The sequence below is a fragment of the Artibeus jamaicensis genome, unplaced genomic scaffold (genome assembly GCF_021234435.1).
Source record: "Artibeus jamaicensis isolate MK-2021 breed Jamaican fruit bat unplaced genomic scaffold, CSHL_Jam_final contig_484, whole genome shotgun sequence".
Classification (NCBI taxonomy): Eukaryota; Metazoa; Chordata; class Mammalia; order Chiroptera; family Phyllostomidae; genus Artibeus; species Artibeus jamaicensis.
The window spans coordinates 6,066,268-6,126,509 of NW_026521859.1; the positions used below are offsets into that span (position 1 = coordinate 6,066,268).

At 39.7% G+C, this 60,242-nt stretch overlaps 1 protein-coding gene across 1 annotated transcript; it reads left to right on the forward strand.

The window, feature by feature from the left end:
* The first annotated feature begins 3,231 nt into the window (after window positions 1–3,231).
* Window positions 3,232–32,719, forward strand: OPN5 (opsin 5). The gene is made up of 6 exons (XM_037140846.2): window positions 3,232–3,361; window positions 7,172–7,291; window positions 11,062–11,232; window positions 14,537–14,871; window positions 28,989–29,230; window positions 32,656–32,719. The coding sequence occupies exons 1-6, from the start codon at window positions 3,232–3,234 to the stop codon at window positions 32,717–32,719; spliced, it is 1,062 nt and encodes a 353-aa protein (XP_036996741.2).
* Window positions 32,720–60,242: the final 27,523 nt, after the last annotated feature.

Sequence of the window (60,242 nt, forward strand, 5' to 3'; positions counted from 1 at the left end):
TCTAAATAGCCATTTTGCAAGTCCAATCAGTTTAGACATGTGAGAACTTGGGTCTGGCTATGCCTCAAATTACCCCTCAATTTTAATTATGGAAGCATAGAGATTTTTTCAGGTTAATCCTAGTAACAAAAATATTTATAACTTTTATGGGCAGTGAGGGTAGGGTGTTCTCAGACTTTTCTGTAACAAGCTGTTTTGAGAATAGTCTTAAATACCTTTCATGGTCAAAAGACCATTAATTAGCACATTAAGGCAGTAGAGTATATGTTGTTGCTTAAAGGATTATGCTAATGTGAGTAATGTGAATAATCACATACAATTTACTCCAAGAGGTTTACTTTATATGTTTGCATAGAATCATGAATTCAGGAGGAATCTTGAGAAATCATTTAGTTTATTCTCCACTTTTAAAAGGGATGCTTCTCCAGCAATCCCCTCAACCCTCCACATCTCTTCTGAAATATTAGACTCATCAAAGAAGCACTTTCAGGAGTATGCAGTATTTTCCCAGCAAGCAAAACCTTCTTTATTTTAGTTTAAAAATAGACAAAAAACTGTACTTGAAAAATAACTAAATAAAATTAATTAAAAAAAAGTTATTTTCCCTAGATGCAGTATACTTTACAAATTCCCAATCACAAATATGTTATTTAAAGTGTTGAATTTTTAATGTAATTTTATTAGAGCAGCATTTCCCCATGTATGCTACCCCTCTGAGCACTATCTTCATGAGATACTGTGAAAGAAAAGAAGGTTTCTTTGGTCATAAAATTTGGTGAATTCTGCACACTATGAGACCCTCTTGGAAATTATCTTTTTGTAGCTGTCACAGTTTCCGTACGTTGTCCCCAAACCATGCTATCTAAAGAACAGCTAGAACAACACACATACAAGTAACTTAATTTCTAAGATCTTAAATATATTCATATTATATATATAACACAGTTATTTTCTTGCTTAAAATTGTCTGAAGCCAAATAAAGCACTATACTTTTTTGGATTTACATTCTTATGTTATTATTTTCTGATCATTAGTTGCATCTTGTTTCTGTCCAAAATGAAAATTATACTCCTTAAGTCTAGGTAGCATGATATATACCTCCTATCCCATCTCATTGCGTTGGATTAATAGTAGGTGCTCAATAAATATTTCAATTGTTATACGACATGCAATTGTTTAATATAGGACCCTGAGGAAATTTGTCATGCAGTTGCTGTGTCTTTATGGATGACCAGGTTAGGCAAAAGCAAGTGTCCCAGCCCATAATAGGTAGATGGGACTCCCCATTTACAGTGTACTTTCAAACCCAATACCCTGTTGTTCCTCTCACAAGTATAAGTGGTGAGTAAAATGCCCGTTTGCATTAATGCCCATTTTACAGATGAAATGCTTGTGGTCCAGAGAGTTGAAATAGTCTGCTCCAGATCGGAGGGTGGCTGTCACAGCTGCACTCAAACCAAACCCTCATTTTATGATGCAGCCGGTGGGCAGAGGGAGTCTGTGGTGAGAGACTTTACCAGAAGGGTCAATTTGAGGGGAGTGAGCAGTTCTGAAGTAAACTTGGATTGGGGCAGGAGTTAAGATGGGATGGAATTGGCAGCCAGAATCTTCTCCCGGAAGCTTCACTTTCTGGGAAGAAAGATTTTGAATGACCATGAACCACAGGACTGTCTTCAAGCTGTGTGTGGAAGTAGCCAGGTGCTTCAGCTAAGTTGGGACCGCGAGAGTCAGGAGTGGGTTTTGAAGTCATAGTTCAGTTGTGGATTGGCAGTTGGCAAGGGGTTAAATCTGTGTCTTTTGAAGGGATACAGATTATTGATATCTGCTGATCAGCCTGTCACCAATTGTGGGGTTTACCACAGTTCCACTTGCCTGGTGAGAGGTTCTCCCCCACTTGGTTTCTTAGGGGGCTAAGCAGTGCCATCTAGTGGTTCATTTTGAGATAAGCAAGTGCAAAACATGTTGCAATGTTCACATTAAGCAGCATTTCTTTCCCTTTCCGGATAACAGCAATCATTCCAGAGGATGTCATGACATCAGCAGTATGCGTTATCTCAGTTATAACACAGCACCCCAGCTTTCAGACTGGGGGTATTGTGTGACATATGTTTGCACAGTGCCCATCAAAGACTTTTTGTAAACTTTCAAAAATCAAAATTTAATAAAAACTCTACAAAGGCTTCTGTGTTTGGGGAGTTCCTCATTGTTCAGGATTTCATCCCAGAATGAGCAAGTTTAGAAAGTGGATTGGAAGGGATGATGGTGGGAAACAATAAAGTTGCCTTCTGCCTTGGGAGACTTGGAAGGCAAATCTTCCTGTGGACGAATCGTGTGTTTTAACCAAGACTGAATTCTTTTCTAAATGGCCCCCTGACAACCCAGCTCTTCATTTTATTTACTGAACTTTCTATGTTACTTTTTATTTAATACCCTAATAATCAAGACTATTTATTCTCTCAAAACACACTAAATCTGATAGAGTTTTTTTTTCCTGGACAATTTGTGTAATTAAAAAGTATATAGAATCTTGGCCCTGGCTGGGTAATTTAGTTGGTTGAAGCATAGTCCTATTAACCAAAAGGTTTAATTAACCAATAGGACAAAAGTCCTATTAACCAATTTCTGATGAAGGCACATACCTATGTTTCAAGTTCAATCCCTGGTCAGGGTGCATACCAGAGGCAACTAATTGATGTTTCTCACATCAATGTTTCTCTCCCACTCTTACCCTTCTTCTCTTTCTAAAATCAATAAACATATTTTTGATGAAGATTAAAAAACTATAATCTGGAACATTTTAAATATTTTATGTATTTATAATATATGTGAAATATTGATGAAGTCATCTATCCATGTATCATCTATGTATCTATCTTTTACAAAAACTGCTAAGAAGCAGTAAAATGGATGGGACTTGGTCTTCAAATTCATAGTCACTTCACCCAAAAGAGGTCTGAAGTAGCCCAAAGTGGGTAGCATGATGAAGAAATGAAATAACGTAGGTTTGGAGAATCTGCACACTGAATAATTAAATGCCGATGTATTGGGATCATTGAAGAAAAGTGATTAAATGTGCTTTAGTTATTAGTCAGGCAATCAAGCCTGACTGTGGGAAATTGCTTTCTATTTTATAACAGCAGCATGGTTATGAGGCCGTTCACGCTGGCTTACTCGGGTTTGTTGACATCTCCACCACTTTGCTTTTCAGACTCCTGGTCGCGGAGAACAGCATGGCGCTGAACCACACGGTCCTGCCCCAGGGTGAGGGCCTGCCGCACTTCTTTCAAAACGGGGATCCCTTTGCCTCCAAACTTTCCTGGGAAGCGGATTTGGTGGCTGGATTTTACTTAACTGTAATCGGTAAGCTTCCTTAATATTTCTGTGCCAAAGCTGCCTCTAGAAATGCCATGGTTTGCTACGTTGATCCTGCACAAAGATTCCAACACTTATGTGGGTATTTTGAGTGGAGTTGAAAAGTGGAGGAAGGTACAAAATGGGGTGAACTCTTGATTATCTTTATTATTAGGGATAGATAATCTCTTGGTAATCCAAAAGATTTTACAGCAAAATAATTTATCTTCAGACTCCCTTTCATTTTCTTTGATTTGGTAACAAGGTTATCTACTGAATAACAAAATTAATGACAATGAACTCTTATTTAAATATAGTGCTTTCTCTTGTTGGGAAATGCTTTGATACAATGAAAATGTTACAGGCTTAGCACGGACCTGAGCAATCGCTTAACTCAGCTTCCTCTGTTCACAACAGAGGGAACTCCGGCCCAGGGCATAGAGACCGTGGACACGCTGAGCTTACTTTCCCTAAAGTAAAGCCGCACTGTGTTTGTGTTACTGCGTAATTTCGGTGAGAGTTGAAAAAATGTATTGGTAGTACATGGAGGTTAGTCCAAGGTCAAGGCTTTTGTTCATGATCCCCATCGGCTTCCGGACTGTGTTGTCCGATGCAGTGGCCCCGCATGGGCCCGAGCCCCTGCACCACAACCTTTCCAAATTGAGATGCGCTGCAGTGTGAACACACCAGGCACTGAAGGCGCAGTACTGCAAAATACTGTAGAGTAGCTCGTAATAATTTTAAAATGACTGCATGTTCTGCCCATAACATTTTGGATATATTAGGTTAGATAAGTATTAAAGTTGATTTAATAATATTTTTACTTTGTTTAATTTGGCTACCAGAAAAAAAATTAGGCACACATGTGGCCCACATTTCTGGTTTACATTGTATTTCTCTTGGACAGCACCAGTCTAGGCACTTAGAATTCAACCCTAATACTTTCCTGAAATGTAAAATGGTTGCTTCAAACTTGGGCGACCAGTGGATGCAGGTGGGTTATGTCTTCAGCTGTGTCTGCCTCAAATCTTCTCAGATGTTGGGTCAAGCTTTCTCTTTCTCTGTCTCTCCCTCCTTCCCTCCCTCCCTTCCTCTCTTCCTTCCTCCCTCCCTCCCTCTTATCCTCCCTCTCATTGATTCCCTCTCTATCTATATTTATTACTGGGTAAAATTTTTATTCAAATTCCTGAAATTAGGAAAATTCACTAGATAAGTTCTGGAGACCCCTCTATGGTCAGTGCTTGGGACAAAAGGAGTCAAGTTTGATCAGAAATTACACCGAAAAGGAATTCCCCGGATCCTTGCTGTTGTTATAAGTCAGAATGAAACAGACTTAAATTCTAAAGTTTATAAATGCATCCCCACATCCTTTCAAATACAAAAATATAGCGCATGCCCGTTTTTACTAGCATTTAAGTCACCGGGAAGACAGTGATGAATGAATGGACACTTGTCTGCACAGGGACGGCCTGGCAGTAAACCCAAAGTGCACTGTTGTTGAGCCTAAGTACTTTCGATGATCAGGAAAGACAGACAACACAAATTTTGTGTTTCCCTAGGCAACACAAAATAGAGAGAGAGAGTGTCTGTGCCCCACCCCTGCGTGAGGGACCCAGGGCAGAGAGGCCACCAGGGTGGCCGTGGGGGAATCTGAGGGGTTTCTCACTTGATGCACGTGGGGTAGCAGCTAGAAAAAAAAAGTCCAAAAAAAGGTTATGAAGTCACTCAGGAGCTGGGGGTGCATCCAAAACCTGTTCCAGAGCAGCGTTCGGTGAAGTCAGGGGCAGTGGGAGGTGCGTGGACTCAGCCCAGACACAGGTCTTGGGTGCGGTCCTGGGCGTGGCTGGTTTTCACCCCTCCCAGGGTAGGTTAAGGGATGTGCCCAGGCTCCTTCTAAGGAACCAGAGTGAAATGACATTCTTGGTGAACCTTGTTAAATATTAGAACTCTTAGGGAAAGACAGAGGATGAAAAGGTAAAACTGGAGTGGAGAAGAAATGAACTAGAGACCCATTTCTACCCTTTACTCTTATACTGTAAATACTTTATTAAGTGTATATGTGAGATTTTATATTTTTGCTTTCATAGAGTCACCATTTTGATCATCTAAAATGCCCCTCTTTTAGTCTTTACCTTCTTAATCTTATTTTTCCTTTAGCTATCCTTAAAATATAAGTTTGCATTCTCTTGTTACCCCCGACAGCTCAGATTTCCTCTGGGGATGGTCTACCTGCAGCTCTCAGAGAGTTGGCTGTTCAGGGGTGGTGCTTTGGGCACTGGGTGAAGCCTTGTGAATCTCTTAGAAAAGAAAATTTAAGAAAGAAAAAGTAAGAACATCAGTACTTGCAAAAAATGTAGAAAGATGAAGGGTGTTTAAATGAGCTTTGTGTACAAAATACATATGTATGCTTATTTCAGTCTTCTGCATACCACAAACATGGCATTTGTCTATAATTTTTCAAGTCCTGTTTTTACATTTTAATTTCCCAGTGTTCCTTGCTAGCTGATTTCCTTTAATGAGATGTAGGTTTCACTTTAGTTGGTTCGCTCTAGAACCCCATAGTCACTTCTGTTTTTTTCCTCTTCTGTCTTAAGAAAGCTAGAGATTGTTGAGGGACCATCGGGCGGCACTGCTCCCGGGATTCAGAACTTCCTCAGGGCTCAGCACAGTTTTCTGGTGGTTTCAGACCATCAGCTGAAAACACACAGTTCTTTCCTTGCCCCTCGAATGCATTGTAGTGGAGAAGTAGAAATTAAAACAGAAAACTCTGGGTTTCTCCTGTTAATACTCTCCTTATTCCTTACTACCAAAGGCAGCTGTACCAGATTCTCATTTATACACAGCTACACTATGAAGCAAGAATACCTGAAGAAATCTACTCTACATGTTAAGCTATGGAAGTAGGTGTATTCTTTTCTTAAATAAAGTCAGTAGGGATTGGGTCTTTTTGCATTTAAGCTGGGTTTGTAAGAACGTTTGGACAGTTTCATTGTGATGCCAAAACTTATTAGTCATTAATGAAAGGATATACAAAAGTAAGACAGCATTGGTACCATCGTTGCTAGGTTGGTGGGTCGAGGGTCACTTTCTCTCCCTCTGGCAGGTGTGGGAGAGCCCATGTCACCCAGAGCCACCCACTGCCCCTCAGTACCTAGTCCAGAAGCAGCTGCAGACACCCAGGTGTCCTCAGGAAGTGGCAGCCTTGGGATGGTCAGGCACTGACCCTTTCCCTGCCAGGGTCATGCCAGCTTTCTCTGGCCTCTGCCTCTCCGGAATCCCTCAGGAGTGCACAGGGATACGTGACCCAGTGTGGTTTGGGTCACTTCATCTTCACACTGCGTCAGGAGCCAAGGGGTCGCCCCTTCCTATCAGAGGGAGGGGATTCTATAAAGCAATACTCCATAAAAGTGCCCAAGGAAGCACTTCACCAGGGCACCAGTATGAAAACTGACCTTCAGCCTGCTCACACCCTCCTAGCTTCACTGGGAAGTTAGTGGTTCCTTCTCCTGGGTAAGTTTGGTGTTATAATCCCTGTCTTCTAATTCTTTGGAGGCAACCCATCACTCCCCTGTCACTCACGACTCATGCTTTGACTTCAGAAAAAGAGGGGGGGAAGGAGAGAGGAAGAGAAACATCAATGATGGGCCCTTCGTGTTCCCAACAAATCTGACTTCCTCTTCTTAATTTAGATTTTTATGTAGAGTCCTCTCACTGCCCTCTAAATCTATGGTGTCTATTTTTGAAATTGAGATATGTTTCACGTTCAAGTGAACTCTGAATCCTAGTTTTAATGACGGGAATTTGTATTTTTTTTTGTAGGGATTCTGTCCACAGTTGGAAATGGGTATGTCCTTTATATGTCTTCTAGACGAAAGAAGAAGCTGAGACCTGCGGAAATAATGACGATCAATTTGGCAGTCTGCGATCTGGGGATCTCAGGTAACCTAATCACGCTGTTCCTTCTCTGGGAGTTTGAATTGCTCACCCCATTCTGAAGTTCTCGCTGACTCAGACCTCACCCCCTGCCACCTCCCCACCCCAAGTCATGTTTATGGTTTGTGGTGAGTCCAGGAAACACAGTCTGATCATTTCTTTAACCTTTATTGAATCCTTTCTAAGTGCCAGGTGTGTTTGATGCTGAGAATACCATTTAGAATAACACAGGGTACCTTAGCCACACCGCCAAACGTGGTGGGGCTTAATGACTCAGAAAACGGAAACTCACGGGGAGGTTCTAGGTCCCTGTTTGGAGAGGCTCCATTACGCCCCTCTTGTCCATACAGGAATTTGTGAAAATAAGCATTTGAGGGGGTCAGGTCTGAAGGGTGAATGATGAGTGAAGACAGTCTGAGACGTGAGTGCTGGGAGCGGCGAGGGCTGCCTTGCTGGTGACACAGTGAAGAGCAGATGAGAGACGGCCTCAGACAGAAGAGGCTGCTAGTCCTTTGGTCCTCAAACTTGGGTACACAGAAACGTCACTTGGAGAACTTTTAGAACAGTACTCGTGGCTGGGTTTCATATCCAGAAATTTTCATTGAATTGGTTGAGAATATCCCCTGGTTGCAATCAGGATTTCCAGACAAATTTAACGTGAAGCCCAAATTGAAAACTGCTTCTTTGGCCTCTGGTAGCCCATCGAGTAGAGGATGAAATAAAATTTCTTTTCAACTGTCCTTCACATATTTATACATATTTGTAAATAGGTATGATTTGGGTGAGTCACCTCCCATTGCAGTCACCTGTCGCCATCCAGGGCTGCCCAGACACGCTCACACGCACCTCTGGAGCCCACGTCCTGCGGCTGAACATGCGATTTTAAGCTACTAGATTTGGGGAGATTGGGTTTGAACAACATATATCCCCTCCTCTCTCTGCTGGAATCCTTTGAACAGTTTCTCATCTAAAGCAACCCCTTCCAAAATATTTTCTGATACTCATGTCTCTCTTAAAGGGATATTTCTGCCACTGCCAGTCTCTGAAAACAAGGCTCTGCAATAAGCCTCTTCCTATTTCCCACACAGCAGTGATGTGTTGCCCGCTTACTGAGAGTCTGCATGGTGCAGGTTATTTAGAAGGACTTCACTCAGTGTGGACAGGCTTAAACAGCACGCTGTCTTATGGGAAGTACACATGCACACTTAGAAGGACACAGCATGTCAAGCCCCTTTCTGTGGAAATCAAATGAAACCTAGGGAATTTTCGAGGCTGCAAAGGGGCTGTTATTTTCAGTACTGCCACACGGTGGCGGTGTCGCAACATGAATGACAGTGTTCCTGGGTCATTTCAGCACACCCAGCTGACCCCTGACTCCATTCTCTCCCTGGTACTGGAGGTGAAAAGCTCGAATGAAACCTGTTATTTCAGCCTCATCTTTTACCATTGATGATACCCAACTGATGCTTAAAGCTGAGTCAGAGTTGGCTTGAATAAAAATGTCCTTCATTGGTCAGATACTTTGAAAATGCTTTCAACTAAGCAAATCTGCTCTAGAATCACACGAACCACCTCATTAGTTGAATACGTTTAGAGTAATTCACCAGAAAACATTTTCTTCCATGTGATAGCTTTCTCTGATCTAATTCTGACCATCGTTTTTGCAATTTCTGAGTACTATCTCCAATGACTGTTCCTTTCCAATAAACCTTAAACATTTTATGTCTATATTATTTTTTCTTGGTCAACTATATTCCATTATAAGCACCTTGCATAAGCACAACTAACATTTCTTGTTTAAGTAGCAATTGCTTACAACTACGTGTATGTGTTAGAATCACCTAGGAAACTTAAAAAAAAATAAAAGTATTTAGATTCCTAGGCTTCCTCCAGAGAAATTAAATCAGACTATCTAAGGATTGGAGTCCCAGATGTTGATATTTAAAATAAATAGAAACAATGCAAACCAAAACATAACAAAACAACACCTTCAATGATTCGGAACCACCAGGTTCATTACCATTCTACTCAGCCAAGAAAGGAGAGACATCTATAGGACATTGCAAAAGTTCATCAAAAAGTTTGTTCTAGCTCTGGCTGGTGTGGCTCAGTGGACTGAGAGCTGGCCTGCGAACCAAAGGGTTGCCAGTTCAATTCCCAGGCAGGGCACATGCCTGTATTGCAGGCCAGGTCTCTAGTAGGGGACATGTGACAGGCAACCACACATTGATGTTTCTCTCCTTCTCTTTCTCCCTCCCTTGCCCTCTCTCTAAAAGTAAATAAATAAATACACACACACACACACACACACACACACACACACACACACAAAGAAAAGATGGCTCTGTTCCAGAAGGAATCTTAAAACAGCCTTTTACGAATGGATCCCAGGCACAACAGACACCAAATCCACTCCATCTGAGTCACTTTCACTCTTCGTTTTCTGCCTCTAGCATCCATCCAGCAGACACTGAACCTCAAGCTTTGAATTTGCTGTTTCCTCTGCCTAGAATATTTTCCTTCTGGATACTTGTGGAGTTCTTTCCCACTGATTTAGGCATCGGTCTCAATGTCACATTCTTCCCCGATTCCCTTATGTGAAACAGCAGTTTCTGCCCATCCCCTCCTTCCCTCTGCCTTATTTCCTTCAGAGCGCTAATCACCGTCTATCATTCCATCACATTGTATTTTACACTGCAAATTAATTCTTCCTGTTTCCTGCTCTATTTCAACAATGAAGTTGTGAATCTTGATCTCCACTTTGTTCTCTAGCATTTTGTTTTGTGTCTGTTCCATAAGAGGCACTGAATAATTGCTTGTTGAATATGAACTATTCTTTTCCACTCGGCTTCCTCACTGACAGTGGGGTTAGACTCACTTATGTTAGGAAGCTTGAATACGAGGGTGCACAGTTTAGCAAGATGGAGCGTGTCCAGCTGTGTAGACAACCAAAGGACATGTGTGTCCGGGTTATAGAAGGCACTCAAGAAACATGTGCTAACGGACGGACACTAACAGTAACTTCTGTACGCCTTTGAGTACCAACGTAGGGGAACTCCTGGGAGGTGTGGGGAAGGTCGGCACCTGCAGGCTGCGAATATTGGGTACTTGTTTCTCACACAATAAGGTCAAAGAACCTTCTTTTGATAGACACCTCAGATAGAGGCTTTGAAGAGCTTCCGGGCACATTCCGTTCAGGAGGGCGAAGATCGAATACGAGGACTGAATGGCAGGTGGTGGAACGCAGTATAACGTACAAATGCTCCTCCACGTACGAGGATGGGCAATAAACCCATCCTACATTGAAAATATCATGAGTCAAAAATGCATTTAATACACTGACCTGCTGAACATTGTAGCTTAGCCTATCCAGTGTATCTTAAATATGCTCTGAATACTTACATTAGCCTATAGGTGGGCAAAGCCATTTAACAAAAAAAAGAGCCTATCTTATATTAAAAGGGTTAAATAGCTCATGTCATTTATTATGCATGTCACTTTCACACCATTGTAAAGTTGAAAAATTGATAAGTTGAACTACCGTCAGTTGGGGACCATCTGTAGAAGAATATTTTCTAGAAAGTAAATAAGAAGAGAGAAACTAACAGAAGCCAAAGAAATAAATAATTAAAATTCCATTGGTCTAGATCTTATTTTAGATAAATTGAATGTAACATGTGCTAAAATAGCTATCTCTTGTTTGAATAAGATGTAGCTGAACAGTGAGTTGAGGTCGGTGGGTACATGTGACCTTGACGGATTGTGTGGCACTCTAGTTGTAGGCAAACCGTTCACGATCATCTCTTGCTTCTGTCACCGCTGGGTGTTTGGCTGGATTGGCTGCCGCTGGTATGGATGGGCTGGATTTTTCTTTGGCTGTGGAAGTCTTATCACCATGACGGCCGTCAGCTTGGATAGATACCTGAAAATCTGCTATTTATCTTACGGTAAGGAGCAAAGTTTCTCCTTCCCTGATAGTCAGAGCTAGGTAGTTGTCAGAGCTGGTCATATTTACCTTGTAGGTAATAAACAAAGATAATGAATATTCTCATTAACACTGAAGAGTATTTCAATTTATAACCTATCTTATTCTAACATATTTGAAGATTTAAAACTGTCAATGTAGGTTTACTTTAAAACTACTTTTATAGGAACGCCTGGTGTTTGCTTTTTAAAGTATCATTTTCTTTCATAAACTGTAAGCTTCTACCATCACTTGCCATGCAAACAAAGGAAATAAAATGCACTGGAAGGATATTAGATCCAGGATGTTTAGCGGGCTCCCACACAGTAAGTGTAACGACATGAAAAGGTGTTTGTGATCCTCCTGAGCACTCAGGCCCCCTGTGATTTCGGAGAGGAGGAACTCCAGTGGTCCACCTCTATGTTAGAGAGCTGCACAGTGTGTCTTCGGGAGAGCGCACACACACAGAAAGGCCACTCAGTGTTCTTTTTGTGGTATTGGTGTGTAGGTAGAAAGGTGAGTGACAGAGAACTGGTGAGGGATGAGCCAGCAATAAACAATTTTTCAGGGGCTAGAGATTTTTTTCAATGGATTATTTTGTATGTTAAAATAAATTTTTATTGCTTTTACTTCTTGGAGTTCTGGGAATTTATTTAACCCACAAGGGATGCATTTGGGCCCTTCGGTTCAATGTTGAGGACCAAGTGCAGCCAGGTTGTAATATTAGTTTCCTCTGGCTAAAGCTGCTTTGTCTGGCAATCTGTCCATCAGAGTGACTGTGACCATGGGGCAGAGGATAACCTGGAGCCTCATGTCAGAAAGACTCTCAATGTGGTGGAATTTTCCTCTGTATTTTAAAAGTTTACAGTCTCAAACTCCAAGGAAACCACGCACAGGAAAGGGGCTGATCACAACCCACCATCTCCCCAATCCAAGTGCTTAGTCTTTTTTTTTAAAGTTTTTATCTCCTTTTTAAACAGTTTAAAACTTCCCATAGAAATAGTGTGGATCAAAATTTCCAATAAAATAAGAATATACAATTATGTGCATTCTAAATAGCTTCAGGGTCCAATTCTTTCTATAAAATTGATTCTGGCCCCCTCAGGGACGGAAGGGAACTTGCCTTGGTGCGTGAACACACAATGCAATATGTATACATGTTTTATAGACAAGAAGGCAAAAAGTTAAACTTCCTGGGGGTATTTGAGGGGTACAAAACCTCAATGTCTCTGCTTTTTAAATATTTTCTTAAACTTTTGGCTTTGTGTCAATTTAAGAGATGATACTCTCCATCCCTAGAAGGATCTCAGGGCTTAACTCCAAGTGGTAACTATCTATATTTTCCAGCTGCTTCTAAGGTTGAACTTCAATAGGACGGTTTCACCATTTGATCTGACACATGATTAGATCCTCCACACAGTGTCTTAGAATGTTGGCATTAGAAGATCACTTGGGGATATGTAGACCTTTCTCCCATGTAATGTGATTAACTGTTTGAAGGCATCCCTGACAGACAGCCATTTGGCCTCTTCTTGTGACCAGTGACGGGGAGCTTACTACTGCTCAAGGCAGCCCATTCTCTGATTGGTCTGCTCTCATTGTACAATGTTATTCCTTATATTAAGACAAAACTGCCTCCCAGTAACCTCCACCCATTGGTCCTAGTTCTGACTTCTGGAGCAACACAGAATCAACCTACTAATCTACTCCCTCCTGTACTTGACAGCCTTTCACCACACTCGAATGTAAGTATAAAACACCTTACCAAGTAACCCTAACCATAAATGCTTGTAAGTATGCCTATGCACATTCCTATAGATATATGTGAGTACCTGTGCCAGTGTTTTATCCCTTATAATGGATGACCAAGAGCTAACGTATACTGGGGCTAACAATTATTATCCTTCTCTGGTTAGGATAAAGAAATTACATTTTAGAACATAAAAAATGTCATGTACGTGAAAAAGTAGTAACAATAGAGCACACAAACCATCTGTCGTATTTCTTGTTAGCGCTAAATGAGACAAACCCAGGAGTAAAAGTGTATGTTAGTATAGTTCTTCGTAGCTGGCATTTTCCATTTAACTCCTTTCAAAACCTGTACGTTTAGCTCATAAGAACACCAACATTTAGAAAGGTCACATGAAGAAGGTCAAATACTAGAAGTGAGAAGAAGGCCCTGCAGACCGCCCAGACCTCACCTGGCACTAAGCAGAGGCAGGACTAGATCGAAGAAGTGGTTTGGCTTATTTTTAGTGTGTTTTGATATTCTTCCCTGCTACTGTGAAACCAGGGCTGTGAGGAGTCACTTCTCCAGCTCTTTCAGTTCAAGGCCGTAAGTAGGGTGTGGAAATCAGATAATTCCCCATGTGGGCTGCAGCACTAGGTGGGGCCAGCCTGTCTTCAGTGGTTGTGTAGAACTTCAGAAAATGATCACTAGTGCTTTAATTTAGCTTTTCCAGAGGACTGCACCATTTCTTTCTCCTGAAATTCTCTTTTGGTTAATGGATACTAGGGCTGAAAATGGAGCCCTTTTGTTGTTGTTGTTATTTTGTTGAGTTTCCCTGAAAGTATTTTTACAGAACTACTTTTGTAAAACATGATACGATCTACCTAGATTCTCTCCCTCTTCCCTTAGGGCTTTGTGAGCGTGGCTGTTGTGTTAATAGCATTTGAAGCTTCAGAATCTGCTCTCACTGAGCATAGTCAGCCACTTCGATGTCGTGGCACTCAGTCATGATCATGGCCTGCCAACCCCCACATGACAAGTGCTTAGGAAGAGGAATGAAATGAGAGACGCTAAAGGCTTTAGGGAGAAGGGTCCGCATTTTAAAGACACAAGCTATGTCTTATCATTTCTCACCACCCCTTGGGTGGTCCACTGACATGTGCCTTTTGGGGCTTGGTCTACCAGTTGGCCTCTTACATTGGACAGGATATCAAAGTTTATTCTGGATGCTTTCCCAAGATCCTCCACTGCCTTCAGCATCTTCTTACTCTTTTACTGTCCCCTTTCTCTGGCTTTTGTCACTTTCCTTTCCCAAGGCTTCCAGATGCCTAGAGGAAACCTTCCCTGTGAAATCGCTTCCAATTTTATTCTTTTGGAAAAAGGCCCAGCTCTGGAACTTTCCTCACTTCCCTCCACTCTCCCTCAGGCTTCGGTTCTCTGACCACTTCTCCCAGAAGCCAATGAAATAACTCTGTGGATGTGGCATTTGACATATCGAGGGGAGGTGTTTGGGTGGAGAGCAGATTATATCTTGGTAATGCTTTTCTTCTGCCTCCAGGGGTTTGGCTGAAAAGAAAGCACGCCTACATCTGCCTGGCAGTGATCTGGGCCTATGCTTCCTTCTGGACCACCATGCCCTTGGTAGGTCTGGGGGACTACGTTCCTGAGCCCTTTGGAACCTCGTGCACCCTGGACTGGTGGCTGGCCCAGGCCTCAGTAGGGGGTCAGATTTTCATCCTGAACATCCTCTTCTTCTGCCTCTTACTTCCAACGGCGGTGATTGTTTTCTCCTACGTGAAGATCATTGCCAAGGTTAAGTCCTCCTCCAAAGAAGTAGCTCATTTTGACAGTCGTATTCATGGCAGCCACATGCTGGAAATGAAACTGACCAAGGTAACTGCAGTAATTATTTACAGAGGTGTTTTCTAATTGTTTAAAACTTCAAAGGGCGGAAAGGATAGAGAATGTTGGAGACTGGGAAAACTTTAAGTCTCTACCATTTATGTACTTCTGAACTTCGTTATTTTTTTATCTAAGCCTTTGTGGTATCTCTTTTCTCTGTCTCAGCCTCTCTCTCTCACTTGCCTACACTCACATATACATGCATACGCAACAATTCTAATATCTACAAAATTTGTACAGTGGATTGATCTACCAGGGACTTATTCCTTCTATTGAAGAGAATATTACTAGCTGTTAAAAGTTATTTTAGTAATAAGAATAATAACTTTTATGAATTATGAAATGCTCTGTATGGACTTTGGCGGGCATGATGAGGGATATTCTACTCTCTCACATTATTTACAGAGTGAGAGCTTACTATGTCTGCTTTCCTATGGAGAACTTAACTCAGGGGTCATTTCTGCAGGTTTGAATCCCATGGTAAATGCTAGTCTCAGAGTTGGCAGAAATTTAGATGTAGAGGTGTAAGAAGAACGGACAATTTGAAAATAAACTAGGATTTTAATTTCATCACTGACACATGCCAGGTTTGTGACCCAGAGCTCGATACATTTAAGTCTTTATATCTTCACTTGTATAACAGAAAGAGTAACACTACCTCACTGGGTTGTGGTGGAGACTAGTGAGTTAAAGTGTTTTGTCCTGTCGTCTGGTGCACGGGAGATGTTCAATAAACCACGATTCATTCTTTTTCTCATAACTTCTAGGAATTCTGGTAAAATCAAAGGCAGCAGTCTTTATACACTTTCATCATGCCTTACCCTTATGTTGATAATACTTTTCAGCTCATACCATTATCATAAATGACATACAAGTAATGTTAAACTATGTATTTAGTATTAGCTCACCCGACTTTTCATGTTTTTAGAAGTAAAAGTGAATGTAGATGGAAGTTCTAGTAATTCCTTCTGGTATCACAGTCAGTCGTGCTGATCAATAATATCCCACCTTCATGCATCATCAAGGCCTACTTTAAGGACCAGACATCTCAGGCCCTAAATGAACTTATAGTTCATTTAGCAGTTTTTTTCTTGACCAGTGATGGTGTCCTAACATGTCAGGGCCACTATCTTAGTGATAGTCCTCTCTCCAAATTGCTACCTTTTTGAAGTTGTGCTAACATCTCTTGGTTGCATGGTATGAGCTAGAGATTCTTTTTTTTTAAATTAAAGTATAGTTGACATGCAACTATATTAAAGTATAGTTTCAGTTGTACAACATAGTGATTCAACATTTATATTCCTCATGAGATCATCATAATAAGTTTTGTAACTGTCACCATACAAAGTTATTATGATAATATTGACTATCTCCCCTTGCTATATGTTACATCCCCATGACATTATTATTATTATTAATAATAATAAATGGAGATTAGTATCTTTTCTTTGCCTTTACCTTTTTTACCTACTTTATTCGCTCTAGCAACCATCAGTTTGTTCAGATTGACTTTTACTCCCTAAACTCCACATGCTGAGTAGGAAGCAGTTGAGGGGAGTTTTCATCCTCTAAGTCTGTACTGATAACCTAACTATAGAGTGTTCTTCATGGGCAAAAATACAGATTCAAGGATCATAATCTACTTCTATCTTATAATGGGCTGTAAAGGAGGAAAATACATCCATAGGCTATATTATCTGTAGAATAGTAAGTTATTCATTTTCAGCTCTTCTTCAAGCTCTTCTGTGTTTTTAAAAATAAATTCAATCCAATAAATTAATCTAAGTTAAATAGGAGTTACATTTAATCCAAATTCTGCCCTGGCCGGTGTGGCTCAGTGGATTGAGCACTGGCTGCAAACCACAGGGTCACTGGTTCAATTCCCAGTCAGGGCACATGCCTGGGTTGCAGGCCAGGTCCCCATTGCAGGGCATGGGAGAGGCAACCACACATTGATGTTACTCTCCCTCTCTGTTTCCTTCTCTTTGCCTCTGTCTAAAAATAAAATGAATAAAATCTTTAAAAAAAATACAAATTCTATTGCATACCAAGCACTTTCTAGGAACTGGGTGAATGCAACAGTGATCATTTTTCTTTTCAATATTTTATGGAACTATGCCCATAGAAGCCACAGGGTGTCTCTCACACTGGTTTGTGGCTTTCAGTTGACCTTGCATCCCTATAGTTTGGTATACCAGTAAAGATGCTGAGATGCTGTGTGACTTTCTCCCTCTTCTTGCCATCCCTCAGTGTTATTGGCCTTGAGACATTTTGATGGTCTTGCCTAGCAAATCTGGGTCCTGATACCCACGAGGCCCTTCTCCAGTTTCTCAGAGTCTGTTACTCATTATTCTCTCCCCTGTTTGTTATATTGCTTGACTTGACCCACTCACAGCTAGTTTTTATTAATATGCTAGAATCTTGTTTCTTTGCATGTTCTTGACGATGAGGAATATGTTTAGTCAGTGCTTCTGAAGCTCATTATCCATATGAGGTAAAGCTCAGCACACATCATTTAATTTGATTTATTATCATTCTCCTTGTCCTGAACTGTACAGATTAAACAGCCAGGCTCACCCAGACCAGATTAACTAATGAAATGTTAAATGGAAAGAGTAGGCACATATACGTGTATGGTTTTATTTTATGTGTAACCTTCTAAAATAAATACTAAGTGACATTATATAATATATGTCTATATTATAATATTATATATTATTTCTATATTTCATTTATATGCATAAAACCTATAGGAAAATGAGCTAAATACAAATGTTTCTAATTCTTGACATTTGGTGCAAAAAATTTAAGTCAAACTTAAACCTCTATTGAAAAATAAACATGACTTTTTATTGTGGCATCTTCTGTACTAAATTAAAACTATTTAAAGTTACTCTTTAATTTTGACCTTGAATTTTTTGCACTGAATAAAAATAAGTAGAAACAGCCTCATGCTGGGCCATTTCATAGTCATTTTCTTCCATTCAGCTGCCTCTCAGGACTGGCAAATTGCCTGTCTCTTTCCTGCTTCTGATCTTCAGAACAGCCAGGTCTAAAAGCTTATTACTTAAAGGCCACCTCCCAGGATTCTGGGATTAAAATCATTTACCTTTTCTGTGTACTCTAATTATTTCTAGGTGGGTTATTACCTGGGCCTGTATTTTGCCAGTCTGGCCTTGTCAACTTGAAAAATTGATGTTTTATTTATAACACTTTCTCCACATTGTAGCTTCCTTTTAATTTATTTAAGAAGTGATTTTGCTACATTTTTTGTAGCAGGCTGGAGTTTCACAGACTACAGAAATTGCAGAGGCGTGTTCCCGCCAGAAAAACCCCTAAAGAAATCAAAAGAAAAAAAACTTTCTATGATTCAGTATAATTTCATATTTATGCCTGCATTTTACCTTGTAAAACAAATAACTTTTATCAGGATTAATTCATTTGAATCAAAGGTTTTCCTTCTCTTCTTATAACAATGTTTTAGGAATGTCTTTGTAATTCCACAGTGCCGGTGGGTGGGGTCCCCTGGTCTGGCTGTGATTTATTGACCCTAGTGTTGCTGAGAGGGGTAAGGTTCCCTCTGGTCTCAGGCATAAATCGTCACGGATCACCTTGCATCCTTCTTGCCTCAATGGTAAAGCCTCTTTAGATTCATCAGCAATCCCAGCTACTTCCCCATGCTTCCACTGCAAACCATCTAGTAGCTGCTGGGAGTTTGGTTAAGACCCTTGAAAGTGAGGCGTAAATTTTCTGTTCTCCTATCCCCAAAGCACGGGGGACCTATTGCTCTCCCAACCCCACCCTCGGTCGCCCATGCTCAGCTCAGTGCAGCAGCTCTCAGAAGAGTATCTGGAGGTCAGTTGCCAGCTCCTCCCATACCACTCCCTCCCTCATTGTGAAGCTGCAAGCTCTTTACCCACACTGCAGTGGGAGAACTGGCTCCTATATCCACATGCATCCCTTGAATTGTTCCTATAATAGTTTAATGCCCCAAGTCCTTCGAGCCTCTGGCTGTAGATACTCAAGTCACTTTAATTCTACTCAAAATTATTTTCTCTCAAACATTTTCTCTCTTGTAAGTTTCCAATTTCTGTTTTGAAAACTCAGAAGCTGAGAAATGAATGTTTTATTTCTTTGGGTATTTCAGCTTGTAAAAAGCTTTACACAAGGCAGTGAATACTCTTGCTGCTTTAATGAGGAGGGATGCTAGAATCACAGGAAGGAAGTACCAGAAGAGTAATTTTTGCAAATATTATTTGCTAATTCTATTAGGACTTCATATTTATTCATTTGACAGACATAGATTATCTATAATGTTCTAGACCTATAGTTAGTTCCCAGATCCTGTGGGTATCTTGGCTTTCTTTATTTTCATGTTTCCTCCAAAGCCTTCCTAACTCCGCCCATCTAGTTCAAGTCCCTCCCCAGGCCATCTGAGCACTGGGGACATTGACTTCACTGCATCTTGTGTTTGTTGCTCTTTTTTGTGAGACAGTAGGAGCTGTTTGCTGTTGCCCCCCATTGCCTTATGCCTGCTAGATGGTTAATCAGGACTGCTGTAATGAATACATAATTGAATAAACTAAGCCTAATTACCTTGATGAGTGTTAAGTGGTCCCTTGACCCCTGGCTCCTGGCTAGAGCGCCTCCTTCCCGTTTATACTTGAGGAGGCATTTTGCTTTGCCTCATTTTTTTTCACTGTGATTGTGAAGTCTTTTAAAAACTTAAACATGAATGTCTGCTTCCCTCAAGTTATTCCTTCCCTTTATTGCTCATGGAGTGTTATTTACCATTGAGGATTCAGATTCAGGAGGAACCCCCCTGTGAAGTCTAAGGGTAGTTTGTGAGAAAGCTGAACTGTATTGCTTTATTTTTAACCCAATTAATGAATTTCTTTTCTCTGTTTCTTCTTAGCTTAAATGCCACTTCCCAGAGAAGCATTCCAGAATTGAATTCAAGTCTCTTTATTACATTGTTTTAATGTTGCCTTTACATTGTCTTCTTAAAACTTATCACAATATATAATTCATTTACAATTGCATACTTGCCACAATATATAATTAATTTACAGTGACATTCTCTTCTCAGAACTTGTCACAATATATAATGAATTTACATTTCCACGCTTGTGATTATTTCCTCAATGTCTGGTTCTACCACGAGTAATAAGGCCCATGGGATTAGCCACTGGTTTCTCGTGTTTTCTTTGTGGCTATTTTTGCCACCAGCACACTGAGAAGCCTTGCACACAGGTGACATTTGTTATTTACTTTGGCTGACAGTGGTTTAACCCTTTTTTGCATATGGAATTTTTGTGTTGAGGAATTTCCAACATTTTGTGTCTTGCTGAAGAGTGCGGGGAGCACAGATTGCCTTTTAATTTAAAAGATATAGAAGGTCCAGTTATTAAGTTCCCAAGAGTCCGTTGCGACTAGAGTGCAGTGAGGACCCTGGGCACAGCCATGTCAGCCTGTCTCGGGAACTAGTTACACCAGTTAAAGGGACAGGAAGATCTTGCCCCAGGTCGGGGCTATAGCAGCAGTAGTTTCTGCATCAGAACCAGTTCAGGGCATCATTTTGAGTTATCATTTCTGTGTAACGATAACTCAATTCTTGAGTTACTTGCCTCAATTCTAAGTTCAGAAGTCCCAGCGAGGCTGGGTGCTAACCAACACGCTCCTTTTCTGTCTCACGCAGCTGAAGTCAGTTTCTGTTGCTTGCCACTCAGAATCTTGACTGATTCACCTTGAGGCAAGTACTGCACCTCTCTGGGCTTTAAGTTTTTTTCTCTGTGAAAGGAGGTGTGGGAGGGAAATTACATGATAACTAAATTACTTTCTAAAACTTTGCAGTTCTATGAAAATGGCTCGATTGGTTAGACTGTGTAAAGGTCTGTGGTAATAGCTCTGACTTCTAAACCCGGGCCTCTTCACCTGACCTGAGTAGGCGCCTTCACAAAGAAGCAGCAACCCCACCTCAAGGGCCTTGGTTCATCAGTGATGAATAGTGGCCTCTCCCTTGTTTTGATGAAGCAGATACTGATAAATTTATATTTTCTATTTTTTATGCCAGCTGCAGCCTAGATGGGGAATACTGTGTTCAATTTTAGACCAAAACTCTACAACACAAATGCATGGAGCAACATGACCTGATTTACATCCTCTCCTTTCAAACACAGCTTTTGCTTGTTTATAGAGTAGTGGTATTTTAAGATTTGAGAAAATTCCAACTTGAAAGTGCAGAATTTTTCTTCTGCTTCTTTTTTTAAAAGTCTGAATTAATATTTTCTGCTTGGATCACAACCAGGGCTAACATATGGCAGACATACCAAAGCTCTCACACGTTTTTCTATATAAGGGTATAGAGGAGGGCCTGGGGCAGTTGGCTCTAGCCATCATCATTCTGCTGATAATATAGAAAGAAGGAAGAAATTCAAACTAGGTTTTCTTAGAGTGGTTAAATTATTTACTTTCTTAAAGGTGGTGTGAAAGGTTAATATCACCACCTTTGCTCTTATATAGATAAGGGGTCTGGGGGCCAAAGGAGAGAGGTTATGACGGTCAAGTTCTCTGCCTTCCTCCAGGCTATTGGTTATATCACTCAGTGACAGGCTGCCCGCCATGTGGAAGGTAGTAGTCTTATAACTGGAATTTGCTATTAAACTACTATCTTTTAATGTCATTTTTCCTTCTGGTTGGAAGGAAATCTATAAACTTTCTAGCTAGACCCAAGGCAGAAAACCAAATCTTATTATTCTTATGGTCCTGTCAATTTTACACTTTCCTGGAGCAGGTAGGGACCCTCCCCTTCCCACTCTCTCAATGTAGAGATGTGGCGATCTCCCTTCTTGTGACCTTAGCTCATCCCAGACACTGAAAGATATTTCTCATCTGTAGTCTGGCTGCTTCCGTGATGTGACTCAGTCTTGATATTGGTGGGGAATTTATTCCATCTCTTTGGTCCTCCTGTTAAGCCTGCACTTCCACATCAAGTCCCTGTCCTCTTCTCATCTACTTCACTATTCCAGGTGGCATGTGCTCCAGAGGTTGACTGAGTCTTACCCAAATCTGGGCAAGGAGCCTGGTGGAAGGGACTGACATGGTGGTTCTTAGAGGGTCAGGGGTTCTGTCTCACTCACGTTTGTTGGTGGAGCTGAGCCATGACGGGAATCCAAACCCCAGAGGACCTCCCTATCAGTGACTGTCCCACGGTTCTACACTGCCCCAGAACACAGAGAAGACCTCTCTTCTTGGAAATCTTATTGCTGGGATGGTTCAGGTGTGGGTGGGTCCCAAAGCAGAGCCTCATATAACTTGGAGAATTCAATCCTATTGTTCTATTATTGCTTTAATTGGTTAATTTACTGGACTTGATCAATATGGACAATGTTACATCACACTTGATACAGCCTGGACTATAGCTTCAACATGGGAATATCCCCTGATCCTCTGCAGCAAGATGTATTTGAAATGAACCGGTTGCAGATGTGTGTGATTCTTCTATATAGAAGCTAAATAAGTATTCTATGAATTTCCTCCCACAAAACTGCCTAATTTAAGAATTTAAAGTTTTACAGCTTTTCCAGTGAACCAAAAGGCAGTGATAAAAGTGAAGTAATTGAGAACTTAGACAGGTACAGGTGGCTGTGTTAGAACTGGTTGAAAGATATCTGGGAGAGAAATTCTGGAAAATAAAAATGAGGACACAATTAGAAGTACGGAAAGTCAAGAACCAACTAAGGAAATGATCCAATATGTTTCAAATTTAGTAGAAATTTCTTAGAAAACTGAGTGGAACATGAAAGTTTAGGAAATTTTTATGGAATATTTCTTAAAATAGTTTTAATATTTTAATGTTTACTGTTTTGTGGATTATAATTTTAACAGGAGAAGGTTAAAATGAATGTGTCTCAGCTTAACTTTGTATTTATTTCAAAACCATACATAATATTTTCAGTACATTTTAAATCTAGGATTCTAACACTCTTTCTACTCTAAACATTCTTTGTAGTTACTCAATTTAAAGTATTTAGCTTTGGACTTCTGGTCAAAATGGCAGCATAGGTGACTGCTCACCTCGTCACACAAACACATCAAAATTACAACTAAATTGTAGAACAGACATCACTCAGATCCACCAGGAATCAAGTTAAATGGAAGTCTGACAACTACAGAATTGAAGAAATCACATCCATACAGACTGGTAGGATGGGTAGAGAGGTGGAACAGGCTGAGCCCACATCCAAGTATGGTGGATAAAAATCTGGGAGGGAGGGAGGAGTCCCAGCTCCACACCAGGTCCCCCCAGCCCAGAGTTCCAGTGCCAGGAAGATAAGTCACCACAACTTCTGGCTGCAAAAACCAGTAGGAATTGAGTTGGTAGAGGAAACTTTTAGAGCCCCAAACAGTTCTTCTTAAAGAACCCACACTACTCACTCATTCCCTCTGAGCTCCAGCACCAGGATAGTGGCATATAGGGAGGAAATGAAGTAGCAGACCTCAAGGTGAGACTTGGGGAACAGCTTTCTCTGAGACAAAAACTCAGGCAGAAGCCATTGTTTCTTTTCTGAACCCACACCTCACAGAGCCACAGAGCTGGCAGGCTGGTACCATATCTGAGACTCCATCAACCTGGCTAACACTGTTTGTCCTGCCCTGGAGATCCCCTGAGGCTCCATCAACCCAACTTACAGATGGTAACAGTGGCTTTTCCATATGAATGACTAGTCTTAGCTCATACTTCACAACTTCCTGAACACTTTCAAATAGGAACAGCTGGCCTCAGTGAGCCCCCAACCCCCATACCTCTTTCCAAATTGCCCCAGGCCTGGCACTAGCAATAGCCAGCCTAGACTCACAGTGTAGCTTAGCTTGGGAATGTCCAAGCCCAGTACAAGTAGCAGCCACCTCACATGACTTTATAGCTCAGACGGGGTGGCCCTGGGCAAAACACAGGCTGGGGATGACCTTGGCCAGCATCACCCAGGACACCCCAGGGCCTGTGCACTCAGCAGAGAGCTGCAGACCACACTGGAGCACCACCACCGCCCTGCACAGCTGATCCTCCATGGAAGGCAGAGGTTTGTGGTCAGTAGTCACAGCCACTCCTTGTAGCTGACTGGCCTGGGTAAATTTCTCCCATTTATCTGCCAACAACAACCAAGGCTCAACTACAAGAGGGTATACTCAGCCCACACAAGGGGCATACCCAGAGTGCCCAGCATTTTGTGAAAGGGAAGGCTGTACCGCAAGACCCAATAGGACACCTACTACATGCTACCAAGACACAGAGTCATAACTTCTTTACCTAATACATAGAAGCAAACATACAGAGGCTGCCAAAATGAGGAAACAAAGAAACATGGCCCAAATGAAAGGACAGATCAAAACTTCAGAAACAGAACTAAAGAAAATGGAGATAAGCAATCTATTAGATGCAGAGTTCAAGAAACTAGTTATAAGATACTCAAGGGACTTAATAAGGACCTTAACAGCACAAAAAAGATCCATTCAGAAATGAAGGATACACTAATTGAAATACAGAAAAGTTTACAGTGAAATAATGGTAGAGTGGATGAAGCCAAAAATCAAATCAGTGATTTCAAACATAAGGAACCAAAAAACAACTAATCAGAACAGTAAGAAGAAAAAAGAAAAAATGGGTAGTATAAACAGCCTCTGGGACAACTTCAAACATTCCATCATTCTTATCATAAGGGTTCCAGAAGGAGAAGAGAAAGGTCAAGAAATTAAAAATTTATTTGAAAAAAATAATAAAAGAAAACGTCCCTAATTTGGTGAAGGAAATAGACATGCAACTGAAGGAAGCACAAACAAGATGAAGAGTCCCAAACAAGATGGATATGAAGAGGCCCACTCCAAGGCACATCATAATTAAAATGCCAAAGGTTAAAGATAAAGAGAAAATCTTAAAAGGAACAAGAGAAAAGCTGTTAGTTATTTACAGGGGAGTTGCTATGAGACTGTCCATTGATTTCTCAAAAAAAAAAACTTCACAAGCTAGATGGGATTGGCAAGAAATATTCAAAATCATGAAAAGCAACAACTTATAGTCAAGATTGCTCTACCCAACAAAGAATCGTTTACAATGAAGGCAGACAAAGAGCTTCCCAGACAAGAAAATACGAAAGGTTTCATCATCATCAAACCATTATTATAAGAAATGTTAAAGGGACTTATTTAAGAAAAAGATCAATACTATGAGCAATAAATGACAATAAATACATATCTATCAACAATTGAATCTAAAAAACAAACCAAGCAAACAAGAAGAACAGAGACAGAATCATGGATATGGAGAGCATTTTGATGGTTGCCAGATGTGAGGGGTCATGGGGGAATGGGTGAAGAGGTGAGGGCATTAAGAAGTACAAATTGGTAGTTACAGAATAGCCGTGGGGGTGTAAAGTACAGTACAGGAAATGGAGTGGCCAAAGAACTTGTAGACTTGACCCATGGACATGAACAATGGTGTGAGGATGGCTTGAGGAAGCGGGGGGGGGGGGGATGCTGGGTGGAGTCAGGCAAAGGAGGAAAAATTAGGACAACTGTAACAGCATCATCAGTAAAATATGATTCTAAAAAAAGTATTTAGCTTTATTCTAATCTGAGTAAGACCATACTGATTTATTTGCTGTGTTTAAAACTACAGTATATTTAATTCTCCTGTCTTTTTAAAAGGGATAACATAGTGTCAATATTTTAAGTCCTTTCTAATGCTCATTACACACTCCCGTAACAGTAGAAAATATGTAAAATGTGAAAAATATTGTGGACTAAGTACCAATCTATCTTTTGTCAGTAACTTTGGCAGCAACACAGAAAACAGCTTTTAAGATACTATGAAATTATCATATGACTTACCAAAGGACAAATGATGGAGCTGTGTTAAGTTCCAAGACATCTGCTAAAGCTACCTTTATTTATATATTTATTGTTTATTTGGGGATTGAGAAAAAATCCCCTTAGTGTAAGCCTGGAAGCCTCCATTCAATTTACCAACAAAATTTACACAGACCAAACCAAACACAGCCTCTCTGGGGTGAGCTTCTGCAGAAAAATGGAAAAACAAGCAAGTGGGAGACCTGCACATGTGCTGTATGCCTCATTCACGACTATGAAGCACAGGTGAGAATTTTGGCTCAGGACCTTAAAGCAAGCAGCAGGACCCTAAAGGCTGAGCTTCAGAATGTGCAGGAGATTTGGGATGACCTGATGCATCTCCTTGGGATTAGATTTTTCTACTTGAAAAATCAAGTGAAATAAATATTATTGGTGGTTTTTTTCCCTGATGCAGTTAAGTTTTAGAAATGAGCCTTGAACTTTTTGGGTGGAATTTTAGAACCTGAGATGGGGCAAACACAAGGCCTGCGGGCCAAATCCTGCCCTCTGCCTTGTTTTATTCGGCCCGGCACCTTGTTTCTACCAGGCGGCAGTACCAAGCTCTTTGCCCCTAGTTAAGGAGTCGTTACATTTATACGGTCCTAAAATTACACTCGGCCCTTTGAAGGCAATTGAGGGGCTCGTGTGGCTCCTGGTGAAAATGAGTTTGACGGCGCTGATGTAAGGGTAACTTCCCAGGATTCCTTGTTAACACACTCCATACATGTGGGGTTTACAGGGCACACGCACACTACTGACAAGCTTTTCACAGGTCAAATAGACTGAAGGGTATGGATCATTCCCTGTGTCCAATATTATGCTTCCACAAAAGCATATTGAATTGCACATGCACACAAATGAGTTTGCTGTAGGAAAAACTTATCCAACTGGATTTCTAAAGCAAAAAAGAATGCACAAACATCGGTGCTTTAACTTTATTAATAAAACATTTTGTATCTCATTGCTCATCACTGATCCTTCATGTCAGTTTGTCATGACCTTGATGTTGGGAACTATTTTACTTCTTAAATAAGGGGGAAGGGGGAAAGAAGGGGTCCCTGGCCTCAGATAGCTCTAGTCTTACAACTTCCCAGGTTTTTAGGGAACTCAAAGGTAAAAGGAAAGCACATTTTTCCTAGAGCTTCCAAGCTGGGTCTAATTATGCTTTTTCTAGCCACATGCTCATCCCCATTCCTACTACTGTGGCCAGGGGCATGGGGTCCTCAGGTCAACCAGGGTCATGTGATGCCTGTGGTGCCAAGTCCATAAAACAGCCTGGCGTAGGAAGAGAGGCTGGCAGTACTAGTGTACAGGGTATACTGAGAAGAGGAACATAAACACAAACAACAAAACCAGGTATCCAATACACAGAGGACTCATTTGAATGTGGTCTCTTTGTAGCAGGTCCTTGAATAATCCTTCCTGCTCAATGTCATTTTGTTATCATGTTGATTAGATGCTAGAGGAATATAACTTACTTATATTAATTACCCTATAGTAAAATTGTTTTTGGTGTAAGTTGTTTCACTTAAAGTTGCAGAACCTACTGATAGTGTTATACGGGAACTTACAGGGTTTACCTTACAGAAAAAATATTCTCGTACATAACAATTACTGAAGTTAGCATGCTTTCTCACAACGAGGGCCTGAAATAGCTCAAGCTGAAAATTAAGACGAAAGCTTGGACTTCATTTGCCAGTGTCAGCACCCTGACTGAGACCCCTCAATTCTTGTGTAGACTGTTGCCTAAACAAACCTGCTACAAGTAAAGATTCTGTGTGGGCAGGGACTGTGTCTGCTCCATTCATTGCTTTATTCCCAACACAAAACATACAGGAGGTGCTCGATAATACTTATCGATTGGAAGTGTAAACGGTGACCTTTCCACCTCCTGGTTTCCACCTCCTCCATTTCATTTTACCGGCTAATCTTCCTAAGATAGCTTTTGTTATGCCTCCTGCTTAAAACTTACTAGTGCCTGAAAACATAGGGAATTAAGTGCAAGCTCAGTTATTTGTTATATAAAACCTTGAATATATAGATGCTATCTTTTTTTCCCAGTTTTATCTTCCTTTGTTGCTTTCCCATACACCAAAGTGAATTGCTCACAAGTTCCTACACAAACCTCACACATACCTACCTACATCTTTGCTTATGCTGGTCTCACTACTATTCCTTTATTTCCACTCACCAATATGCATGCTATATGCTACATCCCTTATGAAACGTAATGTGTCCCACAGTATGTGATTTTGTCCCCATAGCACTTATATCCTATTCAGCCTAGTACTGTAGTTATCTGTGTTTTAGAGGGATACAATTAAGGCACAGGCTGTACTAGTACCTCTCACAGCACCTGCTAGTGTCTCGCACAAAGCACTTTCCAAAAAAGAGTTTGCTGAATTAAAGTGAGATGATATGTAGGGTCAGGGAGATAGTTACAGGGCCCTAATTAAGAGTATATTACTACAGGAATGAATTGCAAATGATAAGAAACTAGTAAGGATGTTTTAAGCCCTATTTCTAATTATTCTTTGGCCTGAAAATTAAGAGGCCACTAAAATTAACAAAATTTTGTAAGAGAGAGAAGTGTTTTCTGGAAGAGTCTTGTTCTATGCAACTGTGTCACTTTGGTTAACGCTCAGTGGATTCTCTTTTCCTCTGTAGCTAGTGAATTTCCATGAACTAATCCTCAAACATAAAAACAAGCCAAAAGAAATAATATTTAATAGAAATCTCTGAAGAAGATTTATATTAGAATTTCAAGCAAGGGTAGAGTTTCTAACTTTCCTGAGGCTAATCTGCGTGATTTAAAATTTCATCAAGGTGAACATATTTTCCAACTGATTTTTAAGTGAATGAAGGCTGAGAAATCTGAAAATTGCAGGAGCACTGATGTCTTTTTAGCATGATTTTCTGCCCATTGTAGGCACAATCTGACTGTTTATAGAGGGTAAACTTTGGGCCTTTGGGTACATTCAAATTCTGGAGCAGAGAATAAATGAGATGTGGTAAGTGGGGAAAAGAATTACCATGACTTCTTCTGGCCAAACATTTCAGAATTTCATATGAAATCATTCCTATGGACAAAAGAAAAAGAAATATAATAGACTTTCTTGGCTATAAATAGACTACCTGCCTTTTCCCCATATCCATCATTTCCACCAGGTGTCTTGATTTTGTTCTCTGTTGCTTTCTCTCACCAGGTGGCCATGTTAATTTGTGCTGGCTTCCTGATTGCCTGGATTCCCTATGCAGTGGTCTCTGTGTGGTCCGCTTTTGGAAGGCCAGACTCCATCCCCATACAACTGTCTGTGGTGCCAACCCTACTCGCAAAATCAGCGGCAATGTACAATCCCATCATTTACCAGGTCATCGATTACAAATTTGCCTGTTGCCAAAGTGGCAGTTTGAGAGCGACCAAGAAAAAGTCTTTGGAAGACTACAGGTAAAATTTTAGAAGACAGAAATTAGTGATACTCTCTTGTTTCAGAATCCCATAGGGTTCAAGCCATTCCGATATGCTGTCTGCTTAGGGTTGATGCTTATCAGTTTGTGTAAGGAGGGATTTATTTTCTGTTCCTGAAATCAAGTCATGAAATATGTAGGGGATGATGACAGAAGTAGAGAGTGAGAAATTTTGTTTTTTAATATTTTATTTACTCATTTTTAATTACAATTTATATTCGGTATTATTCTGTGTTAGTTTCAGAGGTACAGCATAGTGGTTAGAAGTCCCCGGATGTTTCCACCACCCACCTGATAATACACAGTTACCAGGATATTATTCATTATATTCCCTTTGCTCTAATCTACACCCCCGTGACCATTCTGAAACTACCAATTTGTACTGCTTTTCGTTATTTTATTTTTGATTGCCAAGCAACTAAGATAGGAAGTTACGTTCATTTGAAGAACTGTTAATTGAGACCAAACCCATGTAACTTCAAGACTACCATTCCACATGGCATCAGTCCAAAATTAAGTTCTCACAACAGAAAAGATTCTCTTGTTTGGGAAATTTCTACTATTAGCTAAGAGTATGAGATTTGGGCAGGCAAAGATAGGAAAAAAGGGAGGTGACATTTTTACTCTCTGCCAGGTTCTTCATTTTATTTTTACAACAGCCCCAATGTTATTCTTGCTCTTCTCTTTGTTAGATAAAGAAACTGAGATTCAAGGACAGTTGAGGTTAAATGAGCTGCCAGAAAGTAGCAGAGCAGGTATTTAAATTCAGGTCTATTGGATTTCAAAACTCGTTCCTATTCATCTTTGTTGTTTCCACTATACAATAGACAAGTGAATCTGGAGATCCAGCACCATTTTTCCTGAAGACTCAGGGTAGGTGAAGAGTTGAAGACTAGGGGCAGTCTTCTGGGTCCACTCAGGGCCAGTCTAGCAGTAGAACATGGAACAGGCACTTGAACTCATGGTCTGAGGTGAGGGCGGTTGAGAAGGCCCAGGCTCAGAGGAGCCCGCTTTTCCTTAGTCATTCGAAGCCTAGTTATTTTTCAAAACTACTTTCCTTAGTTAAGTAGAGAACAGAGTGGGGAGAGGGTAGAACTAACTGTGAGAAAAAGTGGGTTTTCATCTTGTTCTTTCATTGTGCTTAAATGACCAATCTTTTGACTTTTTGTTCCCTCACCATGTGAGTACAGGATCAAATAAGAAAGATAATTTAAAAAATAACACAAATAAAACATGGTGCTGTCATTGTTGCTGTGGTACAGAGGAAGAAACACAATTTGGAGGTGGAAGACCTCCAATTTGGAGGTGGAAGTGTTTAAGATTGAGTTTGTTATTTGAAATAGCTCTATATTTGGGGGCACATTTACTACTTAGAGCCCAGGACTGGGATAACTGATGGCCATACTCCTCTTCCAAAATTGTGAGAATTACACCAAATGTGTGTGTGGAAAGGGCTAGGTAACAACTGTTACTTCCCCTGCCACTGTTGGTGGTTAATGACTTTGCTGTTGAATTGGAAAAAATCAGATGTTGAACCAAAATACATCTATTTTGGAAGTAATAACATTTTGCCCTTATCAACTATTAATACTCCATTATGAATATAGGTAGAGAGAATACTTTTAATAGAGCATTCATGAGAGAAAATAATGAGTCATCCTCTGAAGGAGATGGGAATTTGGCAGGAATAGCTGAAAGCAAATTTCACCTACCTTGTAATTCTGCCTCATACTGACTCTGTGTTGAGAACATGCACTCACGAATGTGAGCAGCACATAAATACTCAATACTCAACAATAAAAAGAGAAATTTATGTGGAAGAAAGTGACTTAAGGCTACAAACCTTTGGATAAATCACCAGGAAAGAGACAGCTCAGTTCACCTGCTCCCACTAGCCACTTATGCAAAATATGGCCACTGGAGGAAGTGGAGGAAGTCAAGGCCTGTTTTCCTCACTCCAGAGTTCCAGCTTTCAGTGGGAACAGCAGGCAGTCATGTTGAAGCAAGGAGGAGCCCTTAGGTTCTAAGGTTGGGGCATCTTTCAGGGCAGGAATGCTAAAGGGATACAAGGGATCTCTTTAAAGTTTATAGGGACCTGCTTCAGACAATGGCAGAAGGGTGAGAACTGACCACGAGGGGTTTCTTTATGACATCCCAAAGAAGAAAGAAATCTTGTTTATCTTTCTTCTGATTAAGGAGCTAAGAAAGCAGGCAATGTGGAGACCTGTAGAGTGAGATGAAGAGGCATGCAGTCAGTTTAGAACGGGGGGCATGTTTACCAGAACAATTAAATCGAATTACTCTATATTAATTGATATCTGTATTCTTTCATTTTCTGAGCTCTGAAGTGTATTTGCTTTTAATGGAAGACCTCTTAGGAAACAGTTTGATTTCAAATAAAAGAGCCAATGTGTTGAATATGAATGAGATTGTGGAAATAAGTTTTGAGTAAATGTAATAGTTAATGAAAAGTTAACTTATTTCTTCCCCCTGACCCCTGCATTGAGTCTCTTGAGATATTGGTGGAAGCCGATAAAAAATACGGCCAAGAGCCATTTCTGAAATGCTGTTATTTACCTCACCTGCCCAGGGTACCCGGAGGAGTCTTTTGCATTTGGTAAATAGTTTTTCTCCACCTTGGGAAACAGACAAACTAGTGAGTGCTGTGTGGTCCTCACCTGCAGAGATTCCATTTTAATTGGTCTTGATTGGGGCTAAGCTTCAGTTGTTTGATTGTTTAACTCTCCAGATGACTGTCATTTACAGGCATTGTTGAAAGCCAGTGAACCAGAGCCTGGGAAAGAAAATCATTAGTGCAGCTCATGGAGCCACAGGCCTTTCACCTGCCTGTGTAGAAGCCAATGGTCACTGATTGTCAGTGGCAGGTGGACCAGACTGCAGATTCTAGGCCATTCTTAGATGGAACAGAAAAGTTCAAAAGACACAGGGTACATAATGAAGGAGGAAAACATTTTACATTCTGAGGATTTTAGTAAAGATAAAAAACAAAGAACAAAGCCCTAAATTCCACATTGCTATTGTAATCAAACTTTCCCTGACCACCTTAGTTTTAGAGCTGTGCTTGCAAAAGAATGCTCTTTTAGTAGGTGAATCCCAGGGCCCAACCCAGTGGTAGATAGGTATGCAGTGAATTCTATCCTGGAGGACAGTAACATCACCAAGGCACAGAAAATGTGCCAGGAACAGGTGGCTTGTTTTTGGAAAGCTCTACCCAAGGGACTTCTTAACTTTGAAAATTCTAAATCGAATTACTACTTTTCATCATTTTAATTTGACTCGTGCATATAATATTCATGGTAGTCAATTTTGACATGATATACATATATGTGTGTATATACATATATATATAATACATGTTAAATTGCATATTTCTTCTACATCTAGGCTACACACCATAACCACCGTCAGGGAGTCCTCCGCTGTGCTGGAAATCCATCAAGAGGTATGAAGAGGGACACGGCGTCACTCACGGACACAATTACTTACTTATTTGCCTCTTCACTGCTGTCAATGTTTGATTGCGAACACACTTTTCTCTTTAGTATATTTTTATACTTGTATACTTTTCTTCTTTTTTCCCCTTAAACCAGGATTTACTGGGAAAATTGCAATGGTCAAAAGGAATCTTGATTATAGGAAGCTACTTTAAGGAGAATTACTGGAAAGAGTCTCCCTGGAATTCTCTTTTTAATACCTATTGTGACACCAAACAGTATTAAGTCTGAGATATTAAGAAAAATGTTGAAAAGTTTTCTCTATCTGGGTGTTACTTAATTCCATTGCATCATAATTATTGTTTCTTAATGTAGGGCTGAGAGGCAGTTTATGGGGTTCACCGAGGTGGGTGAATATCGGGTCCCTGGTTTCACCCTGGCTTTGACTGGTGTTTTGAGTCCCACAACCATTCCCTTCTCCTGCTGACAGAGGGTCCCAGTATAATGGTAGAGATTCCACAAAATCATTCTCTAGGGAAATCAAGTTTGCCTTAATTCCCTAAAAGCTCTCTTGTATCTCAGAATTTAAGGATTAAAGTAATTCCCACTGATGACAATTTTACCTACATGGGTTTTTCTCATTAAGTTCTATATATTAATATAGTGGGTATAACAGGTCATTTACCAACTATAATTATTGGAAAAACAAATTTAGAGAAAATAACTATATATGTGTTGTTTGTTTGCTTGTTGCCTTTATTCTTTCTTGTGTTTGTTCTTTATTTTCAACAAATACCTTGCGAGGTTTATGGGTAAAGAGTGACTGGTAAGAATGAGATAGAATTTCAAAGGCAGATAGATCACTGTCTTTTAAGAGCTAATGAAAGAGCAGGCATGTAAACACTAGATCCAAGTTGGTCTTCAAATCCGTGTCTACCTGATTGTCTTTCCTAATCCAAAGAAAGGGCCATTTATTTTGCAATGGTTTTAACTCAAGCCTTAGGCAGGTGTTCTCTCCAGCTCCAGCTCCATCCACCACCCCGGTGGTGCTCTGTGACTCTTAAGCTCTGCTCACCAATTCTGATCCTACCATTCTGACCACAGCTGTTGTTAAAAGTAAGAAAGGGAAGAGAGGCCCCTTCAGTGCCTCTGATAATCACTCCAATCCTTGCATTCAAGTATTTATAGAGCATAGGACCTTCCCCAAGGTTCAACCCTTGGCACACGGCACCTTCAGTTTCTTTGTATTTCAGTTTTCTTCAGAGTTAGTGTGAAGATGAGAAAGAAGCTGATGTGTAGCAGTGGTTTAAGATTAGTGCTAAATAGATGCGTGTATAAAACACACTGTATGATCACAGCAAAAGTAGGACAGTTCTGCCTGTAGTGTAGGGCTGCTTGCCAAAGTCTGGAGAAATGAGGAGGAATTTGTCATAAGACTAGAGAGGAAAGGGAGTTTCAGGCAGAGTGCAAAGTACAGAGGTGTGAAAATTGTGTGGTGCCACAGGTGGAGGGGACACAGGCACAGACAGCAGAGCCTCTGCCTGTGCAGCACCCCAGCTTGGTGTCCTTTGGCACCCTGTAAAATGGGGAAATAACAGCAGAGGCAGGATTAGATACAAGAGGCTTTGTTTATGCTGTTATATGAATTTAACCTTGAACATAACGGAGAGACCCTGCAGGATTCTAGGCAGGAAAAGGAAGTGCTGGGATTTAGAATTTTTAGAAAGAGCAGTCTAATGGCAGTGTGGAGGGTGGAGTGTCTGGGTAGGGGTGGGGTTCAAGATTAGAAGTTGGCGGTCCAGTTAGGGGCTTCATCAAGAAAGTAGAATTTATTGAAGCCTTGAATAAAAGCATGGTAATGAAAATATATGCACTGGTTTAAAATATTTTCAGAAGTAGGAGGTCTTAGCAATTGATTGCATATGAGATGGATGAGTCACGGATGACAAGGGGGCATCTGCTCAGGGAATAATGAAGACATGGTGTCTGCAGAGGGGAAAATGCAGGTAGAGGAGGGGGATGAGGCAGATAATGAATTGTATTTTGGATTTGTTGAAAACAGAGTGTCCACAACACAGGTGAAGCTACTTAAAATAGCTAGTTAAAAATCATCTAAAGTCATACCCAATGACACAGGGATTATAGAGTTCATGAGTTAAACAAGTAAGAAAGCACTGTTAAAGGAGATATTGTTGTTTCAGAAGACCCGAAAAAAAATGAAGGAATTTCTATTTGTTTTGTTTTTGATGAAGTGATTATGGAAGTAAATGATGGAAGGAAGAAGAAGTATGAAGAAACATTCAAAGTAGTGTCACTTTGTCTAGAAGGTGGAGCTTAATAGACATTGTACAGAATTCCCTGAAAGTTGACCATAACCTATCTATTATTAGCTATTTAAGTAGAATGTGTTCTTTAACATACTTTTAAAAAGTGTGTGTAAGAAAGGATTAGCATAGTTGTGGGGTGTTTGGGAGGTAGAGTTTTAATACCAGGAGCTTTGGGCAAAGATTCAAAAATTCAATTTTGTTTCTAGTTTGAAAAACATTATTTAAAAAGGTATCTTCCATGCTGTGGAATGCACATTTTTTGGTAATATTCTGGGAACTGAGAGGTACCAGGATTGTTACCAGAATTGACAGGGAAGGACAGCGCTGGTCCTTTGGATAGATGGAGAAAGGAAGGATTGGTCTTTGACACTGGCTTGCATATACCAGTGTCATTATCATCCAGGGGCTTTCAAAGATTTCAGAAAGCTTTATGTAGTCCTCAAACACTTCTAAAAATTAAGTTTGCTTTACTTTTAAAAAAAGGTATATGACATTCAGTGTGCTGGGGATGTTGTGTGTGAGATGGACTTTGAAACCTTGAGCAGACATTTTCTTGTTCTCCTTTAGGTTCTTGTATGGGGCCCGGTGCCTGACATGAGCAGGGTACTTGGAAAGTGAATGGTTGAAAGCAAGAGTAGCTCTCAGGGTATGGTTTGGGAGGTATTTAGAAGCATGTGATGGAGTTTTAAATAAAAAATGTAAAACCCTAGATCCCTGACTTATTCTGTATTTTAAATTAACGTACTTCTATCAATCTCTGTTTAAATATGACTTGTTTCATTAATGAATGAATGCATATATAAGTTTGTGAAATGGGGATTAAGAATAAAAATGACCTATTAACTTGAAAGATTGGAATTCAGAATCATAATAAAATCCAAATATATTTTAACATTTTCCCAAGTAGAGTGACCAATAGTAAAATATAATAAATGACTTATAGGAGTCTTAGAAATGCAATGGTTTCAGGATTTCAGCATTAAATTTATCTGAACTAAGACAGTAACTAAAATTTTTGTCTCATTTACTTTTCCTTTGAAAAACACATTACAACTTCTAATGAGCTTTAGGATTATGAACCCCAAATCTACCAATGGTAATGTTTCTCCATTAAGTTAGGCAGAAACAAGGAGAGATAGAGTGAGCTAACTAATAGCAAAGGCATCATTGATGCCTGCATAACTAAATGCCTTAAAGACTGCAGAAACATCCAAGAATGTTTGACAGAGAGTGAAGATACATGTTATTATAGAAAAAAATATTAGTGATTTAATAACTAATTGTAGAAAAAGAGGCAAGCCTATTGTTCAGAAGACCAAAAAGTTGGCTATTCAATACTTCTTTTGAGAAAAAGGGGCAGGTGAGAAGAATCTAAAATCTATAGGGGATTTGGTAAGAAAATACATTGGGGGGCATCCCCAATCTCAAGCCATTAGCCTGTATCACACAGTACAACCACTGGTCACCACTGTGACCTTGAATGATTTGTTTAAATGATTGTACAACTTGAAACATATATATATATATATATGCTTGATTTAAATCAAGCATTGGCTTATAAGGTCTTTTTCTCATTATTTGAATATGCTTCCCTTAATACCTGACAAATGAGACAGTATAGCAATAATATGTAGGGACTCCTCCAATATAATTATATCTATGTATGCATCTATACACACACATATATGTATATATACTCACACATACATACTACATATATAGTACAACAAGCTTTAAAATAGACATATGTTACATACATTATGTGAAATACATTTGAAAGCAAAAATCATTCCAAATTGTATATGTTAAATATACATATATATGCATTATGATTAGTTTTATTTTATTTTGGTTATAACAGTCAAGTATACGTAGACAAATACTGAATACACTCATTCAGCACTGAATTCAGGAAGTCTTTATTAAGTACCTGTAGTATACCTTGTTTTTGAGAGATACAAAACAAGGGGAGGATGTGCTTTAAGAATTTGGGGTTTTGGCAAAGTATTGACCTCTAGTAATGGTAATAGTAATAATTTTTAGATGAGGATCTACAGATACCAATGGGGTTGACTTTTATGGTATACTTTGAGAAGTTGCAAAATGCCAGGACAGATTCTGGGAAGTGGTGTGCATCTTTGCCTCTGTGTCTCAGATGAGGAGAGAAACATGGGGCTCTGCCAAGTCTTCTAGAGCAGAATTTATTCAGGGACAACGATCCCTATAATCTCTGGAAGAGAATGCTTGATTTGAGCACAGGAGAAGTTCACAATCTGTATTATTTTCCAGGATACAACAAAATTAGGCTGGCCATGTGATTTAGGAAACTGAATTACACATTTTCTCCCAAAACCAAGACAAGGCCATCAGAGAGGCAGCACTATATAGAAGTACAGAGTAGTTGCTGAGTCAGCCAGACTTGATCTCAAGTTCGGGCTCTGTCATTTACCAGCTATGCCAGTGTTGATGAATTACTTGGTCACTCAGTCCTCAGTTGTCCTAGCTATGAAATAGCAACAAATTTACCTCATTGTTTTTTTTAATTTGTGTAAAGTTTGTAAGTTCTTTAGGACAGTTCTAGTTCATTGAAAATATACCATAAATGGGGACTATCATTATCATCTTTTTGGAAGAACCATATAATTATTCCAAGAGGTTACTGGGAACTCTTTTTTAAAGGTTGTAGGAGTGTGTTCTTTAAGATGTCTGGTCACTATAGTCCTGGCAGGTATTCAAGCTATTTGAGAAAATGGGAAACACAACCCTAAGCTTCTGTGGGAGTTGCCACTGGTATCTCAGCCATGGAGGGCTGGGGTTGCCTGTGTTGGGAATCACTACCTTGCCTCTTTGAACCATGGCCAGGGACTGCTGGTAGTTCATGAAGCCAAGAGAGTAGAGCTCTATGGTATTCCAATGGGAGCTTTCCTTGGAGAGAAAGGGAACCAGACCACCTTGTCTATTTACCTCTAATTGGAGGATTATGATGGTCAGCTTTTTGTAGATACTTCACTGAGGTGAGAACCCTATAATTTCTCACCATGGATCTTTGTGGAAGTAGAGGCAGAATCAGACCTTGTTTTTGGAGTTCAATATAGGTAGCCTATCCTTCAGTTCCTGGCTAGAGACTATATTCAAAGCAGATAAGATGCAATTTTGAAGGCTTATTTAGGATTTTTAACCTGGTACTTTCTATGTATGATGTTGTATATAGTGTGATCTGAATCTTTGTTGCCCAGAGTATAGGCTTTAGAACTACAGCCTGGCTATTTCTTTAGAGTTGACTAGATACACAGAACTTGGGCCTCAACATTGACCTACTGAATTGGAATCTGCAATTTAACAAGGAGATTTACATGTCCACTAAAATTGGCTAAGTCAGGGTTATGTTAAGACTAATGTGGTTATGAATGTTTTCCCAATTGGATGTGGTGAAAATCCCAATTTGCCTAAGTAATTGCACCCCAGCCAATGGGCAGCTGTTGTAAGGGCAGGGAATTGGTAACTTAAAAGTACCCCTAGGAATATATGGTACTAAAATGAACAAACTGGGAAGGTGTCTATCTACATACAGTTAGTATAGCATTTCATTTCTCCGGCATGGTTAAGGAAAGCAGGTTCAAACTAATTAAGAAAAGTGCTTTAAAAAAGGAGTTTTCTATGAGAATTGCACTCTCTAAGCTGTGTTCCTCACTCAGAACAAGGATGCAGAAAATAGCCCCAGGTGTCTCAGGGGAAGACCTCTGTCATGATGGGCCCATCCTCTTCCCCAAGAAACCAGGGGAGGGGAACAAGAGGCTGAAACAGCATATTCCTCACATCGGTAGTATCGGTGGGGACTGATTACTCAGAGCTAACTCGTTCAGAAAGGAGGATTTTTTTCAGATACTAAGAGTTACACTTCTGTAAGTATTTTCTATTTTGAAAGAATCATCCACTTGTAACACCCACCCTCCCCACATAACACAGAGACCCAAATGAACAGAATCTAATTTTATGGGTGGAAAATAAAAGCATCTGATCTGATCCATTTTGAAAAAGGAGCCAAACTTGGCAGTAAGCACGTAGGGTTTATCCAAACTGCCTAGGATTAAATCTGAAGCTACAAATTTTGACATTTCATCCATGTAGAAGCAAAGCTATGTATGAGCCCAGACTTATAAAAAGCTTTACAGCATTGGAAGTGAGGAATAACAGCAAGGCAGCAAGTCAATCTCAGCACACCCAGAAGAGGAGAAACTGGCACCCTTCTCTAAAAATAGGACCAGGACTGAACATTGTACATACACTTCCAAGCTAGTGTTTTGCAGTTACTTGCTGCTAGTGGAAGATTGGCAAGGCCTTCATGCAAAAGATAATCTAATTCTGCAATTGAGCCTAAATGTGGGGCACAGAGGAGGTCCCCAGTTTAGGGTGGGGATAGAACCAGATACTCTCCAAAGAAGGGGAAGAAGCCTCAAGGTGAGAAAAAACACTACCCACCTCTTTTGAGACTTTTCCTGTTATTGCTAGCAGAGACAGCTGGACAGACACCCATGAGAAATCTGCTGGGGAAGGTGGGGATTGAGAGCATGACAGTCCTGGAAATCAGCAGCAGGACTGGGTCTGCTGGTAGTAAGGAGATCGAGTAGGTGCTGTAGGAAGCAACCAGCTCAATGTACCATATTTTGCCTTGTATAATGCTCACTTTTTTGCCCAAAATTTTGCGTGAAAAATAAGGATGCACATTACACATGGGTAGTACTAATTCCATATTTATATAAATGTTTTTAATTATTTTATTTATGCTTATGCATTAAAAGTGTAACCCTAGAAAGCAATAATGCTATCTATATGTAAAATAATACCCTGGAATATGATCATTGGTTTTGTTTCTAAATATAATTAAGCAAAAAATTGAATTAAAAATTAAAATGAAAAACCTTTTCCTGAAAGTTTGGGCCCCCAAACATAGGTGTACCTTACACATGGGAGCACCATATACACAGCAAAATACAGTCATTTAGGGCAAGAGACAAAGCCCAGGAAGTGTATTCTTTAGACCTAGCATCTGGATATTTCTTTGAAGTTGATTAGGTGCACAGAACACGGGCCTCAGCCCTGACGTACTGAATCAAATTCTTCAATTTAACCAGGTGATTCGCATGCCCATTAAAAGGCTAAGTTAGTGGTTATGTTAAGACTAATGTAGTTATAAGTCTTTTCCCAAGTGGACGTGGTGACAGTCAGAACTTGTCTGAGTAGTAGTACCACAGCCAATGGGCAGCTGGTGCAAGGGCAAGGAGCTGGGGTGGAATGCCTAAGGCAGAAATGAGAGGGACAGTACAATGACCGAGTGGAGGAGCAAGGAAACTTCCGTCTCATGCTGGGGTGAAGTAGCCACTTCTGGTCCAGGCCCTAGAGGTGAACATATTCATCTGGAAGATCTAACAAGCTGGGACTATGAGCAGAGGAGACCAATGACTTCTTCTTGGGACACTCTACAGAAAAAATATTTTCTTGCAAAAGTGCATATAAAAAGGAGGTGGATATGGCTTTTAAAAAATCACTTATAAATGTATGTATTTGCAGCACAAGCGTCATAACCAAAATGCCTAGCTGTTGCCTCACCCCTCAGTCACCCTAAACTTCCTAGATGGTGGCATCAATGCCATGACCTGCCAGTGAGAAACACCTGAATAATTCTGAAGGTTAAATAGATAGAAAACTAATTACAAATGTAATCCTGGAGGGAAGAAAAGGAGTAATTTATTCCATATTTAGCAGTTTAGTAACTTGGTTTCATTTGGTGTCATTTTGACTCATTTTAGCACAATTATTAATTGACACAGTTCACTGTTTAAAAGACATGATTTTCTAATGAACAAAATTATTCACATTAGTCAGGCAGCTTGTATTGATGCATGTTTCCCGTTATAGTATCTTTTGGGGTTTTTCAAATTTTTGTGTTTCAGAATGATCATAATTTCAGGGGAGCTATTTATCCCAGATAAATACTCTGCTGGTTTTACTTCTGATGATCAATATAAATGAAGAGTGGTGGGAAATCATTTAAGATCATAATCAAGGATCAAGCCCATTTTGTATTGATTACAATTAATACATACAGGTGAGCCACATGGTTAGAATATTGTATAAAATGTCAAAAGTTGAGTCATTTTTCAAGAAGTAAATTTCTCCAAGGAAAATAACAGCTACAATAATATGAAGTTTAAACTGTGTCAGCATCTAGTGCAGAGGTCAGCAAACTCCAGTTCTCAGGTCAAATCAGGCCAACTGCTTGTTTTTGTAGATAAAGTTTTATTGGAACACAATCCCTTATAAGTAGTTAAGATAGAGACTTCCTAGCACACCCTAAAATATGTAATTTCTGCTATATTACAAAAAAAGTTTGCCAAAATCTTCTCTCCACATGTCTTCATAACTCCAGGGGCTATTCCTTGTCCCCAAAGAAGAAACTGAGGCACACAGAATTTATGCAACCTGCTCAGAAACCACATGGTTTGTCAGTAGAATAACTGGGATTTCATCTCTGGCTGCCTTCAAAGCTTGTGCCTATTACCATTGTAGGGGTTGACAAAGATTTATTTCGTATTTAGTTTTTCTCCTTTTCTCTTCTTACTTTAATGTCCTGCTCAAGGTTTCAACTCTCTTGCCTGATTTATAAGTGGAATTAGGGACTGAAGAATTGATTTCTATTTTATTTATGTTATAAGAGGATGAGCTATATGAGTGTGTGTTGAGGTGATGCAGGTGAGACTATACTCAAGCAAACATTATTTAACAAGTGCTTCTCATATAGGAGGCTAGGCAAAAAAATAATTCATGCTCCTTGTATGAAAAGAGGCCGTGGTCTGGTGGAAAAGCAGATTAGTGAGCAGATAATTTTAGTACATTGTAAAGGGTGCTATGACAGATGTTGCACAGGGAGCTATCAGTACATCCAAGGCCTCTCCTAACCCAGATTTGTATGAAAAGGAGATGGGACCCGGTACATCCCTGGGAGAAGGAATCCTGATAGTAATTACTCAGAAGAAATAGCTGGGAGGGTCTTCAATACCAGAGAGTGCTTCATGAGGAAGGGTACGCCATAGGTCATCATATACTGTGTTGTGAAGGCTCCAGAAACATGGGTAGGAGACCTCGAAGAGCTCATCAATTCCCAAAAGCCTCTGAACATCATGACATCATAGCCAATAGCTTTCTTCATTTTCAGTCAATTGTGGGAAATTATGTAAGTGTTTTTAGTACCTGTAAGTTGTTTTCAGATTTCTATTTTGGACCTTATAGTTGAGGTCAGCATAGTCCTCATTCTCACTAAAACGTGACAATTGGAACACCATCTTTAGAGTTGCCTGAGATGGTTGTTAAAAATGGAAATCACTGGGCCCCTCTTCACACCTCCTACATCAGACTCTCTGTGGAGTGGCACCTACATAATCAGTGTGATGTTTAAATCTGGTGGTGTTTAAAAAAATCTGTATTCAAATAAACATGCCAGGTGATTCTTACACATTCCACAGTTTGAGGAGCATTGCAGGTTGGTTTTAAGAGTAGGGAGAAGAATTAATCTAGGTGAGAGCTGATGAGGGTCTGAGCCTGGGCTGCAGAGGGAAGAATAAATTTTAGAAGTATTTTAGAAGTGAAAACAGACAAGAATTGATCATTAGTTGAATGTGAGTAGTGGGTAGCAAAGGAAAAGAAAATGTCCTTGCATTAAAAAATTCTGGCTTCAGTTATTGAAATGGAATAGAGAATATTTTTCTTCCAACTAAAAGTGCTGCTTCTCATGCCTTCTCTCCCGAACAGATAAGTCAGAAACTTGCTCAACAACTTCCATATTCCCCTACCCCTCTGGAAGTGAGCACTCAGTTTAGTTCCCTAGACACTCAAAACTTTTTCAGGGTATATGGTTAGAATGCATATTTATTGGAACAAAGGTCCCAATACATAATATGTTATATTTTTGAAATTGTCATGCCAAATGTGAAAAAATCTGACAATAAGAGCAATTTGGTTCAATTAAGGAGTCTGGTTTGTAGGCAGATTGGCCACTAGAGAGCTAATGACTTGTTTATAAACCAATATCATAATTTTTTTCTGTGAGGAAATGTTATTTGGTTAATTGTTTTTATCATTCCACACTACTGCTGGTTAGACCCTCCAAATGAAATCCATAGACTTCATAAACCCACAAACTAATCTTCTAGATAACCCAGAAGTAGGATAAGAGGTCACTCTGTGGATTTGATGGAGAGAGAGACACTTTTGAGGATACAGTTTGTATTTTATGTTCTGAATAGCACAAGAGAATAGTGCAAAACCCTGTTGTGATTCTAGCAAAGCCCCAAGCAAAATGCTTATGGTAAAGAACATTGGTAAAGGAGTTATCAGAACTGGGTTCTGCCTCTGGTTAGTTGCATGACCTTGACCCAGGATATAACTGGGAGTGATGTGGAATAAGATTTGAATTTAATCCTCAAAGAGCTTATTTTCTAACAGCAAGGACATTCATGGGATTGATATATAGTTGGACTTGAAGGAGAAAGTACAAATTGTTCAAAAAATTAAAGAGTATATTAGATTTCAGGCATAGGAGCACATAAAGGAGCTGAACTTTTCAGAGGCATCACTAGAGAATATAGAACAGCTTTTACTGAATGGATCAAAAGGTGTATAGGAGAAAAATTAGACTGTACAGGTAAATAGGAAGCAGATTCCAGATGGCCTTATAGGTATAAGCCTTAGAAGATTGCATTTCATTCTAGGCAATGTGCAGGAGTAAAGACAAGGACAGGAGTTGGGAACTATTGTAGGTATGATAGATAAGAAAGGGAGTCTGAGCTAGAATACTGGCCATTAGAATTTCTGGGAAGAAAAAGGATGACATGCTTCTGCAAATTTCAAATCTACCAGACTATCCGGGTGTGGAAAAGGGGAGAAAGAAATTCATAGAGAAACTGTGTTCAATGGCAATGTCCATCCCAATTCCCAATCCCTATCTTTCTGGTATATATGTGTGTGGTATGGTTAGGGTCTAAATTTGATTTTGGAATCTTCCCACCTAAAGGCAGTTTGCTTCTTCCTGAAGCTCATTTTTTTCCTTCTCTGCAATGTGAATAACAAATTTATTTGTTGTGAAGAGTTCTTCTAAAGTGCTCATATAGTTCCTGGTACATACACAGAATGTAGCCCATAAATGTTAGTTCTCTGATCTCCTACCCTATGTACCCTGCCAGGAGAAAAGCAATTAACAAGGAATATCAAAATAATTGTGCACCCTAGGAATACTGAAGTCAAACATGTTAGCTAAAATGCCCTGTTCTAATACAATGGCTCAGTTATCGACTATAGTGTTAGAAATCTGTGCTTATAGCATGTCCAAAGCACACCTCTGTCTAGCAAGTAAGGGACTCACTTCCTGCAGAACTGGGACTTATGAAAACTGGTCTGGACATAGTGCTGGTTAAAGGAGGTCAGTGTGCATCTTCATGTGGGATAGCTTTCCCCCACATTGGTAATTTGACTTGCGTATTGGTGAAAAAAATATTTGTATATAACTGACAAAGCAATGCAAAAGATTCTTCTGCTGACAGGAAAGGTCATCAGATTAGAGAGGCAAAGTTTGGTCCTGATGCCTTTACCTCAGTATCTAAGCACCTCTTTGGGGCTCCAGACCAACTCCAGTTTCAGTGAGGATAGTGTGGGCTTCCTATGCCCAGAGGTGCCTGCTCATTACAGTTCATGTGTATCTGAGTGCAGCTTCCTGCATGTGGGTCTCATGTAGGCAGGAGCTGTCCAATTCTTACAACTGAATTGCACCGTCCTCTTTTATTTTCTTGCTTAAAGATCTTGGGAATGCCCCTATTAGACATCTCTGGAGAATGAAAAGTCAAACTGAGGCAACCTGAATCAGTATTTTGTAAAAAGAAGAATGAAAACCATTATTACTATAATTCAGTAGAATAGCTTTTTCTGCTCCCATTTAAAAAAAAATTGGATTATACAACAGAAACAAAATAAGAAGAGTTACCTAAATTTCAAGGATAACTCTTAGGTAAAGAAGGTCATTATGCATGACCAGAAGGAGAGTGGATATAGGAAATTTGGAAGATGGGAATAAACTTAAGTACCTTATAAATTTTTAGTATATCATAAACACATAAGAGATGAATAAAATCAGTTCAGTAGGAGATTATGAAATGGTCTCCTTGAAAAATGACTAATGCATGAGCACAAATTTTGGTGACAGGTGGGTTAACTATCTGTGAACTTTCTAAAAGTTAACTGAACAATAATAGAATTTTGTTACTACTTCAGAGTAACTTAAATTATTAAATATGTGCTGCAAATATGCAAGTACATTTAATTGGGCATAATTCAAAAGGAGTAGGTATGTTTAAAATAATGATATTTAGAACAAGAGAGCAGTTAGAAAAAAATTTGCTTCATGCCAAGAAGTAGTATTTGTTTGGTGATTTTACCATTATCAGTAGAGATAAATATCTTGATATAATACACTGGACACTTTGGCAAGTGAAATAGGTTCTAGGCCAACAGCAAGTCCCTTGGATTCCCCAAAAGCTAGAAACCTTGTTATTTTTACTTGAGATGAAAGATATACATGAATATTGAAGTCTAGCCTATAACATGTTGCAACAGCTCAATTGAGTGTTTGATGTGTTCAATTTTCTGTTACCCAGGGTCTGATTCTGTTTTTCCTCCTGCCAAACTTTTGGTTGATTTTTGACCATAATAGCATACCCAGTAGGCATATGAGAAAAAAAAATTAAGCCAGCTGGTTTCTCCTTGACTGCTATCACTACAGGAGGTGTCTTCAGGTTATTTTCAGGTGTGTGAAGAGCTTCATGCCCAAGTTAATGAGAGAAGTAGTTCATTTATCTTTGCTTCAGTGGGCCTCTGAATCTCAAGAGATTAGCAACTCCTCAGATTTTGTGTGTGTGTGTGTTTTCTGGTTTGCTTAATATCTATTCAAAAATTGTATGGAATTTTAAAAACATATACAAAGGAGAAAATACAGTATAATGAACTATGTACCCATTCACCAGTTTGAACAATGATAAAAAATTCCTTATCTTATCACATGTATATCTACTTCCTTTTCTCCCCTCCCCTGTGATTATTTTGAAGCAAATAACACCCTGTGGTTTCACCATAAATTTATGAATGTGTGATTTGTGAGAACAAGATTTTCTCAAATCTAATCTGTAGAAATCCTGTCATGCAAAGGTTCTGCAATTATAAACACTTCTAAATAAATGCTTTGAGCCAATGCTAGACACCATCTTTTCTTTGGGAAGAGTTCACCCTGCATATTAGTGCTTGAATGGCTTCAAGAACTCTACCTCTTATAGAATTCATTTAAACCAGTATTTTTCAAATTTACATGGGTCTGAAACCCTTCATTTTCAGGAAATCCTATTTATATCATATGGGAAAATATTGAGATAATATTTAGTACATTTATTAGCTACTCACCATGTGCCAGGTTTTTCTGTAAAATATGCTTTATGTGGATTACCTCATTAATCCTTGTAATAATCTGTGAAGACAGGATTTACAGATGAATGTATCGTCCCATTTTCAGATGAAGAAATCGAAGCTCAGAAATATGAAATAACATGATGAAGGTCACATAGTAGTTAAGAGACAGGCGCCAGATTACTCCCATGTCTTTGTAAACCCAGAACCTGAGCTCTCAGGCACATTTAGCGAGGTGCTAGCCATATGTGGTGGTGTGAGCATCCTCTAGTGGGCCTGGCACCCTTCTGTTTTCTTTCAGCGACAAGGGAAACAAGTACAACACACTGAGTAGCAGTCATCTGGCTAATGATTTTGTTCAATGACATTTTTCTATTTTCATTGTGTTGCATACTTTTAGATTATTTTCACATCTATTGTTCTAGATAAACTTCCTAATGCCTGAGAAAATGGTAGAATCAGCATTATTTCTATTGAACCAATAAGGCATAGAAAAGGTATAGATCTTGTTCAAGGTCACAAGTTCATTACAGAGCTAGAATTAGAACTTAGGTATTTATGTCCAGTGCTTTTTTTTTTTTTTTTGACTGCACTGACAATGTCCCTGACTCCTGGCTTGTTCTGGTTGAGTTAAACTGGGGGGCTAAGGAAAGGGAGGTGGGGAGGTTGCTTCAATCCAGGATTACTTGATAATGGAAAGCCCACAACTGGTAATGCTCTTTTTGAAATATTACAGAGGCAAAGTCTGGTGATTCTTTCAGCATTTAAATCATGTTTTTCATGTTTTAGGGTAGGTGGGGGTGGAATCTAAAGATTTAGGTTTCATAGGACAACCTATGAATACCATTGTATCTTTTTGCTCTTTTAGACCAGGGCAAACTCTGCCAATGCTCACTGTGATTCCAGCCCACCCCTACCCCTTCCCTGTTTTGGAAGCTCTGGTACCTGCCCTGACAGTGCCACACAGTGGTTCCTTAGATGAGGTCCATGATTTAGCCAGGAAGAGCAATGAGCAACTATTTATCATCCATGTCACCTTTGTCAAGGTCAAAGTAGTGCCTCCTAGAATACATGTTTGGTTATTCTCCCATGAGCACAAATGTATGCAGAAAACAGAAAAAAATACAATTAGTTTCAAATGTATCACAGGAAGGACAGTTGTATAATAGCTGCACAGAATTAAGCACCAGCATTATTAGAGTTCACTGAGGCAAAACAGCCCTGATGAACTGGGCATTTATTCTGGCTCAGACACTCTTGCATGGAGATAGGGAACATTTGGATGTGTGGCTTGCTAATAATGAACATTATCACTTCATTAAAAGTAGGTCAAGGTAAGCAAATGCGATAGGTTTTTTCCACATGCCATAATTACCAATGGCAATTCAGTAGGTTTTAGCCCAGTATATATCTCAACCATAAAATTATATAATAAATAATCATTCATTGCAGGTGATTAAAATACATGTCTCTGGATAGATTATAAGAGGAGAGATTATAGAGTAAGCACCACGATCTCATTATTTGTTATATCCTCTCTCATAATTAGAGAAGGTACAAATTTAAAACTTATTAAAAATGTGGAGGCATCATGATACAGCAAAAATAGCATTGGTCCTTGGATTGGACAGCCAGGGTTAAGAAATTAATTGTACATTTGACAACATGGCCTCGGGAAAATAATTTAATTTCTTTGAGCCTTGGTTTGCTTATTTGAAAATGGAGATGATAATAATAAATATTTAAAATGCTTTTGGGGGATAAAATAATATGCTATAAGGACCTGCAATGTCCTAAAGAAATGATTAATAATAGAGGTTTTTAAAATGAGAACAAAACACCAGAGCAGGAAGGCAGCATCAGATGAAAACAGAGACCCTGTAAGACGTGGTGGAGGTGGGTGTGCAAACGTGAGACCCGCGCCCCGGAAATAGCCATCAGGCTGCCTCCGGCCTCATCAGTGAGAGAAAGGTCAGCCAGCCCAAGGGCAATGATAAGGGAAAAACAGAAGAGCCAACCACACACTAAGTATCAGCCAACGTGATACACTAAGAAATGACCTTGAGATCTGTGACAGTGGGAAGAAAGGTATTTTTTTCCGTTTTGGCCACCTGGTTTCTTGTCCCAAGTATGTGCCATAGTAGTCAGTGATTATTGTGATGTGAGAGTGTAAATCTTGTTTATATTCTGGTTGGTTTAATTAGGTTGTGAAAATTCAGAATGAAAAATGCCCATTTCATGCTCCTAGGGAGTTCCTGCTAACACCAAACTTTCAAAACAAATGTTTAAAACACTCACTTGCACTAAGAAGTCTGTCAGCCTTCCATGTTTTACTTCTGGAGGTGTTAGGTGAAGAGATACGGCTCTGAAGTTTTGAAAAAAGTGCGGAAAGCAAATGACAGCTAGAGAAGCCTTTGTGATTCAAGGCTCTTCCATCTGCTTTACCTGCTAGAAGTTAAATGAGTGTTTTGTACAATATTGTGAGGATGGCTGTTAATTCACACAGAGAGTATCCTTAAGGAAAATGGGACCTCAAAACATAGCAAGGGCATGTACACATTTCTGGGGTGTGCTAAGGAACTTTCAGAGGGATTTGTGGAGATGTGGTAGAAAAAAAAGGTCTATGGTAACTGCTTCCTAAATAAACAGGTAGGCTACCTAATCTTTCCAAATTGTAAGGGAATAATGCCTCCCTGCAAATCCCAGGGGCACACACCCTTAGCAGTGGGAGAATGGGTCTTATGATTCGGTGGGGAGGGGAAAAGAGCAGGTCAGTGGGAGATAAGTAAGTTGGTTCTGTGGGGACTTTCATCCTGAGGGCAGAAAGAGTGGGTGGGAGGCCTCTGCAGTTTTACAATAATCTCTAGCATTTCTACTGCTAGTACCTGTCCTTTTGTTTTCCTCATACTATTGGGGTAAATTTGCCACTTGAAACTCTCCATGGCCAAATCCCCAAAGGGAAAATGTCCAGTTATATTTCAGAGCCTACCTCATATACAATACAGATATTCTGAGTGGCAAGCTGAACTGTTGGGAGAAAATTATTTCTTCTGTAATTAAGTTTGTCTCTTATGTTATAACGTCAAAATGACAGAAAATGTAGACAGGTTTCAGCACATCCTAAAGAGACTAAAAAATACTAAGACAAATTATTAAAAGGTTTTTTTGTATTTTAAAACTAAAATAGTAATACAATTTTATAGGAACAGCACTGCACAAAGGTATATAAAAGCCCTCACCTTCCCTTCAATGGTGTGTTGACACTGATGTATTAATGGTGTGGTATATGTTCTTATTTGTGAATGAGCAAAATAATTTTTAAAAAGACAAAATCTTAGCACTAGAGCAACTCAAAAGAGCTTGAGACTTTTCAGCAAGATCAGAGACAACCAGAACCACCTTTTGTGGGCAGCTGAATCTCATTTTGAGAGACACTAGACTGAAGGCTTTGGGTCTAGAATCAGGCAGAGATTACAAAAAAAAGGCTCTGAAGAAGCAGACCCAGAAATTATTTCTAGAACATTAACCCTGTGCAGAATCCTAGATGTCAGACTTCTTCCCTCAGCCTTTACCACCCATTTCTTTAACTAATCTTCATACAAAAAAGTATATGATGATGTGGCAATTGGTGACTGCTATGTATCTTTAGAAGAGTTCTTATCACCAAAATGCATTTAATATGTCTTTGTGGGCATGCTAAATTGGTGTGAAGTTTAGGAAATTCACCTAAAGAGACATGATACTAACTTTCACAGCACAGAAAAAGAGACCAAAGGCCTGGAGAGAGGTGAACAGGTAAAGTAAGTAGCAGAATGAACCAAAGACTTGATATATTTGCTGTGTGTGGTTTGCATTCTGTGGAATGGTGAGTGAGGAGGATCTGGAACAGGTACATATTCGGACAAGATGGGTCTGGAGAGGAGCATTGCCTCAATCCCAACAGGCAGCTACCTCTGCCTAGTGACTATAACACAGGGAACTGCTGGGATGAAAGGTAATTTTCTCATGCATAGATAAAACTTCAATCTGAATCTAATGGAGCATAATGCCATTATGCCCGAGTTATCTCTTTAGGGAGTTTGACTTGCAGAGTGTAATCCAAATTGTAGGATAAGAAATACCATTATAGCTAAAAAATATAATTGGCCACTCCTTTGGAGAATTTGAGGAAGCAACACATCTGTCTGCTATCTATCTATTACCTATCATCTATCTATCTATCTATCTATCTATCTATCTATCTATTTATCTATCATCCTATTTGTGTATGTATATACATCTTTATATACATATATGTATGTCTGATATAATAGGCCTATTTCCCATGCAGTTTTCTTTGTAAAGGTGTGGTGAGTAATAATTGCTTTATTTCTGGAATTCTTTGAAATAGGAAAATTGTGTATTTCTTACTCTGTAATGATTGGTTTTGTTTACATAAAGCTTAGCAGTAATTTCTTATCTTAGAAATTTTACACATTTCTCAGTGTCATATGACACCATGGGACATTCTGATTGTGGATTCTACTGGGTTTGGACACTACTCTTGGAGCGCTCCCCGTTTTTTATCTGTGCTACTTTGTAAAAAATCAAACTCCTCTTCATTTCCACCCCAGTGTCCACGGATGAGATATGTGTAAATACATAGATAATTGAGAGTCTGGCCTCAGAGAATATGCCACAAAGATTGTAGTGTTCACATTGTTCTGCCTTCTGTGAGTGGGTATGAAAAGCAGTTGGACAGGTAAAAAATAATGGGTATGTTGCACCTCCAAAGTGGCGTTGTTCCTTACACAAAACAGGTACAAATTCACTGGGACTCATGGACTGATGGTGATAAAGGCAGGTGTAACAAGAAGTGGGAAGCTATGTTCTGAGGTCAAGAAATCCTATGCTGTTCAACAGAGCTTCAGCAAAATTACCAAATTCTAATACATTTTTTGAATTAAAAAACAATTAGTGTTATTTGTATTAATTTTTTAAGCTTGAGAAAATACATGGCCAATGATAGCTGTTGTTGTTGAAGTTTAGTCATCAGTATGTTGTATATATTGTTAAATGCTCACTCTTCCATCTTCCTAGATGACTGAAAAATAATGACTCATGACAGAAGGATCCTCTCTACGCAATAGAGAGGCAATGGGCAGCTGAAGCTTTTCATTCATTGTGATAGCAATTGCGCTTCTTAATGCATTTATTATTGTAAAAGTGTCCTTGAAACCACCAATCATTTCTTCCTGTAGATGGTTAGAATTCTGAATATTTATCTCGGAAACTTCTAGAAGCATATCTGTCAAGTCAACTTGTATAAAGCATTTGTAAACCCTCTCTATGAGAATATGCAGAGAATGTTTTAGCTTCTGATTCATTATCTCTAGCCCAGTTGTGTGTTGGACTGAAGGGTTCATTTGGCTACTGCACTGGGAAAATGGATTAGTTATTTTCATCTGTCAGTTTCTCTTTATCTACACATTTAAATTTTCTCTCTCTTTTCTTTTTAAGCCACAGCTGTGTTATTCAAGAGCAATTTTTTCAATAAAGAAAATATATTGCACTGACATTCTGAATCATTTTGGCTTTGTTGGTATTGTTTATTTTAAATCTAAAGATTCAGCAGCATAGTGGGTAACAAATCAGAGGCTTTGACAGAACTAAAATAGGGGCGCCTCACATTAAAGGAGCCAGTCAAATTGCACAATTCAGTCACTCTTTGCTCATTATGGTAATTTGTATAGGCTTCTTTAAAACCACAAGGTTTTAGCAAAAATACTCACTGTTTAGAAATATTTTCTAATCATTACTTGCACTCAGAGTTATCCAAGCAACTTAGAATGTCTCTAAGTTATGGCACTGATTGTCTTGTCTAAACAAAACCAAATCCCCCAGTCACCCTCAAACACTGGAAAATTAAATTAATGTTCTAGTAAAACCTTTCTGCCTTCATCTTAAGAGTCAGCATGGTTTAGAAAAGCTGGCTCTCCAATTGTCTATAAGTAGAGCAGTCATTGCATGTTGCAATAGGGGGCTCAGAAGTTTAGAGAGACATGCTATCCAATGAGCCCAACACCATGGCAAATATCTCAATCCTGCATTATGGACATTTAGGAAAAACAAAAACAGGGGCAATAGTGTTGAAGGAAAAAAAGGAGAAGAGAGGGTGTGTTTGCGTGTGTGTGTGTGTGTGTGAGAGAGAGAGAGAGAGAGAGAGAAGGGGGGGTAAGAAAAATTAGCACAGACGTAAATATGCTTTCATATAGTAATAGCTACATTGTAAAACCATTTAAAATATTAAAGTAAGGGAATTGAGAAATATGTATATGGTGCCAGGTGACTACAGAGAATATTGGGGTGGGGGGACACTTTGTAAAGTATATGACTATCTAACCACTATGCTGTATAGCTGAAATTAATACAAAATAATATTCAATGTAGACTGTAATTAAAAAAAGTAAAAATATTTTAAAATAAACCTTCTAAATTATTGCAACTAATGTTTCATTAAAACAAAGGTGATGCTGTGCTGTAGTAATGACACATATACACAAAATTCTCCCTAATATCAGTAGTTTAACATAATAAAAAGCTACTGTTTGTTCATGTCACAATTCAATGCCAGTAGGTGAAGGCCTTCTGCTTCACAGGGTCCTTTAGGCTCGGGGTCCTTTTGTTGTGTGATGTCTCCTTCAACATGCAGTCTGCAAGGTCACCTCAGAAGGAGGAAGTGAACGTGGAGAGTCAAGAGGTGAGATTTTATGGATCATTCCAGAGAATGTTAATGCATCATTTTCATCCACTTTGCATTGGCCAGAACAGAATCATAAGGTCCAGCTCAACTGCAGCAAACTATGGGAGAATGAGTCTTTCTGTGTGCCCAAGACAGATATGAAATTGCTCTGCTGAACACAGAACACAAGCGGTAGTAGTTGTTTTGATTTATTGGTTGGCACCAGTGAGATTTCACTGCTCAATTGCTCTGGTAGGCAATCTGGTGCTGCTATGATGCATGAATTCACTCTCATCAGTGACCCAGACGCCTTCTGCCTTGGCATGTCATTCTCAATGTGTAGGCCAATGACTGAGACCGCTGCTCTTACCCAGAATAGTGTGAGATGGGAACAACGTCATCACCGAGCTATAGCATTTGTCCAATCCAACTACTAACTTAGTACCTTAAAACAATACAATTTATTACCTTGTAGTTCTGGAGGTCAACAATCTGAAATGGGCTAAAATCAAAGTATCTGCATTTTTTTCTAGAAGATGTTGGGGAGAATGTTTTCTTGCCTTTTCCAGCTCCTGGAGACTGATTACAGCCCTTGCCTATGGACTTCTTTCTCCACATTCAAAGCCAGCCAGAGGTGGTTGAACCTTTCTCATGATGCCATCTCTCTAGTTCTGATGCTCCTGTCTTACTCATTTCCATTTAGTTCTCTAGTGATATTGGGCTCATCTGAACAACGAGGGTAATTTCTTCATCTTAAGATCAGCTTAACAATTACCAAGCTTAATTCCATCTGTGATGCTAACTCCCCATTGCCATATGGCATAGCATGTTCATTGGTTGTGGAGAATGAGAATAATGGGGGACATTATTCTCCCTCTCAGATATCAAGAAAGAAAACAGGCAGATGATATCATTTTAGGTGCTAGACAATTAATTGACTTAGTCTGTTTGACACATTTATTTGTTTAGGAAATATGAATTGGGTGCCTGCTATGAATTTGACATTGAACCAGGCCCAAAGGATAAAAATACGGAAAAACAAAATAAAACATACAAACAAACAAACAAACAAAAATAACTCTGTTCACATTCCTCCTGAGCCTTAGAATCTATCTGGGAAAATAGACAGTGAGCAAGTCTGAGGTGCAAATCAGAACATGTTACCTTAGAGGCAGCACAGGAGCCACAAGGGCACAATGGAGCAGCCTCAAACCCAGGCATGTCAGGTGAGAGAAACTGGGAAGGTTAGTCTAGGGGTGGAAGCCTGCAGTGAAAGAAGGGGAATGTACTAGGAAGAGAACATATAAGCCATTGACAACTCAGTGTGCAAAAATGACTAAAAACAGCAGTTCAGAATTGTGGAAAATGGGAACAGAATTTGGAAGATGGGGGACTTAGAAGATTAAGATGGGCATGAAACTTGAGGCCATACCATGGGCTTTGTAAGTGCTTTTCAGGTGCTGGCACTTTATCCTGACAGCAATAGGAAACTGCTAAAGGCTCAGAGGGTCTAAGCAAAGTCATTGCATAAAGTAGTGCCAGGAGAGTGGGGGTGGACTTGGAAATGGGAGTAAAAGGGGAGGCATGTTTAAGAAATTTGAGGGGACCAGAGGACTGACTAGATAAAGCGAATGGAGGAGAGAATAGTGTCAGTAACTCAGAGACATTGTCTTTGGTGATTAAACAAAAAGAGAGCTTGAAGTGAGCTGATTTGTATATAATGTGGAGGATCTCCCAAAATGATAAGAAACATTTAGCTTTCCATGGAGGGAATAGACAGATCTGTAAAATCCTCAATGAAAATATGAGCTTTTTTAAAGTTAAAATGATCTGTGGCCAATAAAATTGCCACCTCCTTGTAGTTGCATTATAAAATGTAAGTAATATGGATTTCATGTGATTTGAAGATCAAGTTGAAGGTGAACTTAAATAACAAGCTTTCCTTTAAAAGATCTGAGCATTTTCTCTCTTTCCTCCTATGTCCAATCTAAATATTCAGTGATGGGACATTACTTTATCTCAATAGGCAAAGTAACAGGGGATGTCTTATGAATATCTATTTACAGTTGTACATTTTCAGCCCCATCAAAGTGAAGCAGTTCACCTCCTCTGGAGGATTTCCCACTTTAGTAATTCATTATGTCACAGGCTCCTCTTGGTGTGAAATTCCTCTGATTAAGAAGAGCTGATAGAGACAGGAGAATAAAGTAAGTCTCTTCTTCTCCCCTAAACAAGTCATATTTAATACTTCTTCAAGGTCAAGTTCAATTGAAAATAGGACATGGTGATAGTTCCTTAGATTTGTACTAATAACTAGGTGTTCCCACAAGAGGCATTTTGGCAGAAGAGAGAAGTTAACTTATCAAAATGCTTAAGAGAGCAAAATTGCCTGCCAAATAGCAGATCCAAAAGTTTCAGGTCCTATCATAACTAGATTTCTTTTTCTTTCCCACTAACAAGAATGAACCTACTGCATGAACAGCAATGCCTTTTTAAGTCAGTTCTCATATGCAAAGCAAAATGTTCTTCCTAGGATTTTGTTTGTAATTTTATTTTAGGTGTTACCTTCCAAGTAGCTTTAGAATAAATTAGAAAGATTATGAGAGAGGCTGGTGTCCTTCATCACAGTTGTGAATTTTTGAGTGATGCCTTGCAACATATATTAAAAGACCAAGTGGCTTCTCCATTAACTTCCCTCCACTCGCCCTTCATCATTCTTTTTCTGACCTGTTATTCAAAGCCTCAAATATCTGGAAAATTGATCTTGGTTATCTGCAGATTCAAAAGCATGCATGTGTAGTCACTTTAACTCATATGTGTCCACCAGGGGCTCATACTTTTTTTCACAGCTGGTACCAAATCTCAACCAGTGTAGCGTGGTTAAGAGGATAGGCTTGGGTGTCCGCTCCACTTCATCCCAACTGTGTGATGCTGGCAAGTTACTTGATCTCTCTGAACCTCGATTTCTCACCTAGGAAAATGATGGTAAGGGTAATATTGTGTTTACCTCATGGTCTGTTTGTGAAGATTGAACGGGATGAGATGGGAAAGCATTTTTTTCAGTGGATGACACTCAGTAAACCCTAAACAGGAGGCAGTTATTTTTTTTTTTATTTAATCATGAGCTACAAGGAGATAAAAATGAAAAGAGACTCTCAAGTTTTGAAGAAAAAATATTTAAAGAGTTTCTTTTGCCTTTATAACCCTTGACAGTTTATAATTTGGAACCAAATGCCCTCTACAATAAATTCAACATTAAATTCTCTTAATGCATTAATAGAAAATGTATATCTAAAGAAAAATCAATACAAAGAGGGGAGATGGATAAAAATGGTATGTGAAAGAGAAATTTCCTAGTAGCTGTTAGGATGTTCAAGGAGAGCACAGAGAAAAACCTTTTTGGCTTTGAAGTGCTGAACTAATTAGACCTGGGGTTAGATTCAGGGGAAAAATGGAAAAGATAAGAGCCATCATTCTGAGATACTCAGAGTAAAGAACTGCCTCTAAGAGGGCACAAGAATTTAACATTACCCCTCCAAAAGGAGTGACCAAGAGACAGGGGAATGGAAGATTCTTGTGCCTGGAATGTCCGCTGTCCTAACTGTTCCCCATTTTCCAGGCCTAGGTGAGCTTCCCCTTTACACTGTACACACCAAAGCTCTTCCCGCCTGCTGTTCCTCTGAAGGTCCACAGCTCCTGGACATTTGAGATCTAATGTGATACTTTATTCCATCTTAACATTCATCTCAATCTGTTTGATTTGAGAAATTGGGGTGCCCCATTTGATTCTGTGCCCTTTTGTAAGGGCTTGAGCATATAAATATTTCCCAACAATTTCATTGACTTTTTATATCTACTCTACATGTGGTGGAACGCATATATACATTTCACTTGTCACCAGAGTAATTTAGCTCAGAAAGTTTAAGGAATCTGGGAAGGCCACACATCTATGCCATCCCTGTCATCCGTTACCGACTGGATGCTCATCTCCCACCGCTCTGTACACCCCTAAACTGACCCAATCTCCAGTCTGTGATTTACTGAGTTCTTTGTGTCATCAGATGGTTTTCTGAATGCTCCCTCCACATCCTTGCCTTTTCTTTAAACTGGCTCTTCTGTGATGACCAGGCTCCTTCTATAGCTCTCTCAAATAACTATTTCTCTCTCACATCTCAAAACCTCAAACTCAGAGAAAGGTGTAGGTGTATCTCTTTGAGTCTCAATTGCTGCTTACAAGACATTTCTCTTCTTTCCTACGTGAGAAAAAATAAGCAAATGAAAACAATGAATCAAAAACCCAGCTCCTTTGAAGCTCAGTGTACTTAACTATTCCATCATTTTTTCATTCTTGCTGCTGACTACTGGCCTTCCCATCTCTCTTCTCCCTGAAGACTTCAACTCCTGGCTTTTTATATTCCTCTCCACCTCTACTGCTGATGTCATTCATGCTAATTGTAAGATAAGACCTGCATAATTAAACCTTGAACTGTCAGTTCTTTAGTAGCCATATAGCAACTCATCTTTTCCTTCATCCCACCTCCCCATATTGATACTTCTCCACCCCACACTCTGGCAGCAGAATAATCTCATGCTTCATAGTGGGGCAGAGCTAGTTAAGGATAATTTGGTCTGGAAAGAGTTTTGCAGCTGGATGTCAGGCACAACTTTCCAGTGATTTTTGTGAACCCAAAACTTAAGACCAAATAGGAACAGAGACATATCGGTGGGTGACAGAGAGATTTTGGTAACTACAAGGTCACTCCCCTCATATCCTGATGCTATTCAAGCCCCAGCTCATACCAGAAATTAAATGTACCCTTGAAGAAAACAGTAAGATCCTACACTGGCATAAAGCTTCTGCCACCCAGTGGAGTGAGGCCCTAGGCTAGAGAGTAAGTTCCATTACAGATTATGGAAAGTTACATTTCAGGCACAGCGATACTGGGAGGTGAGATTTGTGCTGCTTTCTTCACTTTCCCACTTTTTAAAATGACCTCATACTTTCTTCTCTTCACGCTTTTCACATATTCTCCCACCCTTTCTGTACACTCTTCACTGAGCAAATGTAAACCAACAGAGGAACTTTCTTGTATGTTGGGCCATATCTACATGAACATATTTTCGTGCCCACATTCTCTGCTGCTCCCCCCACCTTTAGGATGTGTGACATGCCCATGTCTATTTTCTTGTCAATGATACGACTCTGGAGTTGTACACTGTTTTCTTGAACATCAACAGCTTCTCTCTCTCTCCTGCAAATTCCCCATCAGCAAAAAACTTGGTATTGTGTTTCCTTCCTTCCCAGATTTCACACCACCTTGAGCTACCAACTCACTTCTCCATTCTTAGTCACAGCAGAGTCTGAGAGGGTTGTCTCCCCGACTGCTGCCACTTCCTCACTTCCCAGTCACTGGTCAAGTCCACTGCAGCCAGGCCGCCTCCCCACACCCTTTCAAAGGGCTCTTTTCATATTCTCCAATGACTTACATCACACAAAATTCAACGAACACCCTTCTCTCTTCCTTCAGTTCAAGGTTTAAAGCTGCATTATACTCAAATGGTAACTCATTCCCCATTCTCTCCTTAGCTCTGTTGTTGACACCTTGTTCTCCTAGTTTTCCACACATCTCACCCACCATCTCCTTTCAGTGTTCTTTCTTGGAAACTCTGTCATTGCTTACTTATTTGGTATTTAAAAAATTATATGTTAACTACCAATATAAACTTTAATGGCTTTCCACTCTATTTAGGATAATATCCATGTTATTAAAGCTACCATCTTCTTCAGCATTCCTCATAACACTTTCTTCTGCTGGCCATGGTCCAGCAATGCTGGCCTTCTTCGTCATCATCCAAAATCAGTGTCTTTGTCCAACTGTTCTCCTTGCCGGCAACTCTCTTCGCTGATATTTTGTGTGACTAGCCACCTTGAATCTAAGCTCTATGACCTTGTCTATTGTATCCTCAGGCTCTGCAACAGTGCCTGACACATAGTAGGTCACCACTAAATATTTACCAAGTAAATAGAAGGATAAGTAGGTTATCAGAGCAGGGATTAAAATTAGGTTCTGGGTTCTAACCCCCTGGCCTGCTTCTAACTACTAAACTATAATAACTTAAACAGTGTAATTCTTGGATCAAAGACTTTTCTTTCTGATCTGCAGGAGAAGCTCTTAGCTACTTTCTGGAGTAGGGGTAGTCAAAAGAATTGGCCTCAAGGTCTCTAGCTTGATGTTGCTTGCTTTTTAGTCCTGTTCCTTCCCTACTGGTCTGCAGTGGCTAGCTGCAGATAGCTGCAGAGTGGGAGGGGGCAGTTAGTGACCTGCTTCCATCCACCCAAGACAATTTATCCCTGGACCCCAGTGGAAGTTTAATAAACTATTTCACCAAGTGGTTCAAGCTAACATCTTAAACACAACAGAGTCAAAAAGCCTGGGGATTGTGCCTAGTATATCTAACACGCCTAGTGTGTACGCAAAAGGAAAGCTCCTTGCCCAGGAAGCTTCTGGAGGGTGTTTGGCATGGATACCCCACCCTTCCTTTTTTTCTGTGTTCTTCTCAGTTCTTATGGCTTCCCTACAGTCCTCTCCTTTGTCCTTTTCCATCTATCCCCACCTTCTTGTCTGGTTCCACCTCCCATGGCTTTCTTTCCCACAACACCAAAAACCTTTCAACTGGTTGGGGATCCTGCAGACTCAGTCATCTCATCTGTTTCAGCTCCAGGTGACCCCAAAGACAGGAAGGCTCTGGGGTATTGGAGAATGACTGGGTGAATGTGGACAAATAATGCAACTCTTGCTTTTAGGCCCACTCCCAACACTAGTTTGCATGTTACCTGCTCCTTCAATCCTGAAATTTCCAGAGTTCTGTGCTGAAAATCACTTTTCTTTTTGTTAGTTGCCTCCCTTACAGTCTTAGCTTTCCACTTGATTTCGCCTTTTAAATTAGCTATCAATTTTTTACCTGTTAGAAAGTGTTGTTAACATTTTT

Bases quoted from the DNA above. Each gene is read 5' to 3' on its own strand.
- OPN5 (XM_037140846.2), top strand. From the start codon at position 3,232: ATGGCGCTGAACCACACGGTCCTGCCCCAGGGTGAGGGCCTGCCGCAC. The intron at 3,362-7,171 runs GTAAGCTTCCTT...TTTTTTTTGTAG, and splicing joins ATTTTACTTAACTGTAATCG to GGATTCTGTCCACAGTTGGA. The intron at 7,292-11,061 runs GTAACCTAATCA...GTGGCACTCTAG, and splicing joins CTGCGATCTGGGGATCTCAG to TTGTAGGCAAACCGTTCACG.